Below are 72,089 nucleotides of genomic sequence, written 5' to 3' on the forward strand. Positions count from 1 at the left end.
GTGGAAGGAGGCCCCAACTGTTCCCAACATGTGTGCCAACACTAGTGTACGCTGCTGCCCCCCAATCTGCAGTGCAAATTGGAACCTCTGGTAATACTTCACTCATGGAGAGGTCTTGCTGATCCTGGGAGCAAAGGGTTTTCCAGGAGTATTGGGGGTAGCCCCTCGCCTTGGTCTGGAAGCCTCTGCTTATGTTGGACTTCTGTACTGACATTACTTGGTCTCTGCCCTTCAAGACCGAATAACTCTGCTCAAACTGTGTGTAGCCCCAAGTGTGCCTGATCCCACCACCCACCCTGAAACCCCAACCTGAGGATGTTTAAAGAAGAAATCCCATGTAGCCGAGGACTTCATGTGAAGGGTTACTGCATGTGAAAGTGGCTTCAACATGGACACAGTTATGTCTAAACGGCAGAGATATTTGCATTCTCCCCATAAACTCTTTTTTCAAATGCTGTGTCATTCTTACCTACGTCAATAGGCTATGTTAGCCCAAAGTAAAATGTGGTTGTTTGGTTAGCAGGGTATGCTTGAGATGGCAAACAAGAATAATTGCCTTTTATCCACTGGCAAAAAAAGAGGGTGAAAAACAGATTAAAGCTGAGGTTTTAAGGAAACAAAGGATTATGCAACTGAGCAAACAAGGAAGAAGAATTCTGCACATTACTTGTTATATATATATATATATTATGGCAGAATTAATTTGGCAAAACTCACAGTTTACAGAAGCACAATCATGGAACATATCTAACCTGTCCCCATATGCAAATACAGCAAATCTCTAGTTCTTAGATGTTTTAAGCCATGTGGAAAAAAATGACCTGGCGAGATGCCCTAACGGCTTTTCCATATAAACTCCCCAAAGTGCAGCACTTACAGGATTAATGGATTCCTATCAAATATTTATCTGTCATGATTGTTGATTGTACCTTATTATCTCTGACTTTGGTGTCAGGCACACAAACTAGGGGTTAGTGTAGGGTTTCGTTCGCCCAGGTATATATATTCAATATTTGATAGATCTCCACAGAATAATATGCTGAAAAAACAACCACATAAAATAGCCAAAAGAGAATAAAATTAGAACAGCTGTAAAATGCCCCCATGTCCACCCTGTTACATGCAGAAAACTGGGGGTGGGGATTTGCCATCGAGGGATTCTCAAATAGTTCTTTTACCATATTCAATATGGGATGATGGAATTGGGGACACAATGCCGGAGAAGGGATTAAGTATTTGTAATGCACACATCACTTTTGATGTATAAATTAGGGCTGTGTAATGACCACAGTATTCACCTTGTTGCTGTTGTGTTGGAAAGTAGCAGGTTCTGTTTCAGATTTGTTCTGTGCCTTTCTTTTTTCAAATAATTTGGGTTCATATCTTTGTATCTGAAGCTCTTTCTCCCCTATTGACTATAATGGGAAATCTAAGATTGGCTTTGAAATTTGCTTTTACAGAAGTGGGTGATCTTTGCAGGGAATCTTTAAAGGGTTTTTTTGTTTTGATGGTGTTTTTTTTAAAGAGAGCAAAAAAAAAAATCTTTAACTTTTTATTTTCAGCCATAGTTAGATGTAGTTTACAAGCATGGTTGCTGTCTCTGAGGGAATGAAGGCAGCAGCAGGCAGTGGGGTGGTTGTGCCACTCCTGCTTAGCAGAAGGAAGAAGGAGAGGAAAAAAAGAGGCATTGAAGTTGGCAAATGCAAGATGCAGCATTTTAGACAGGAGGGACTGAGTCTATAGAGCCACGCAGGACTTCATGGACTCCCTGATTTAACTTGGTGTGTATAATTAATTGCACGATCTGACTGGCATGTGAAAAATTCCTATTCACCACCCAATTTTTGCCTCTGTTAGACTCCTACATCTCCTTTATACATGGCTGTTGCCACCATTACATCTATTTTCAACCTTAATCCACCTGAAAGCTAGCTGTTTGTGTCCAGTCTTTTCTATCACACTGTTTATCCTTTTAGGTTTCTTTCTATCTTAATGCCTCAAATAGCAGTAATAGGAATCACCAGCTGCTTATATTTTACTTTGCTTAATCTAAAGTCTTCTTGCCTGGCCTTTCAGGCAATCGAATTGCTCACAAGAGGAAACTTCTTTCCGATATGTTTTTTTTCTTTTTGTTAATGGATCCTCTAGTAGGCGCTAGGTTTCACTGGGAGGCACAAGCTGAAAATTCCGCAATTACTGCTGCTAATGCCTTCACCATTACTTTAATGTACTGAACCCCTGGTGAATGGTACATGTTTTAGTTCTACTTTGGAGAAATGTATATATTTGTTTTAGCATCTCGGCTATTCATTGTGCAGAGATCCTGGAAGAAAGAAATAATAATAATAATAATAATAATAATAATAATAATAATAATAATGCACCAGACAGTTTCTAATCATTGTTGGTGCTGTTGTGCACCCCACCGGGAAGCTTTCTGTTAAGGTATTGTACAACTTCAAGTTGATTCATAACTTCGGAAACAAAATAAGCAAAATGATTACTGCAGGAGGTCGCCAGCCTTTTGGGGACTGTGGGCATATCTGAAACTTTGTGGAAATCATGAGGGCACCATTACAAAAATAAATTTAGTACAAGACAGAGATGGGGTCTGAGCCCCAAAACACAAACCCACAGAATATATTTTTTTCACAGAAGACAAGCCTCAGAACGATTAACCATGCAAGATGCTACAGAAAGCAGGAGGTAAGAGGGATGAGGGGGAAAGAAAAATAAAAAGTTCCAAAATGAGGTGGTGAAACTAAGGCGGTCATTTTGCCAAAGATTATCTATGTGAGAACTGAAATTCTCCAACAGTTCAGGAGCAGCTGGGGAGAAAGGAACAAAAAATAATAAATTTTTTTTGGTATTTAAAAAACCACTTTTTAAAAAGCAATTTCAGTCCTACTCTAGATGAGAAAATGCCCGAGCTGCTAATTGTGCTATATTAAACAGATCAATAGTATAAATCATCATAAGGTAGCTTCATGTGTCCATTTGAAAATGGAGAACTTCATGCAAATGCTGAAGATGAAACTGAGACAATTCATAGGAAGATCTCTGTTCTTGTACACCTGTTTTGCTTTTTGGCTGTTTGTTCTCTTGGCTCTCTTTCCTTGTAGTTGTGCAAACTTTTTGATGGTAAACACCACAAAAGGCTGATAGAAAACAAGTTCAAGTGCTTGGACAAGAAGATTGATTTTCAATATAACACTAGGGGCCTCTTGTTTACTGGATAAAAATGGGGTCAGCTTCTTTATTTAAGGCAGATCAAAAGTATGTACCTTGGTTGAAATGTCAGTGCAACACTAATTCCCTGCTGTTCCTCATCCCTCCAGCTAGCTGCGTTTGAGGAGTGCGCTGAGGCAATCTGCTGCTGATGCTGCAGGGAGAATGTGGTCTGCAGGAGGAAGTGTTGGATTTGCACCTCAGAAAGTGCGGTTCAAATTCTTCCTCAGAGAGGAACCCACTGCATGGCCTCAGGCAAGGCACCGTTGTTCAGTTTCAAGGGCTGCATCCGAAACAGGAGGGGGGGGGGAATGTTGCAAGGTTTAAGAGGAGACAGTTCTATGGATGAATTGCATTCTAGAGACATTTACTTATAATGTTTGTACACCGAAGAAGCAATTTATGTGAAGTTTCCTCCCCAAGTAGTTTCTATCCCATCGATATAATTCAAGGTTTTGTAACTCCAAATTACAGTGGTGCCTCGCAAGACGAAAATAATTCGTTCCGCAAGTCGCTTCGTCTTGCGATTTTTTCGTCTTGCGGAGTGCGGATTCCCCGGGTATTAACGGTTTTACGAAAAAGGAAGCAAACTCGCAAGACGTTTTTGTCTTGCGAAGCAAGCCCATAGGGAAATTTGTCTTGTGAAGCACCTCGAAAAACGGAAAACCCTTTCGTCTAGCGAGTTTTTCGTCTTGCGAGGCATTCGTCTTGCGGGGCACCACTGTATTTGTTCTTGTGGAATCAGTAAAGGTAAAGGGACCCCTGACCATTAGGTCCAGTCGTGACCAACTCTGGGGTTGCGGCACTCATCTCGCTTTATTGGCTTAGGGAGCCGGCGTACAGCTTCCGGGTCATGTGGTCAGCATGATTAAGCTGCTTCTGGCAAACCAAAGCATCACACAGAAACGCCGTTTACTTTCCCGCCGGAGCGGTACCTATTTATCTACGTACACTTTGATGTGCTTTCAAACTGCTAGGTTGTCAGGAGCAGGGACCGAGCAATGGGAGCTCACCCAGTCGCGGGGATTCGAACCGCCAACCTTCTGATCGGCAAGTTCTAGGCTCTGTGATTTAACCCACAGCGCCACCCGCGTCCTGTAGAATCAGCATGGCATAGTGATTAGAGTGTCAGACGGTTCAAATCCCCACTCAACCACAAAGCTCACTGGGTGACATTGGGCCATTCATCACCTCTCAGCCTAACTTACCTCCCAGGGTTGTGGTGGAGGTTAAATGAGGAGGTGGAGAACCATGTGCAACAGCTTGCACTACTTGGAGAAAAAGGTGGGATATAGACGCAGTAAATAAATCATAGTGAAACCCATATATTAACAACTTTCCATGGGTTCATTTTTTACTTCTGAATTTGTATAGAGCTCGGTGTGTGAACAGCTTGCCACAGCTTTTAATTATTTTAGTTCATTTGCTTCTCCCCACACTCAGATTATTATCAAACTTCATGTGTGCCATGATAATAAACACTGCAACCACCATCCAAATATTTCAGTGGCATAGTGGACTAGGCCTGGAAAGACCCAGGTCCTCACCATCGACAACAAATGAAAAGGTGTTCAATTACAACTCAGTAATTTTGGGGATATAGTATGTGCATTAACAATCAGGGCCATCTTTAGCATATGTGCCGCCGGGGTGCAAAGATCTGCCCAGCACCCCCTAATTTTTTTTTGGGGGGGTGTCAGGTCAAAGTTGTTCAGCTTTTAAGGAGGGGAACAGCAAAAACTGTGATGCCCCACAGAATTTGGTGTCTGGGTAGTCCACACCCTTTGCATCCCTGGGAAAAGACAGCCCTGTTAACAATATTGCTATTTTTCAAAGCCATATTTCAAATGTGCTCTGTTTTTTGTCACCAGAAGCAGAGCGAGAAATACTCATTCTTCTCCTGTAATTACTGGTGTGTGGTGACCAATGGAGGTCTAAATTAAACAAATGTTTTGTTTTGTTTTCAGCCATGGGTTTTGGGCTATTAAAGGAATTTATCATGGGTAGCACTAACCTGGAAAATGATTTAGGGATCAGTGACAACTGATAATACAGTGCAAATATAGCAGAGGGCGATTCAGTTAAGCCTTCAAATAAAATAGATAATTAAAACAGAGTGTAATCATTAGGAACTCTGCTGCCAGCCTGCTTTCATTTGGCATAATTAAACGAAGGCTATATATTAGCTTTGGATTTGTTGCTGGCAGTACCTTTCATTCTCTCGCATGCTGCTTCCTAGCAGTGGCAAAATAAAACTGAAATAGTATAATTAAATGCATCCCAGGAAGCTTAGCAATTAGGCAGCTTTAAATTTTCAGGTTACACATGGATTACATTTATGCATGACACTGAAACGTCAATATTATGAGAAAAAAAGAAGTAGGTGAACAGTCACATCACAGTTTTGTAATTATCAAGTTCTGCCACTAGGGGCAGCCAAAGACATTTTGTGTCATATGATGCTGGGTGATTCAAATTCAAAGGAAGAATGCACAAAAAGTACCCCTTTCCAGATGTTTTGAATAGGGGACAGTAAAGTTGCAAAGTCACAGCAGGCAGAGAAGTGTGCTAGCATTGTCCCCCTCACTGTCTCCCAACTCTTTCTCTGTATACTGACCTTCCTTTCCACCTTCCTGCAAAGAGGGAGATTTACAAGATTCAATACCCCCTCAACTGCTCTTCCCAGGAGTATGGATGGAAGCCAGCTATATTCATCTTAGTGCTCCTGAATATATTTATATTGCAAAAAAGAGAGGAAGACATTTCAAAGAATTCAACCACCCTTATGTGAGAGGAGTACATGTGGCTGTCAATTTGATGCAGCCGTTTTTCCTGAAATAAACCTTAAATCATAGCCTTTCAAACTTCCCTTGTTTGGAAAAGACCAGGGTGTTGCTTATTTCATTCTCCTGCCCACACATTGCAAAGGAACTCTCAATTCGGGTGGTAATTCGACTGATTTTACCTCTGGAGGAAAAACTATTATTGAAGCCCACTTTTCAAGGAGTCACTTCTGCTGACTTTGTTTATGTATAAATATGTTAGCGAGAAATTAAAGTACAATTCTGTCGAATAACAAAATTGTTCCATCTACAGATCTGCTACACATCAGATATGTATTTTTTTAAAAAACAATCAAACAAACAAAAACCCACATGGTTTTATTCCACTTCTCTAGTCCACATAGACCTTGGCTAGGAAGATATATCTACAACAGTGATAAATGACCAAGAAGCAAATTGGCTTTTAGTTTTCCACTATTCTGTTGCTGTGATCGGTAATTTTTAACACTGAGGTTTATTGCATTTGTGATTGTTCTGTTGTTTTATGATTGTGTAAACAGCTCTTCATTTTTTTTCTTTTTTAAGTGAAGGATGAGGTGTAAGTATTTCAACTAGTAAATATATGAATAACTATCCCCTTATGATACTAAAATGGATGTGAAAATTGTCCTTGGTCCCAACTCTGTATGAATTTATTTTTTGCATTTATACATGGTGATTCCCACCAGTGCAGAAACTGAACATGTGATGCACATGCAATTGCAGCCATTTTCAGTGTGGCATAGAGCCGTTTTGCAAGGTGGAAATGGAAGCAGTGTTGCAGCATGAATTAGTATTAGCCCCTTGTGCACAACAAACAAACAAAAAAAGTGTGGGGGAGGACTTAATCACCTAAATCACACAGATGCTTCTCATTTTAAAACTCATTAAAAACCTCTTAAGGGAGTGAGAAGCGGGAAGAAAGTGGAAGTATTGCCTCAGTTAATAATTCTGATAAAAATGAATATTTTCTCTGTGAAAGGGAAATGGGTGAAAATATTCTGTTGGTGATGAGATTAATTGCAGAGCCATTGAAGCAGCTTTGTAGCTGAGGTATATTGCAGTTTCTATTCAAACCACAAAATTTATGTTTCTTATAACATTGCTATGATCTATTCACTATCATATTTGATGCAGAGAACCTCCATTGGCAAGGAATAAAAAGCTGCTTAAATTTCCAAGAATTTCAATGAAAGTGGGATGAATAACATCAGTTTGAAAATTATTAGCAACAAAATTCTCCCTCTGGATGTTGGCCACTGCTTTCAACACAGTAACAATTCTGCTGCGTGAGTTGAATTTTTGTCCAGACCCATAACTAAAGCTGGATTTACCACATATCCCCCTAATTCTGCTTCACTGGGGTCAAAGAGACCTGAGATGGTAGAATAAAGGAATAAAGGTTTGTGTTTTTGAACTGTATTAGAAAAACCAAAATCTCTTGTCAACCCTGACCATGGCCACGCTTCCCAGGGGAAGGTAGAGTTGGGAGTCCAACAACATATGGTGGCTTAGCAATGACTGGGTGACATAGATAGAGCAGAGCTGGGTAAAAGAAGCCTTAGGGAGGCTGAACAGGATGAAAGCCTAGCCTAGGTTGAAGGGAAATGGAATTTTCATAGATGGATGGATGTTCACAGAAGAAAGGCTGGGAAGTGGGTTCTTCTGGGAAGGAGAGATATTAGATTTGCATGTGTTGTCCCTGTCTTGCTCTTTTATTGTTCTGCCATTCCAATGATCTTTGGGTTCCACACCACTTATCTTCTGGCAGGCTGAGAAGAATTATGCTCAAATTGAAAGGAGCTGTTGGCAACTGCGTTCGCCATGACCGAGTTCCATCAGTATGCGCTCAGCATGCCTCTGAAGGTTCAGCCTGACCACAAGCTGCTGGAAACCATCTGCACAAAAGCCTGCAGGCAAAGCCCCAGGGAGGCTACAAAAAATGGCAGCGCAGTGCAGAAAATGTCCACATTTGAGGCAAGGGCATGTTCCAGCACTGAGGTGGCTCACTTTCAGGATCCCACTTTGCCCAAATATAGTGGTGGTGTTTCTGCAGCCTGAGAGGAGCTGAAGGACTGAGAAGAAATAATTCCACTTGTTTCAGGTAGGGGGAGTTTAGGGTTGGTGCTTGTAGCACTACAGCATCTTTTATTTTACTTTAAAATTCATGCTTGTGGTGGCAACGACTTTCTTTTTTTAATTGGAGGAACACCACTTGCATTCAAGGAGGTTCAGGGAGAAGCTGGAGCTCTCTTCCAGATTCTGGTGCTGCCACAACCAGCATTTTTAAATTGGTTGAAAAGAACAACAGCTGTCACCACCGCTGTAAGCATTTTTAAAAGAAAAGAAAGGGCTGCAGCAGCCAGCAGTAGTATTTTAAAAAGAAAAAAGAGAAAAGAGTCACTGTCACCAACACAACTGCCTGCCACAACCACCACAGTAAACCTCCCCCAACGCTTCTTTCTCCCAGCCTTAGCCAGCAAAGGGAAGCCATCTCTCCCGATTCACTAGTGATTAGGAGTAAAGATATTGGGTCCTCCCTTAAAGAGGGCACATGTTGCAGTGAGACCTGGCAACCATACCTTGTGTTGTGGGTGGGTTGATTGATTAGCCACAACACCAAATTGGTAGGTCCCTTGACGCTGGGTTTAATCAGGCCAATGGGACAAAGGCTAAACGGATCAAGGGACCTACAGTGGTGCCCCACAAGACGAAATTAATTCGTTCCGCAATTTTTGTCGTCTAGCGAATTTTTCGTCTTGCGAAGCACGAAATCCCATAGGAATGCATTGAAAATCAATTAATGCGTTCCTATGGTCAAAAAAAGTCCAAACAAAGCCAAATTTGGTACAACAAGAGTTTATTAACTGCTCTTTAAAGTCACACATACTGTAAAGAGCAGTTCAAAAATTGAAGGGAAAATAAATTAACTTTATAAACATGACAGAAAAACATTTAAAAATCAACAAAGTGTACAGTACATTTTCTAAGACTCTGGGGGACCACTCGAAGAAGGCTCCTCTTCCACTCTTTGCTTCTTGGTCAAGAACCTGTCCATAGTCTGCTGCTTTATCCGCCTTTTCAGCAGCTCCCTGAAAGACGACATGACCCTCGTATCATAAAAGTTCCCAGCGTCATGTGCCACGTGCTTCTCATGGTGGTGTAGATCTGCAAAAGTCTGCACCTCCTTCCACTTCTGGCAAATGTCCCTCAGTCTTTCGGAGGACAGCCGTTCCTCAGTTGCTTCCTCCTCTTCCAGTGAGGCCTGCTCCTGCGCAGCCTCTGCCTGCAGAACGTAGCCCTCCGTCGTCACAACCTCCAGGAACTCCGCTGCAAAGTCTTCAGCCGCAGGAACATCAGAACTGGCAGCCTCTCCATGCCTGACCACACTGTGGATGCCAGATCTTGTCTTGAACCGGTCAAACCAACCTCTGCTAGCCTTGAAGACTTCTGGCTCGGCTGAGGTTCCTGGCTGTTCCCGGATGAGGTCAGCGTGCAAGGCCTTGGCCTTCTCACAAATGACGGCCTCAGACACTGTGTCCCCTGCACGCTGCTTCTCTTCTATCCAGATGAGCAGCAACTTCTCGACCTCCTCCAGGACAGCTGGGCGGTTCTTCACGATCCTGGTGACTCCCTTGGCTGCATCAGTCGCCAGGATCTTCTCCCTCATCTTCAGGATGGTCCCGATGGTCGATGGGTTCCTGCCGTACTCCCTGGCGATGTCCGTCACACGCATTCCGCCGTCGTGCTTCCAGATGATCTCCTTCTTCATTTCCAGCGTCACCTTCTCCTTCTTCCTCTCGCCGGCCACCGCAGCAGCAGTCTTCTTGGGTCCCATGGCAGCACAGCTCCTACCTTCGTAAACTCAGAAACAGAAAAAAAAATCAGTGATGTGCTTCAAACCCCAAAAATACAAAAGCAGCCAGCCACCCACCACACAGAAATTAAAACCCAGAACCAAGGCCTTGAATCCCAAGCACCCCAACCCCAAATCCAAAATCCAAAAACCCCCAAAAAAGTTTTAAAAGTTTAGCTTACCAAATGGATGAAAGAGAAGTTCTGGAAAAGCTTCAACAATCAACCACCGACGTCCTCAGAAACCTCAAATGGCTGCAAAATAAGTTTAGGAAAAGCTTCAAAAATCACCAATGTCTTCAAAAACCTCAACTGCTCCCACAGACACGCACCAACCCACCCACAACACAGAAATTGCAAACCCCTCCCCAACTGCTCCCCCAGCCCCTCCCCAACTGCTGCAAACCCCTCCCCAACTGCTTCCCCACCCAGACAAAAAAAAATTTCAAAAAATAACAACATGGCCAGCACTCAGAAATTCAAACTCAGAAAATTTTTCAAAAAAAATCAACCTGGCCCAGTGGTCACAGAAAATCATAAAAATTCCCAAAAAAGGCCCACAAGCCCCCAGATTATCGCAAACCCCTTCCCAACACCAAGTCCTTGAATCCCAAACACCCCAACCCAAAATCCAAAACCCCCCAAAAAAGTTTTAAAAGTTTAACTTACCAAATGGATGAAAGAGAAGTTCTGGAAAAGTTCTGGAAAAGTTTTGGAAAATCTTCAAAAGTGAGCAAAGTCTGAGAAAAGGCTACCAAACCACGTGCTAACAGTTGCTCCTCGAAGTCAAGTCGCAACTGCAGCTGCTCAAGCTAAGCACCCTTGGTTTTAACGGTTTTTACACAAAGGAAACAAAGTCGCGAGACGTTTTCGTTTTGCGAAGCAAGCCCATAGGGGAATTCGTCTTGCGAGGCAAATCGCGGGCGAAAAAACCTTTCGTCTAGCGAGTTTTTTGTCTTGCGAGGCATTCGTCTTGCGGGGCACTACTGTATTTATATCTATGCACATGACCCAAAGCTTCCTCTTTCGGTGTGTGCATCAGAACACCCACCCACCTCTCCCTATATTTAGGGCTTGCACGCTTGACCTTGCTATGCCGTCGTGTGTTGTCTGTCATTGGGACAGGGGCATGGCAGGAATTTTCCCCACTTGGCTGATTGGCTGTTGCCATTTGGGTTTCGCCTGCTGCGTAGCAAATCATCACAACTTGTAAGGTTGCGGATAGGCTCTGGTTCAGGTGATAGGGATGGGGGAACACTCTCGCCATCCCTATGTGAAGAGTATTCCGTTAAAGGAATCCAGGGACTCAATGGTTTGGTCAACCCCTGTGAGGGGGTTGTGCCCGTGCCTGAGTCCAGAGGGGCATTTGGGTGGTGGAGATAGCCTGTTCCCGGCTTTCCGCTTATCCAGGTGTTCACCCTTGGCTGACCTATGCTGATGCCCTGGGTCAGTGCTACCTTCAATGGTGCAGGAAGATAATTGAACCAGAGCCTATGCAACCACTCACTTGCTGTCATCAATAAAGTTGTGGCCTAAGTTCTGCCAAAAACCAAACCAAAATTTGAGTCTGAATTTATTTAAGGGGGAGGTTTAAACACGCAAATGCAGGAACCACTTTCTGTCCCTAGTGAGCACCTGTCCCTTCTAAATCTCTCTGGATGTGCTTCTCTAACACTGTTTCATACCCTCCAACATTTCTCTGATGAAAATAGGGGCATCCATTCTCATGGCTAAATTATCTTAATGTTATTGAGATAGGTTGCATTCAATGTGGTGTTAAGGTCAACCAGCATGCAAGGGTTTCGCCTTCCATAACAGAATGCTCTCTCCCTCACCTCCTAAATCTGTTCTGGGGGTTCCCCCAAATCTCTGAAGCAGGTTTGGGGGTGCCGTGGGGCATGCATGGGCAGAGGACAAATCCCCTTGCAGCACAAAAAAATTGAATGTTACCCATGAAGCACATATTTGAAAAGCATAAAAGAAAGTTCTTAGAACCACCATATCCGACAGGGAAATTAAAATTTCAAGGTTCTTTAAAGGGCATTTAGCTAGATTATACTCCAAATTACACTGGAGAAGTGAGGTTTGTTGAGAGGATCAGTGTCTAAGAGTAGCAATAGGATGTGATGCTTCTCCCAAAAAAAAAAAAATTTAAACCAGAGGCTGGTGCCGAGATATTGCTGTTCCAGTTGCCAAGGGAAGCTTACAACTAAATCGTTTCATACCTTGTGCAGAGCTCTGAGGATCCCGAATGAATCATGTTTATTCTGATGATTCACACAGGCCCTGAAAGAAGGTCTGTCTCTGAATGGAATAGCTCTTCCCTTTGGCTTGTCTGAATAAGGGCTTGGTGTTTCTTTTTCTTTCTTTCTTTCTTTTAATATACGGCTAAGTTTCACTACACATATGCTACTTAGATATCCTCACCCCTCCCCTTTTTGTTTAATTTGACACTGTAAAAATGCAGGCATGAGTACATTTTGTACTGTGCTGCAAAGCGAGGCGTGTGGGATTTATTCCTTTGTGGCTGCTTCCTTATTAGCCTTTTTATCAGCCGTTTCAGAAATGGATGTCATGGTCAAATTTCCCTGGAAGGATTCCATCCTCCATGCAGAGGGCAGCAAGGCTGGGAGACTGAATGAACAGCACATTAGCAGTGGTCAGTCAGAGTAATATATAAAGAGCCTCAGGAAACCTGATTACTGAAGGGCCCAGTGTTTGAAATTCTTTCCCTCTATTTGCACTCTAGACTCAATTCCTGACTCGGTTATTTTTCTGTTTATCTCATGGGTGCCAGACTGTTGCTGGAAACATTGGTAGTCTGCTGTAACCCACGGGGAAAATATTTTGATGAATCTGATATAGTGTGATCTGATAAAATGAATGTTCACTAAAGATAGCTTGTAACAGCGCGCGCGCGCACACACACACACACACACACGAAGAGAGTTTAACAGGGACCAAAAATAGATAAACACATGCCATCATTTCTGAGCAGGTTGTATATTGCATTTATGTACACATTTGTACGCAATGCTGAAACACAGAGCAACATTCACTGGCCAGTTTGCAGTTCTCTGACAGGGCTCAAAACTTGGAACTGGAAACACTCTGGTATTCCAGGGATGTGTCAAAAAAGCTCTGAGGTCGCAGAATCCAGTAAGCTAGGTTTGCTAAATCTGTCAAGTAACCACTTCAGGAAAAGAAAAGGAAATCCACCTCCCTCCACCCACTGCCTAGCTCCATCTTAGCTCTCTAGGAACTATAGAAGAAAAACCCACAGCTAGATTTGCTGGGTATTCAGGCTTCAGTGCCTATGAGATGACTGGCTAAAAAACACATTGCATCCCTTTTGGCACTAACCGACAAATCAGTTGAATCAACAGGTTGCTAGGCAACCACAAAGATCGAAACTTCAGCTTAACCATTTCATATCTGCAGCACAAATGGGAGGGGGCAGATTTGGAAAGAACTGCAGCAGCACATCAGGGAGCGGGAATCTGTTAGGACCACAAAATCTAGGCAAAGCAGGTGCCTTAGGAAGGAGTGTGCAAGAAGCATAGGGCCAAGGATAGACAATCAGGGGTAGGAGGACGAGGCCTAGGAAGGGAGGAGAAAGCAGAGGAGAAGCAGGTAGAAAGACGTGATGGGAATAGAAAGTAGTGAGTGATCAAAGAACCTGCCAGAGGAAAGAGAGGCTGTGTACACACCATACATTTAAAGCATATTCCCCCTCCCCAAAGCACTAGTGCTGGGAATAATAATAATAATAATAATAATAATAATAATAATAATAATAATTTATTATTTGTACCCTGCCCATCTGGCTGGGTTTCCCCAGCCACTCTGGGCGGCTTCCACAAAGACCAAAAATACACTAATATGCCATGCATTATAAACTTCCCTGAACAGGGCTGCCTTAAGATGTCTTCTGAATGTCAGGTAGTTGTTTATCTCTTTGACATCTGATAGGAGGGCGTTGTAGCACTGTGAGGAATAAGCTACAGTTCCCAGGATTCTGATTCTGATTCTTCTTCTTCTTCGGGTGCTTAATGTATGGTATATATGCATCATGAGTCTGTCAAATGTCAGATCCTGTCAAATATCAAACATCAGATTCCAAATATATATGTGAAAAATGCTGCTTGTCAAACACTGCAATTTAAATCCATGCATTTAATATTTGATTATTCTCCTGCCTCAGAGTGTTCAGGAGATGATTCTGAGAATTTTGTGGTAAAGGCAGTTTCCCTCCCCTTAGCTCTAGACTACTTGTATGAGTTCCTCTAGGAATTCCTTGGGGAAATCTGTGAATATAAAGTAGATGCATTCTGAATAAACACATTTATTTCTGTGTGGTGCTCACTAGGGATGAACGCCATACATAAATAAAACTGTGGAGAATTTTAAACTTAGTAAATAACTCTCAGCACCAGAAAACTCAGAAGATATTTGTGGCCAGCAACTGTGTGCAATGTGGCTTCCTTTTTATTATTATTTACCTTTATTTGTAAATGGTATGTCTTGTTAAAATGTTTTTCTTTCTTTCTTTTTTTAAAGGTACATCAGCTTTGTTTTCCTGATTTGTAGGCAGAGGAAAGTTCTTTTCATTTTTTACCAATAAATTTAGGCTTTATTTAGTAGGGGTCACAATTTAGGTTGCAACAGATTGTTTTAATTAAGCTGTTCTTAGTCAGGACACAAGCAGACAGTATAGTTTTAAAAAACAGACAGATTCTACACAGTGGTGGTGAAATAACCAACAATGCTATGCCAGGATTAACCATTTCTGAAGGCAAAAGCCAGGTGGCTTAACACACAATGATGATTTATGTCCAAATTAGAGGGCCATGGAAAACGACACGAGACTTAGAGCTAAACTTACCAAGAGTTTTGGGGCCAGGTCCACCAAATTCAGACCCACCCACCATATTTTTCCATGCATAGCACGCCCCTGTGTATAAGACACCCCTATTTTGGGGGACTCAAAATTAAGAAAATGGGGGGAGATTGCACCCATGTATAAGACTACCCCCCTTTTTAACATTATTTTTTAGTAAAAGAAACCTAGTCTAATACACGGAAAAGTACTGTCTGTCTGTCTGTCTGTCTGTCTGTCTATCTATCATCTATCTATCTATCTATCTATCTATCTATCTATCTATCTATCTATCTATCTATCTAATCTATCTATCTCTATCATCTATCTATCTATCTATCATCTATCTATCTATCTATCTATCTATCTATCTATCTATCTATCTATCTAATCTATCTATCATCTATCTATCTATCATCTATCTATCTATCTATCTTATTAAGTTTTACACTGCACATTTAAATTCAAACATCAAACATCATCATCATCATCATTATCATCATCATTTAGGATTCCCTGAATCCTTACAATCCCCTCCACCCTTCCATGGTTACCATTTTCAATCTTTTTCAACTGCTGAGCATATGTATATTTGATGGATACATGGAGGGAAGCTTGAAAGCTGTGTCACTGATGCTCACTGTAAACAAGGGAGCAAGTAGATATAGTTCTCATTTTAGTGTGAACCTACCTAACTAATTCACACTTCCTGAAACAATGCATGAGCTGAAATGCAACTATCCTTCAAAATTTGCATTTTCTCTGATGAAGCTTTTCAACCAAATGTCAAAATAATCCATACAATTCAAAATGTATATACTCTCTGTTGTTGTTGTTGTTGTTGTTGTTGTTGTTGTTGTTGTTGTTGTTGTTTTAATGCCTTTAGTAGTATGGCATGGGGGCACGTCCTGAAGAGAAATTGATAGGCAACATAGCAATAAAACATGGAAACATGGTTAGCTGGAGGTTTGGCTGTTTAAGAGAGAGTTCACTAAATCATAAAACACTGACATTTTAAGAAAAATACCAACAGCAACATAAACCTTTCACACTAATGAGTTGTGAACAACTGTGTGAATAGACTGTAGGGGCAGAAGTCTCATTCTTGAGCAACATTTCTCTCTCTCTCAATTCTAGAGATTTGCAGATTGCATTTGTTTTTCCATAAAAACCCTTAAACAATGAAAAAAAGAAAAAGAAATACTGAGTGATTTATGGGTGTATAGCTGTGTTTACAAAACGATGTGCTTGAGGTTTCCAAGGAATCCCAGCAGACCAACCCTGGATGTTACACACCCCAAATTAATTAAAGCATTTACAAGATAAGCCTTCTTATCACCAGAAACCATTGCCAAACTTACAGTTTTCACAAAGCCTTGTGTTTAAATTTCCTTTTATATCTCGAATCAAAGCTCAACTCAAGGGCAAACCTTATTGTTTTATCAACAACAGAAAGGGGAAAACTCACATTCTGTTTGCGTGACATATCACTTGGACTAGAGCTGCGTCTGTTCCTTCTTCATTCCCCTTCCCCCCATCAGACAACAGACACACACAAACATTTCCTTCATGTAATTGCTCCTTTTCTGCTCTTGCAGTGTCATTTCTCAGAGCAAGATGTCTTCAGGTGCCAGAAAATGGAAACAAGTGAATGATTCCTTCCCTCGTTCACACACCATGCACCCAAAATATAAAACAAAAACAAATCCCTGGCAAATAAATTTGGCCAAGCTCCCTAATGCTAGCCAGACGTTTATATTTCCATTAGAGAAACAGTACAAAACTCTGAAATCTTCTCAGGATGTTCAATTATGATAGATAAGATTTTCTTTTCTTTTTTAAAAAATAGGAACACAGGAAGCTGCCTTATTACTGAGAAAGACCATTGGCCCATCTAACTTAGTGTTGTCTGCATGGGCAAAAGCTCTCCAATGTTTCAGATGTGGTTTTTCCAGCCCTACTGGGAAATGCTGGAATCACACCTGTCCCCTAGCCACACCAGCCTACATATTCCCTCTTGGAAAGTTCTAGCCTGAAGCTCAAACTCTACCAGTTTTGAATCATTCGTGTTAAGTCTGTGGGAGTTTCTGAGTGGTATTTCTCTATCTCAGACTCATATGGGCGAGATGCGAAAACGGCGTAAGCATAAAAATGTATACCCCACAAGCAACTTGTCAGTACTCTTGGCACATCTTGCGGGGTTGGGAAACTGATAGGAAATTGGATAAACAAAACCCCAGAATATGGAAGTGCTGACCTGGGTCTTCCTTGCCCTTTAACATTTGGAATAAGGTTCTCTGAAGGAGTGCCTTCTCCTCCTGTATTGTGCGTTCTCCTTCTGCTAAGGCCTTCAGTGGAGGCCCTCTCAAGTCTCCTACCCAATCCCAACTGTCAGCTGAGATGAGGGCACAAAGGAGAGAGTCTTTTCAGTTATGGAACTCCAAAGAGCTGTCAGTGGGTGTACAACCCATGGAATATCTATTATTTCACTAGTTCTGTGCTGTTTGGTCGAATGTTACTGTGAACTGAATTTTTATTGCTGTTATTGTTTCCTCTGAAGTTTGTAGAATTACTTTTAGGAAAGGCAGGACACTTCGTTTAAAAAAAGAAAAGAAAGAAAGCTAATAAATGGGAATAATTCTCTTCTCACTTGAAAATACTGGTGCCAAAATCTCATCTCAAATAGCTGTAATTTGCGTACAACGAGTGAGGTCTGTCCTAGAAAATGTGCTCATCAACACATAATATGGTTTTAGGAATTGTTCCCTTGGGGAGCATTTGTCCAGCTGGAGTCATGATGGGGAAAGTTACTGTTCTACTACAAATAGATGTCAGCTCCATTGTCCAAGCAATGACTTGTGCTCTCAGAACTGAAGAGCTGATCTACACTTCACTTGCGATCCATTATAATTTCTTAGGTTGGTGCCCATGTCAAAGTAAAGGTGTCCAAACAAACGTATGGGATTATGTACAACACATCAAATGGGGGCAAGTGTGATGCTCCCCCCTTTTTACAGACCTGGAGAAAGTAGGGTAAATGAGATTATAGTTATGCATGTAAGAAGGTACTGATCTCAGTTCATCCTCATATTCATTGCAAGCAGACCGTTTCCACTCCACTGCAGTTTCACCTATGATAAAAACATTATTTGTCTCCACTATAGCAAAATTTGACCTAATAAACTACATAGTCAGTTATATAATCAATGACATTATCAGTACATTATTCAACACCATTCACTTCTCTGCAAAGGAAACACATATTGGGGGAGGGAAGAATACAGTGGTACCTCGGGTTACATACGCTTCAGGTTACAGACTCCACTAACCCAGAAATATTACCTCAGGTTAAGAACTTTGCTTCAGGATGAGAACAGAAATTGTGCAGTACTGGCGCAGCAGCAGGAGGAGGCCCCATTAGCTAAAGTGGTGCTTCAGGTTAAGAATAGTTTCAGGTTAAGAACAGACCTCCGGAACGAATTATATTAACCCGAGGTACCACTGTAATCAACAAGATATGTATTGTTTGTGAACTGAAAACAACAACAGTGAATACTGATTGTCTTCACTGGATTGATTTCTGTTCTGGGCACTGGATGAAAATGCAGACTCCAGTAATTTCTGCTCCCATTTCAGCAGGATTCATCAACATCCCCACCTGTGGTATATAGCAGGAGTGGAGGACCTCTGGCATCAAGACCAAAGGTGGCCAATCAAGACCCTCCCCAGCATCTACCCCTCCCAGGCACTGTTCCATATTCTTGTCAAGTGTTTTTCCTGGCTGGAATATGTCCTTGAGTTGTTGTGGCATGGCTTTTTGCTTGCTAGGATGAAGAGATGTAGGAGAGAGTTGTAGAAACCTCAGGCTTTTGTGTGGATGGAATGTAGCTTAATGTACAGATGCAATCTTCTCATCCGTTGCTGTGCCCAGTCTTGGCTCTGATCCTGGCTAGCATTGGTGTGCGGCTCCTGGGAGGCTGCCCAGAAGAGAATGTGGTCCTCAGGCTGATACCATCCATGATAGAAAAGAGGATGATTTCAAGCCCCAATGCCTGTTTATTCTACAATCTTGAAAATAAATGTTCTAGTTGTTTATGCAAAGTTTGTCTTAAAATTAAGTCACTAATTAAAACTTTTATTGTTAATCTGCAAGATGTGCTCTAAAATGCACAGACTTGGATATTTCAGGGAGCAGTCAAACATTCTACTGAGAGAGAGAGAGAGAGAGAGAGAGGAAATAAGTTTTCCCCCCATTACAGAGAAAGACAGCTGGTAATCATTTTAAAGATATAACTACTAGAACATGTTGTTGATGCTAGTCAGCACATTCTAACAATCTAACATATACTGGAAATTTGGCCATATAAATGCTAGGCAGTTATTAAAGCGAAAATGACATACAATCCAACCTGCTTCAGAAGTTCAAACCTGCATTTGATAATCATAAATTCGTTAGTTATTTTCTCACTGTTAAGATAACAAGTTTCCTAAAGGGCAATTATTTCAGATTTTCATCTAGCGCCTACTAGTATTTATTTATTTAATAACGAAATGTACGTCCTGCCTTAGAAGATTTTATCATAAACATGCATATAACAATAATGTGTACAATTCCATGATAATGTGCAACTAAACAGCTTGCTGTAAATTATGTAATAGATCCTGAGAAAGCCTCCCCCCTTTTTGTTCTTTTCTCTCATATAAAACATGGAATTTGCTGCATTCCCCCACTACAAAAAATATTAATTTTTCTTACATTATGGATTCAGCCAAATAACTGCAAGCAAATAATTAGGTTATTGTTTTGTTTGTTATAATGTTATGTATTTTTCTGTTTTTGTACTGTAAACAGCCCTGCAAGCCTCAGATGAAAGATGGTACATGAATTTAATAAATAATAAAAACAACCCAATAAATGTCTCCTTGATCACGTAACTGAAATAATTGCACATCATTTTCATACGTGCCCTTGCCTCTACTTACCTCCCCTTCCTCTGTTCTTTCTCCTGTATAATATTTTAGATTGTAAGCTTGTTCTCCATAAAACTCACTGAACACTAATGGTGGCATATAAACCATTGTTATCATCATGTAAATCAGGGATTGGTTGTGCTGGCGAGGGATGATGGAAGTTGGAGCCCAACCTTATATGGGCAGCACTACTTTCGCTGTCCCTAATGTTACAAAAAGTCAAGTATTTTAGAAAATGATTGTCCAGGCCAGTGGTTCTCAAACTTTTTTCTCTGGGCCACATTTTCAGAATAAAAATTTGCTCATTCCACACCATTTAAAATATATATATATATGGCAAGAAGTACATTGGGAAACAAACAAACAAAAAACAACTTCTAGTGGTTCTTGATTTATAAATAGAACAGGCTTCCTCAACCTTGGCCCTCCAGATGCTTTTGGCCTGCAACTCCCATGATCCCTAGCTAGTAGGACCAGTGGTCAGGGATGATGGGAACTGTAGTCTCAAAACATCTGGAGGGTCGAGTTTGAGGAAACCTGACATAGAACACAACTGCTTTATAATATGATCATGGGACAGCCAGAAAGTATAAAACAATGCAGCTACATAATAACATGAATCATTCCCAAAATGACTGAATCTTCCTGCCACACTTGCCATCCTCTCCTGCCACACCCTTTGAGAACCACTGGTCCAGGCTAAGCAGAAACAGACTTTCCTAACATTAGCATACCTACAGATCCACTGGTTTGTTTGCTCAACTTTATGCCAGATTTAATTCCTAGAAAGAAACACAAAGTTGCACTGAATGCACTTATGATTGCTAGAATTGTTTATCTTTGGCAGCATAAGGAGATGCCTTCAAAATGAGAGTGATTGGGGGTGTGGGGGTTATTAGTAAAAACAGCAACATATATCATATCCTGAAATGCATTTGATCATATTGATGAACTACAGAGTTCAGTAGCTGGGCATATAAAGAACTTTTTGTCACTGGGTCATAATCACTTGAATGGTTAACTCCCATATATAGTTTCATATTCTGCTCATTGTAAATGCATTGTATTTAACATAATTCAATTAATGAAAAACCCCTCTTTTGTTAAACATGAAGCTTAAAAATGCCAGGAAATTGCAACTGTTAAGGGCCGCACCCTTAAGAGACCTATTATTTAGGCAATAAAGATATGGTATGTTATCCTTTTTGTGGTTAGTTCCAGCTTCATCACTACTTTGGAGCTGGATGGCTGTCAACAGCAGAGTGTTGGACCCAAGTCCCAGATTTGTCCAGTGACTCAAACCAACTCCTGGAGCCTATGCTTGTAAACACACACAGAAATTACCACGATTCACATGTTCACCTGAGATCAGAAATGGAAATATGCCAGTAAATACAAGTGGTATTCTGTATCATTAGGTTCTTCTTGTTTTTTAGGTTGCGTGTTCAGACCTTTAAACCTCCCCCTTAAATAAATTCAGACAAGACTCAAATTCTGGTTTGTTTTTTCGCAGAATTTAGGCCACAACTTTATTGATTACAGCAAGTGAATGGTTGCATAGGCTCTTGTTCAACTAGCTCCCTGCACCGTTGCAGGTAGCGCTGACCCACGGCACCAGCATAGGTCAGCCTAGGGTGAACACCTGGATAAGTGGAAAGCCGGGAGCATGCTATCTCCGCCACCCAAATGTCCCTCTGGACTCAGGCATGGGCACAACCCCCTCACAGGGGTTGACCAAACCATCAAGTCCCTGGATTCCTTTAACGGAATACCCTTCACATAGGGATGGTGAGAGCATTCTCCCATCCCTATCACCTGAACCAAAGCCTATCCGCAACCTTACAAGTTGTGACGATTTGCTACACAGCTGGCAAAACCCAAATGGCACCAGCCAATCAGCCAAGTGGGGAAAATTCCTGCCGTGCCCCTGTCCCAATGACAGATGACACATGACGGCATAACAAGGTCTAGCGTGCAAGCCCTAAATATAGGGAGAGGTGGGCGGGTGTTACGATGCACTCACCGTAAGAGGAAGCTCTGGGTCACGTGCATAGGTATATATAGGTCCCTTGATCCATTTAGCTTGCGTCCCATTGGCCTGATTAAACCCAGCATCAAGGGACCTACCAATTAGGTGTTGTGGCTAATCAATCAACCCACCCACAACACAAGGTATGGTTGCCAGGTCTCACTGCAACACGTGCCCTCTTTAAGGGAGGACCCGATTTCTCAAATGTTACTTACATAATTGTGTAATTTTCTGTATCTTTTAATATTTACCTTCCACTGAAATTGACTATGTAATTAATTATATTAGTTTCAGCCGCAGTGGATAGTGAGATGAACAACAGCGGTTTTAGTGGAAGTTGAACTGTAGTGGAATCGAAACAGCACTGATTGCAGCAAACATAGCAGGATGCAAATCACTACCTAGTCATTGGTTCCCCACCTATGGTCTAAATGGAAAAATAGGTGCACACCTTACCCTTTTTGGTACTTCTGCTATTAAATTCATAATGCCAGTCTGCTTCCCATAGCTGAAATAGTAGAAATTCCAAAGCACAGCTGACCCTGGGCAAGAATTTTTGAGCTGACTGGAGCTTACACTCACCTAAGAGTGACTCATTAACATTGAGAATAACATTGCAAGCATACCTGAATTTCTATTTAGCCATATGACTAAACATTCTTTAATTTCATTAATGCACATTAGCAGGATAAGGTTGAGTGGATGAACAGAAGGACATTCAAAAGCAGGTATAAAGTTCTCCACACATAGATAAAGTTTATTAAATGACTGCTTTCTACTACAACCTCTTTGGAAAAAAATATAAAAGCTCAGTTTGCTAGTTTCTCTGATATATATATATATATATATATATATATATGCGTGCAACAACACAGAATCGTTTGTAGCAAATCCATTTAAAGGCAGTGAAACTGTAAGCAGCATGCAGTATATTTTTTAAAAAACAGCTCATTCCCATTACCAAGCATTTTGGGGGCACAAATCAGCTATTGGCAGGGCAACCCTAGGTATATTTGATCAGAAACTGAGTGCAACTGACTCCCTAGTAAGTATGTTAAGGACTGCAGCCAAAGAGTGCCTCCAGGCAGGCCACCACTATTTTGCAAGAGGAATTTGAGTGCAAACTGGAAATACATATGTGCAGTTAGAATGGATTAAAGTGCTCTGTTATCCTAGAGCAGGTGTAGGCAAACTCGGCCCTCCAGAAGTTTTGGGACTACAATTCCCATCATCCCTGACCACTGGTCCTGTTAGCTAAGGATGATGGGAGTTGTAGTCCCAAAACATCTGGAGGGCCGAGTTTGCCTATGCCTGTCCTAGAGCAATACATCCAATTTTTGAAAAAGCCTAACAGACCAAAAGGAGGTTCATTTAGAAAGAGGAGGAGCTCCCCTGTTAGACTACTTGCAATGTATCAATCACTCATAAGTTCCTTGAAGTAGCACCCCACACAGCCCATTTCAAGCTTTCTCTCCCACTCCTGCAAATAACCTAGGTCAGGGGAAGGAGAGGCAGAGGTGGCAGGGGTTGCAATGATGAATTCAGCTTCTCAGCTGTTATGTACTAAGCTTGGATCCTAGAACAATAGGCAGGAAGGATCCTAGAATGCAATAGCTGATTGGCTTGCAGGAGAAGACCAATCAGGCTCCAGGAGGAAGTTAATCAGCCTATTAGGCTGGTAGGATCGTAGAATGCAACAACTGATTGGCCTGCAGGAGAAGACCAATCAGCCTCCAGCAGGGAAGCAGAATCAGCCAATCAGACGGGACTCATTGTGTAAATTATGTATATAAAAGCCTGAGGTTTGGGGAAAAATTCAATCACTGTTTCACAAGCTGCAATAAAAAGCATGAAATCACTGCAGAACTCTGAGTATATTTCATCAGCAAAGCTTGCTTTCCCGCTGGTTTCACTGGTTATAATGCTAGTGCTCCTGTCCCAGTTTCTGACATTCCTTCTACACTGCTTTACCTACTGTGTTAGGGAATTGTGTTTTTTTTAAAATCAATATCACATTATATAATGTCAAATTTCATTCACACCAGTGGCCATGGTGTGACACAACAGTAGAGGTCACTGAACATGTATCCACACTTTATGCACATGTGTGCTTCTATTTCCCCATGTTCCCCCATGTTAGAGTTGCCAAGTATCATGTCTTGTCATCTGCACTTTTAAAAATACAGTAATGATCACTGGGTGTTAACTATAAAAGCAAAAGAGGGAAATAATGTATTGATTATAAGATGTGGTTCCTTACTGAACATATTCTACTTCTTTTGCTTGTTTTCTCTTTATCAATATTGTTATTTTGTGAGATAATGGTGGGAAATTGTGTGTGCGCCACCCTTTAAATTAGTGAGTTTATGCTGGTGTTACTCCCAGTTTTATTTATTTTCTGGTATTAGCAAACTTATAAATGTGCATTATTACTACAGTGGTACCTCGGGTTACATACGCTTCAGGTTACAGACACTTCAGGTTACAGACTCCGCTAACCCAGAAATAGTACCTCAGGTTAAGAACTTTGCTTCAGGATGAGAACAGAAATCGTGCTCCAGAGGCACGGCGGCAGAGGGAGGCTCCATTATCTAAGGTGGTGCTTCAGGTTAAGAACAGTTTCAGGTTAAGAACGGCCCTCCGAATGAATTAAGTTCTTAACCTGAGGTACCACTGTACCAATGATCTGTTCTACTAAGATTCTTGCTTAAAGTTACCACAATAAAAAAATGGGAGTGGGTGGGAACTTATATGCAGAAGCGCTAAAATAACTGCCCAGGCCTGTTTCAGTCATCATCACAAAATTTTTAAACAACAAGAACAAAACATGTTTTCTTAATGTGTTGGGGGGGGGGAAGAGATTGAATATTTATTAGAAGAGACACAGAATGAGCCAAAGAAGCAGACCTGCATCAGGCAAGCTAGATTTTTCTCAGGAGCAAGCTGATGTCCCCAACCAAAGAGGTCAGGAAACAGGAGGCTTCTTTGTCTGGGAATTGCTCTGCTAAGCAAGCTTCTGTACTCTGTTAGCACTGCTGGGTGACAACCACAAGTGAATGGCTACTTAGAGAGTTTTGCTTATTGTGCCATGGAAAATGAGGTTCAGCACTTGTCTGTGCTCAGAGTTAAACACAGGTAAATCCTTTGCTGACTGTGTTTGGTTGGTTCCAGAAACAGAACTGTTTGTATTCATTGTAAAATAATTTCAACCCTCAAAAGCCCCCTTACAATGAAACAAAAACAAATAAAATCTAACAAGGCCCCTGAAGTTGAACAGAGTGGGCAAGCAGGATCATATGGAGAGAGGCATTTCTAATCCCAAAACCATTATGGCTTTATCGATAAGAACTAGCACATTTAGTTGTGTCCAGAAATGAACTAGAAGCCTAGGCAGGTGGAGTTAGAACTGCAGTGATCTGTTCGAAAAGGTGGGCTCCATAAAACAGTCCAGCTGCCGCTTTTTTCATGAGCTGAAGCTTCCAAATTCTTTTCAAAGGCAGTTCTACAGTGGTACCTCAGGTTAAGTACTTAATTCGTTTCGGAGGTCCGTACTTAACCTGAAACTGTTCTTAACCTGAATCACCACTTTAGCTAATGAGGCCTCCTGCTGCTGCTGCACGGCTGGAGCACGATTTCTGTTCTCATCCTGAAGCAAAGTTCTTAACCTGAAGCACTATTTCTGGGTTAGCGGAGTCTGTAACCTGAAGCGTATGTAACCTGAAGCGTATATACCCTGAGGTACCACTGTACATATATTGCATGTGGATGTGTAGGAAGGCACCATTTCCCATTCTGCCTTCTATTGTTTCTGTTCCACTGCTGTTCATCTTCTGTCCCAAACTACATTATCCGTTTTGGTGTCCGACATGGCGAAATTAGTATAAAAGTTTTTTCTAAAGCTTGCATTGTTCCAGGTTTTGAAATGAGTGTTCCTTCTAATTCCACACATGCATGGATAAATGAACTTGGAGTGGATTCCATGGTGAATAATGAATACAGCTCTGATTTCCTCCACCTGAAATGCTAAACTGAACTGAAGTCGCAAACTAAGCAACATGGCATAACCGAGTCTTAAAAAAAAAAAAAAAAGGTGCTGCAGACCTATGTAAATAAATATTGCAATCATCTTTACTGCAAGAAGCCTGCTTCGTTAGCAGGTGCAAATGGGGTTGTTTCAAATGGAAACAAAACTCAGTCAAAAGCTGAGCTCTGACCAAACATGTCACTTTCTCCATTGTGAGCTATTGTTAAAAGTTGCTGAACGCTTAGCTGATTTAATCCATTGCTGAGTATATGGCCATACCCTGAGTGAGCAGTATGCTGTGAATACTGAGGGCATGCTCTGTGGAATTTAGTTCTCTCAGCAGGATTAAGCGGCAGGCTAGAGCGCTTGTATTGGGGCAGTTTTCTTCTTACATCACAAGTGTTATAAATGTCCATTCAGACACCATATAAATGCCCCTACAATGTAATAACTAACTAGAATATTACATTCTGACTACTCTGTGTGTGTGTGTGTTGTGTGTATAGGCCTTATTCTTGCTTCATGCTTTTTTACGCCACCATTTAAGAAAATGTAAGCACTGAAAAGGCCAATGACTGACAATCTAGATATGCTGGTTTAAAGTCCCATTTCTGTTTCTTCAGGGATGGGGAAAATCCCATCATCTCTTAAAATGGACCATGGTTGCTGGAACTGATGAGTGTTGGAGTCCACTACCACCTGGAGAGCTACAGGTTCCCCATTTGACAAGTCACTGCTTATAAAATGAAAACAACAGTGACCTAGATTGAAGGTAAAAACATGACTGGGGAATTTCATTTGTGTTGTAAAAACTCTTTTAGGGTGTATGGAGCCTTCCTTAAAAACTTTACTGATCTTATCAAGTCTGTCTTTCGATTTCCCCTGAAAAAATTGTCAACTGTTTCCCAGGCTAGAGCCAACAAATTCGCCTTGGTTTTCACATGAAGCAAATTCTGGCTGTCAGTTCTACTTATGGGGGGGGGGGATGCAATAAATACAGAAAGTCACATCACATTGGGCTGCTGGGCCTGAGATTCTCCACCGCTGAGGTTAATGAAGGCAATGCAGAATTTTGTTGGGTAGGAAGCAGACAGGCTATTGGAGATGATTAGGACTTCAGGGAATGGGTGAAAATTAGCAGGGTGTAAATTATTCTCTGGCTTGGATTTTGAATTTGAATTAGTCAAGCCCCCAGTTCACATAGAACCCTTATTTTGGAAAACTTCTACCATACCATCTCCTACATACATATGGTCATCTACCATAATGAATTCAGTATTGCACGTGGTTGGTAATCCATGACAGGAAGAGTCGCAAACACCAGCATTAAAGTTTATCATCAGAGTGCATTGACTTACTCCTAGTAAGAAAACTAAACTTATTTGTGAGCACTGGGCATCTTGTAACAGATCCATTGGTCTGATAGGTTAACTTTGTATTACTTGAGAATGAAAGGGATAAAAGAGTTAGTGACATTTAAGTCTGTTTTTATGTTATTATTATATTTGGGAGAACATAGCAGGAATGCCTTCAGGCTTTCCAGATCTTGTTATCTTATAGCAGATCTTGCAGGACACAGAAGCAAGTTGTTGATTAAAATCTCCAGCATTCAACTTCTATTATTCTGAACTTATTTCCAAACAGTTTATTGTTTTGAGCCTGACAGATAGCATTTAACCGTGACAACAGATGTTAATGAAAAGTGCTCAAAGGAGTTTTTTATGCTAAAAAAAATATGTATGCCAAACTATACAAAGAGGGGAAAATGCCAAAGTTGGAGTGGAGACGTTGAAAACAAATGAATAGTTTAGAAATGAAACAGCAGTCTTTCTCCAATTATTTTCAGTCAAGCTTTCCTTGGCAATATGCCCTGGGAAATCGACTCTGGAACAAATTCCACTGTGTATTATCTGTTATGGATGTGAAACATAAATATTAAAGTGGTACATTTTATCATCATGTCCTGTACATGAGTAACACAACCACAACATGTTTGTGTGTAAAAATGTCTCCAGTAGTAGGGCAAGGTGATATTCTGCTATTATGGTCAAACAAACAAACAAACAAACAAACAAACAAAGTTGACCATAATACTGAACTTTACACCTAACAGATCTCATCTCCTACATACCCAACTGATCACTAAATTCTTCTATGTAGTGGCACCTGCTCTTTGGAGCTCCCTCCCATTATATATCAAAGAGCCTTCTCTGTCGTCTTTCTGGTATCCGCTAAAGCTGTTCTCTCTAATGGGAGCTCCAGTTATCTCAGTTGGTATCTATATAGGATTTGAATTGATGTTAGGCCTGCACTGTGTTGTTGTTTTTAAACTCTCTCTCTCTAGTTATATGGTTTTATGTATCTTTATTGTAAACCTATTTGATATTGTGAACCACTTTGATATTTTTATGAGATAGCAGTATAAAATATTTTTTTATAAATAAATAAAATATATGTAACTGTTTTATATATTTTAAACCACAATGAAATCTCTTTGGGATTCCTCATAGAAAGCATTTCATGGATGGAATTAATAATGAAATGATAATAATAACTTCAAGCACTTGATGAAGACCTTTCTGTTTCAGAAGTCACTTTAACTTCAGTTGTGCCATGCCTATTTATTGAACCTATGTTTCTCCCTGTGGTTTTGTTTGTTATAAACACTGTATTATTTGTCTGATGGTTGCATAACCCACTTTGAGACCATCTATGGTGAAACACAGTCTATAAATATTGGAAGTAAATAAGAAAATAGATCCATAGTTTTCCTATATCTGGCAGAGTAACTATATACGAATAGCTGTAAGATACCTTTGGCATCTCTTAAATATCAAAAGCACATCCCTGTGTACCATAAAGGCATGTACTAGCATTTGTACCTTTTGAAAGCAGGTATTTAGTAGAGGCATCCATTTGAAAGTCAACCCATCTATAAAGGAATCATTTCCCCAAGGCATATGATAGGAATTTCCTAGCCAAAGAACATTTCTTCTTTCTTTCCCTTTCCCAAGTTCTGCAACAGCACACAAAAGGTCTATAAAGCAAGAGATATCAAAGTCACATTTTTTAGGGTTAACACTTGATTACAAGTCTCATTGAGAAATATAGGCAAACAACCAGAATCCTGCCTTTGAATTATTGTTTCTGAAACTCTCGTCTTTCAAAAATGATTTGCCATGCAGTGCAGGTCAAAAGAAAAGATCAATATCTCTGTTGAACAATCTGTCCATTTCTGTCCAATTACGGAGCCACAATGAAATTATCTTTGATTTAGTATATCTGTTCATACCACTTAGTTCAGCATTCTCTTTACCACAATACACATTTATAATTGGAAATAAGTACACTTGATTTCATTAGATCTTTCTTTCAAGTAAATATTTTGAGAAAGTCTATTTCCCCTTTCTTAAAAGCTGGGTAGATGGATTTGCTTGACTCAGGGCCAAACTAGACAATATATGTGCGCATGTAACATGTCTGATGCTTGTTATAGCAACTGTGATAGGGAAGAATGACAATCTGGACCACCCTACATGGGGAGAGGGAGCTAACTAATTCACCCATGAAATGTTCCTGCTGAAAACTGTTCTGTAACACACTGCTATTAGCCCTGGGATGGAACTTCTCATTAATGCCAATGAAGAAGTAAGTGCAAATTGGGCCTGCAAAACCCAGGATAGAGCTACAATGCCAGCTTGTGTGTCACTACCACTTATGGGCAGTGAGAGCCCCATATTGGCTACCAGGTCACCTGCACAAATACTGATCTTCCTAGCCCTCACCCTTCTCAGTAAACAGCAACTGCACATTTACTGAAAGGCTAGCAATTGCAGGCATAGATGGCTTTCAGATGGACTGTTAGCTACTTCATTAACTTTGAAAGGGAACAATCAGGGAAAGTAATTGATTTGAAAATATCTGTTGATGGCTGAGGTTTGTGTGTCTGCTGTGTGCTATGTTAAAAAAAAAAATACATTTTACAATACGTATATTTCCAAATCAGCACACAACAAAATGGAACACAGACTTGTTCAAAATAAACCAATTGCAGCAGAATGGAAAATAACAGATGAAAGTGCAAATGAATATTGGACTGGATTGAGGTACGTTCATATGTTCCTAATAACAACCATATTTCAGTCTTTCATATATAAATGTTTGTGCTTTTATCAGTGCTCTTTCGTAGAATAAATGAGGTGGTGACACTCATATTATCAAAGTGCTGTTGGTGCCAGCACAAAATGGCTCCCAGGAGCAGCGAAAAAAGAGAGCTGCCTGTGCTCTTTATCAGGGAGTACTGCTACAAAGACAAAAAAAAAATGCTTTGGCTTCTATCACAAATAGCACAAAGCATATTCTTTGTGCACATAATCATTATGGCATAATGAAACACTGACCAGCCTTTCCTATGGTATGTTTACCTGGCTTAAAGAACCCCCCAGTTTCAACCAGTGATGGGAAGTATTCTGTGGCTTCTGAATTTCACAATGGAAACAGTACAATATCACCCCTCCCTGGACTTTCTGCTAATTTTTTACAGCTGCTGATTTATTTCAAACATCTGGCTCCGGACCAGTTCCACAGTTCTCCTTCTAATTTCCATAACATCTCATCATTCCCAAAGATGTCCTCATATAACCTTACCAACATATGCTTTCTGTGCTGGAACTTGACCCCACATAATTGTAGTGGAGGGTAACTGAGTTGTGTCACTTTAGGTAGCCCTTGATCGCTCCGATGTGGCTCATTTTACCAACACATAGAAAGAAGAAGTGTGCTCATTTGACAGATATTTTATGAAAACTGTGACTGCATATCATAAACCTTATAGCCCAAGTAAGCGGGTGGCACTGTGGTCTAAGCCACTGTGATGGTGTGAGCTCCCACGATGAATCCCCGTGATGGGGTGAGCTCCCATTGTTCGGTCCCAGCTCCTGCCAACCTAGCAGTTCCAAAGCACATCAAAGTGCAAGTAGATAAATAGATACCGCTCTGGCGGGAAGGTAAATGGCATTTCCATGCACTGCTCTGGTTTTGCCAGAAGTGGCTTAGTCATGCTGGCCAGATGACCCAGAAAAACTGTCTGCGAACAAACGTTGGCTCCCTTGGCCAATAAAGCGAGATGAGCGCTGCAACCCCAGAATTGTTCGTAACTGGACTTAACTGTCAGGGGTCCTTTACCTTTTTAAAGCAGAACTCATGCAGAGAAACAGGTTTGCACGTGTCAATCCCCTCATGGATTGCGAAAATAAATTAAAAGCAAATTAGAGGAAAACACTGTGAATTCTGTGATCTAAAAAGAAGTGGACTGAGGTGTGTCAGGAAGAACCTCAGATGCATTTTTATATTAGGAACCTTAAGGCAGCTGAAACTGGCAGCTAATTTGGAGGTAATTTTACAGCATTGCTTAACTATGTATTAGGAATAAATTTTATATTTCTGCCACTTTATTAAAGGAAAAATGATTATGAAGGAAAATTGTAGAGGTATTCACAGTGGCTGCGAGATATAATGTTATTGGGGGGTTTTGTATAAAGGAAATCTGACTACAAATCAACAGGTAGATGGTATCTGAGCTACAGGTGAAACTCGGAAAATTAGAATATTGTGGAAAAGTTCATTTATTTCAGTAATTCAACTTAAAAGGTGAAATTAATATATGAGATAGTCTCATGACATGCAAAGCGACATATGTCAAGTCTTTATTTGTTATAATTTTGCTGATTTCATTTAATATTCTAATTTTCTGAGATTGTTAATTTGGGGTTTTCATCAGCTGTATGCCATGATCATCACAATTATAACAAATAAAGGCTTGACATATCTCGCTTTGCATATCATGAGTCTATCTCATATATTAGTTTCACCTTTTGAGTTGAATTACTGAAATAAATGAACTTTTCTACAATATTCTAATTTTCCGAGTTTCACCTGTAGTAGTACGTAGTCAAGTAATGCACAGCATTTTGTAATCTGTGTCCATTCACCCTCTCCTCTGAGAAATCTGTCCTATAGTCTGTGGGAGAGCCATAGAATTTCCAGATCAAGTTTGGAATTTGTTGGGTTCAATCTTGCACCTGAACATTTCTATCAAATCGACATATTCCATTTGTAATGTTCATCTCAAGTTCAAACTCTTAAAGCAGTCTTGGTATCAAAAGTGATATTTCAAGAGTTGATGGAAAAGTTAAATCGCTACTGCAAGAAAACAAGCACTGGAAGAAAATGCGAGGTGTCAAACCAATGAAATATCCCATTTACTTCCATATGAATGTGAAGCAGATTCCATGAAAATATGGTATTCTTTGATATAGCTGCCACAATTTTTAGAACAATATTATGTGTTTTGGAAACTGCAGCATTCCATCCAAACTGTGCTTCTGGCAAATTTCAGCCACAGCTCTAGTAATGACTGGTGGTCTGTTAAGTTGTAATGATCTCTGGTCCTTATTTTAAAATTCAGCAATGTTGGCTAGCAGTAAGAATGAGAAACAAGCTCTTTGAGATGATTGTGTTGGCTTAGGTGCGGGGGCTATGGCAAGTTCACAGGGTTCCTTAAAACCTGCAAAAGATGGTCTCCAGGGAAGCATTACACATGTAAAAATAGGATAAAATAGTAGTCATCCATGTACAAAATCCAAAGGAGATGCGTATAAGCTCAATTCATAACAGAATTCAGAGAAACCAAATTGCCCAAGGAAACATCTTGATTTTCTCTAGCCTATCCAATAGGCCAGTAGATGTGATTGTTTTCTGAACTAAAACTCAGTAGACCTGGTAAGTTAGAACTGTTAGGAAAGCATGTTTGGATTCCCCTACATTGCAAGCAAGAGACTTGTTCACTGGAGTTTAGTGTTATCTTTCCATATAAATCAGGACTGATAGAGCTGATATTTTGCCCTGTCCTATTAGTAATGACAGGTTCTGTTAGCTTTTAAATCATATTAAAGCAGTGGTTCTTTCATAATTATATATACTGTAACTGTGAGCTGAAGGAGTCTACAATTGTTCTTCCTCCTGGCCCAGCTGAATAATTGTGTACAAAGATTCCTGAAGTGTTACATTTTTTTTTGTTCATAGACATAAATTCAGCTTTATGGGGAAAAGAAATGAAATTTTAAGGAACTGAAGTTGGCCTATTTAATATAATTATTGCATCTGTATTATTAGATTCATTTTTTAAAAGGGAATCGTCCAACAGCATTATCTCATTTCCAGTTCATTTGCAAAAATCAAAAATTTAATTTACTTGCTCGTTGAGAGATTTTTCTTTTTTATCCTTTCCTTCAAACACAGTTTTTCCCTAGGGTGGATTTACAAAAGTATAAGACGAAATGCTGGCCATAAGAAGAGATTGGCGATAGCAAATGTTAACTACAGTAACAATAGAAGATGAAAACAAAAATAATCCAAAAAGAGATTGGCAAATATGTCAATTTCAATTTCTCTCAGTTGTCCTTTTTCCAGTCTTAAATTTGCTTTTTCATATTTTCACATTAGCTTGCAATCTCAAAGTTTAAAAAATCCTAATGAAAATTCATCAGTGCAATTTCACCCTGAGTGTACATATTTTAAATGATTCTTTCCTAACATACACATTTTTTGCAAAGCAACTTTCTCTCATAAAAAGATTTTTCGTGTCTTATTTTCATTTATACCATAGTATATGTATTCTTGTACCTATGACTTGGCTGTACAAAATTCAGATAAGTGCAAATTTCAAAGGGTGGCTGTGTTTTGGTCTGCATGGTGTGTGTTTTTAAAGTGCTGATTAGGCAAATTCACCTTTAAATGCAAACTGAACTGAATTTATCCCTCATTCCTAAATCCATAGATACCCTTTTCATATTAAATTTCTACACAGTTCTCTGGAGCAGATCACACAAGGGAAAGAATTATATAAACTCTTTGCTCACCCAGATGCTTCTATGCCTACAATGAACATTTTGGAAGCTAGGACCAGTCCTTAAAAGGTAAAGGGACCCCTGACCATTAGGTGCAGTTGTGACCGACTCTGGGGTTGCGGCACTCATTTTGCTTTATTGGCCGAGGGAGCCGGCGTACAGCTTCCGGGTCATGTGGCCAGCATGACTAAGCCACTTCTGGCGAACCAGAGCAGCACACGGAAACGCTGTTTACCTTCCTGCCAGAGCGGTACCTATTCATCTACTTGCACTTTGACGTGCTTTTGAACTGCTAGGTTGGCAGGAGCAGGGACTGAGCAACGGGAGCTCACCCCATCGCGGGGATTCGAACCGCTGACCTTCTGATCGGCAAGTCCTAGGCTCTGTGGTTTAACCCACAGCGCCACCCGCGTCCTAGGACCAGTCCTTACATTACAGTATATGCCATGTACTCACTTCCATTGCCTCTTGACTACTACTGATCTTGCATTATCATGGGTACCTCTGACAGAAATGGAGTACCAAGTTGTCAGACTGGAGTTATGCCAGCGTCAACACCAACATGGAGAGAAAATGTAGCCGGTGTTCCAAATCGTGTTGGTATTCTTTTAAAACTACACAAATCTCACCCCGTTGATCCCCTAAGTAAATATGAACAAACATCAGCTTTGGTTTGGTAGATTAAGCCTTCATTTGCAATCAATCCTAGTTTCTTTCCAAGTTTCAACAAAACCAAACCCAGTGTGTTGGCATAGTCGAGATGTGCAGGTTAAGTGAACAAGCATGATGTGAGCTATTCCCACTTTTCCCAGCTAAACAGATTGTTGGAGCTCAAAAGCTAGATCTGTTTTGAAAGAAGGCATTGCAGTGGGAGGGAAACAATGGGAAACATTTTAAATATTTGGGGGGAAACAGAGTGAACAAATTCTGCATCAACAGAAGTTGATCAAGCCGCATCAACAGAAGTATAATGTCAAGAGCAAGGGAAATAACAGTACCACTCTATTCTGTCTTGGCCAGACCACACCTGTAATACTGTGTCTAGTTCTGGGTGCCACAATTTAAAAAGGAGATTGACAAGCTGGAACACATGCAGAGGAGGGCAACCAAGATGATAAAGGGTCTGGAAACCAAGTCTTATGGGGAATGGTTGAGGGAGTTGGGTATGTTTTTCCAAAGAGGAGACTGAGGAGGGGGGTCAGGTTTGTAAGCATGGGGGAGGGGGGGGACCAACCTAACTATCAAATAAAAAAGTTTCAGAACCAGGATAGTGAGGCCAACAAAAGTTGGGCTTAATATGTAGATCTCTGGCAAAGTTAATATATGGCTGTCTGCTGGGACAGGCTTGCAGGCAGGGTGCAATCCATGCTCCTATACTCCATATAGGGTCTGTACCAGCCTTATTTTTCTAATGGCATTTTAGGTTTGTCAAAGGGCTGCATCAGGGGAATGAAATGGTAGCGAAGTCCGGGCTACATGAACACACCAATTGGGATGCAAGTCTGGCTCTACTGGGGCCTCCATGCATTCAGACCTCCCAGTTGCCTCACCCCTCCTTCCACTAAGCAGCAGTGACTCTGCTGCTAGAAGGTTATTGCTTCTGAATGAAATAAGCTCAACCCCCCCACCCCCTGAAATTCTAAAGAAAGGACCCTGAGAGATGCAGAAAAATGGAAGCCTCAGCACTCATTTGGCACAGCACTCATCTGAAGGCTTCCTAAATGGGACTGAAAAAAATCAGATATTAGTTGAAATGGAAGTGCTTGTACTGTGCTTCTTTACGTATTTTCCTTCTGCACTCACAAGGCAAATTGGAATAGCTGGGACCGTGGAAAATGGGAGTGATTTCAACAAAAAATATGAGCTGAAGTAATCCTGCTTTTACCAGAAGTTGAAAATACTATTACTATTTGCATTAGGTCGACATTTTATTTTGTCTCTTCTGCTTCTGTTTTTCAAATTTTATTGCTTGTCTCAACCCTCTGACATTTTAAAAGCGTGAAAAATATTTAAAATAGTTTCCTATATCCTTGACCACTCCTAATATCATTTCATGTCTCTGTCAGACACTAATTAAGACCATCTTCTTTTATATTAATTTTAGAAGCATATAAATCCAAATAAATTTCATTCCTTTATTACGGTTTATGTTATTTTGGCAAAGGAACTTTCCGCCCCACCCCCGTCAAGTGGGGATTTTTAGGTTTTACTTAGTAAGGGCTTGAAATAAGACCAGTTTAAATTTAGCCTGAGGTGACAGACATTTATTTTATTTACTTGACCTACAAATGTCCTTTTAAGATTTATTTTAATTATAACTTCTCTTTTCTATTATTTTTGGTAGATACTATCATCAGACCAAACATGAAGATGCCTCTCCCCCCCCCCCCCCTGAAAAGCGGCGCCAGGTACTCTGAACCAAGTCACATTTATTTGAAAGTAAATCCCATTAATTTCATCAACACAATTCAAGACAACTGAATTTTATCAGGTCATATGCTTGGGTTGCTTTAACTGAAAAGATACTGCTGCTGGTTTTAATGGGTCTCTGTGTGGTTAGCTGTTAGGATTACATATGTCCTCAGGTAGATTAGACTACTAATGCCAAGCCTCTTGAGCACTACCATAACCAGCTGTTGGGTTTAGATGCTCTTCTCACCAGCAAGACTTGACCAAACCTGTCCAAATTCTGAGGCTGCGCTTGAGCCTGAGATGAAAATTGCTGCAATCAACTTGCACTGCAGCCACCACCATAGCACACGGTGGATCCCAGCATGATCCAGTAAGGATAATGAAAAGCTGCAGAACTCGAGTGACTTAACTTGCAAGATGTAAGGAGGGTGTTTGTGATGTGGGGATCTCCCATCAGACATCGCTCCTCTATTCAGTGGTGATGCTGCATGCTCCGTTGTTGGGGACGGAGAGCAGGTGGAGCGTGATGCGCATTCCGGGGGTGTGGCACGCCTCCCACGAGAGCATGGAGCGCATCCTGCAGGGACATGGCACGCATTCTGGGGCTTGATGTGCCACCTGTGGGGGCGTGGCACCTGGCGTGTGTGTGTGTGTGTGGCACATGTCTGGGGGGGGGGTCCCAAGATGGCACCTTACCAGAATAGTGGTGCCGGGAGCGGTCCACTCCCTCCGCATCCCTGTGCCTCTACTACTGGAATGCCTCTTTGACATTTAGTGATTTCAAATAATAGACAAAGCAGGAGTCCAGTGATCTACCTCTAGCACAGGTTTCCTCAGCCTCGGCCCTCCAGATGTTTTGAGACTACAAATTCCATTATTCCTGACCACTGGTCCTGCTAGCTAGAGATTATGGGAGTTGTAGGCCAAAAACATCTGGAGGGCCGAGGTTAAGGAAGCCTGCTCTAGCACCATGTTCCTTCTAAGTAGCCTTGTCTTCGTAATATATATGGGCTTTACATTTATTGCATTATACTTTGTGACACTGCCCTGACACCCAAGGAGGTCCGCCATGTAAGTACTGTACTTATCTGATAATCAGTCAGTTTTTAACACAGCCTTAACTAGCATGGCACCCTCCAGACTACAACTGGAACTGATAGGACTCACACTCCAAAATATATGGAAGGCAACAGTTTGGCAAAGGCTGGGGGTGGGGGTGGGGGGTTGGATGCTTGGGCCCAAAGGCCATCTTTATCTGATCCTCAGGGCTCTTGCAAGGCCAGTGCTCTTCAACAGGAGGCATCCATTTTCCCCAGTGCACTCTCTTCCTGCCATTGGTCCATATCTTCTTTAAGTGTTTTTCCCTGGCTGGGATGTGTCTTTGAATAGTGATGATGCTCTTGCTGGATGGAGAGTGAAGGAGAGATGTCTGGGCATATGTAGAAGCGTCTTACTTTTGCAAGACTGGAAGGTAGTCTATGGCTCAAAGGCAAGAATCACATCCCTTGCCCCACCCACATATTTGCCTGTGGCTCCACCCACTACCAGCAGTGCTATTTTTCTAGAAAAAGAGGTGCCAGAACTCACCATGAATGCTTCTTTTGTTCTCAATGGCGACCACCTGAGAGGTGCTGGAACTGAATTCCTGTGAGTTCCAGCTGAAAAAAGCCCTGGCCCTTCGGCTGGACAAGGTTACCCACGCCACCTGGAAGCCTTGTTTGAGAAACACTTTTCACCCTGACCCTAGAGATCTTTAGCTGGAAACAGATTTAACTGAGGAACCCGATGCTATGTAAGCTTCTTTAGGAGTGTACCTTTTGTTCATACCACCTTATCCTTCATCCCAGTAAAATTCTAAGCTGACTCTTTAAATAAATATGTGTAATGAAAGCTTTGGCTCCTGATACAAAAGCAGCCTCACCTTCGAAACTGACACATTTTCACTTAAACTGAATAAGGTATGTGTCAGATGAACATTTAAGAATTATATTTTTAGGTGCTTTTGCCAATGGTAGGTAGGCAGAGACTGTGAGTGGTTAATGCCGTTACATAGTTTAGTTATTAGGTGGCACTGGGTTCACTTGTATATGGAGGGAGTGAAGAGTTTCCTGTCCTCCTCCTGTTCTTCTTGGAGCGAGAGACAATGAAGTTTTTGCCTGGATTCCTGACTGGGGTGTCCTTCTGTGACAGGCTGAAAAAAAAGAAAAGTTTTTAGAAGCTTAAGCACTCTTGAAGTGTTATGCTTCATTCCTAGTTTTCTGAATAGATTTGAATATTTATCTTGGTTCAAAAATGCTTCTTCCTTCTGATATTACTTGCCTCTGGGCATGTTTGCTGTTTTCTCCCATTACAAGAGCTGTACTATTTAGTCGGGGAATAGAAAGATATTGGAGCTAAATGCTCCATTTGCATCTTTCTCCAGTCTTCTTATGTAACCTGAAATATTTTTTAGTGCCCAGGATTTCAAAGCTGTTAAAAGTGTTGTGTTTCTGACTGACAAATAGAACGCTCTAGAAAAGCAATTAAATGTTTTTCTAAGAACTGGAGAAATTCATGCAGCTCTTAAGTGGAACTCTGCATTGCCTCCAGTATTTCCTGACTTGTACGAGGCCTGAATGATTCATTATGCCCCTGTTTTCTGCTCACCAGTAGCTACAAAGTGAGCTGTAATGAGAGAAAGTCGCAGCCAGCAAAACAGAAGCACTTCTTAGTCTGAAACGCACCTACCAGCAAGCCATGGGAAGGATACATACATTCCTTCATCTGATTTATTGGTCACACTAAGTTAAAGGACTGCCAGACACGATGCCCATTTAGCATTCTAATGATTTTTATCTAGATTTGGATCCTCATCATGCAATTTCTGCCTGGAGTTGCACAATGGAAAAAAGAGGTGAAAGGATCCTGGACTGGGAACAATTTTATGAAGCTGAGGCTGATATTAATAGGGGAAATTCTTCTGAAAATTAGAACACAGGATGCAAATGATTCTTTCTTTTTTTCTATTTGCTTCTCCATTTCCTGTGGCCATATCCCAAGTTATTAGAATGTGTGGAGGTCATAATTATTTTCCATGCCATGTGAATCACTTACTGTAGAGGACCAATACTTACATAACGGTGGAAGGCAATGTAAATGTTCCAAACAGTGGAGGCTGCTGCAAATGCTTTTGTGGTGGTGGTGGCACACCACAGAAGAATAGCACAACAATTGGTAATGTGTGTTGAGTCCAAGTTTTGGAGGGCCCACCATCCATGTAACCTCTGACAATGAATTCACCTCCATCCTGCCATTATCACAGCCTTCATTTGTAGCTCTTCCTCTTCCTCATGATTGCTGCCACCTGCTTGCTTGCTGATCAGTCAGGTGGTGGTACATCTGCTGCTCCACCTTCTTCAAGTTAAAGCAGATCCAGCTGGGATGTGGGACCTTGGTAGATGCTCCACCATGTTGATGTTGGGTGCCAGTTCTGTTTACAAATGGAGGAGGAGAAATACTGGGGCTGCTGCCTTCACACCCTGTTTTTAGCCCCTTGTAAGCATTTGGTTGGCCACTGCTGGAAACTGGATTCTGAGCTAGATGGGATCTGGAATGACATAACAGGTCTCTCATTCTTTTATTATTTTCAAATATAATGCTTCCACAAAGCTCATGGTCTGTTTTGTGCGAGAGCTTCCACATGAAAATTGTGACTGAACATAAAAACGTTAAGAAAAGTCTTGATGAATCAGACCATGGGTCTACCTACTTAGCACAACCTCTTATTTTTAAATGTGTCTGGCAGCCCCTGCTCAGAGTATGAAGGCACACTTGAACCTCTTATTAGCTGTGATGTAGGGTGAGTAGCTTTTAATACAGACCTTTTAATCCATGAGACCATTCGCCAGCACCACATCTTGTGTCAGCAAATTCCATAAGTTAATCATGTGTCATTTGAAGAAGTACATTCTCTGCTCTGTCCTGAATACACTGACCATCTTTTACTAATCTCTAATATCATGGGGAAAGAAGAAGACATTATTGACTTTCTTCACTTCGGGCATAAAAGTTTTAAACTGTATTAAATGCCCTCTCACTGCACTTAGCCATTTTCTAGCTTTACAATATTATTTTTGATGGTTGATTCCAGAGTTTGGGAGCTGACGAATCTGTGCTGAGCCAAACCGGGGGGAGGGGGAGGGGGAGGGGAATGTATTCTCCCAATATGCTGCTTTTGTGGCATGCACATAATGGAATGGCATTCTGGTTTCAGCAAAGTGATAGCAAACCACAATGTGAAAAGAGACCTTAACTACCATGTTAACTGTCTTGTGCAATTACATTTATTTCTTCTGTGCTTCCCAACAATTTGTCCAGTAATTTAACATTTTGATAAATGAGGATCACCCAGCGCATCTTCTTCAGTCAGTTTTGCTGGATTGTAAGATTGGGACGCCACTTAGTGAGCACCACCAGGACTGGACACCACTAACTAGACACAACAAAGACTGGAATGTGAGGTTAGGAGAAAAGGAGTCTCGTCTGTGCTTGGCTACCTTAATTTATGGCACCAGTTCTTCGAGTGTATTGTGAGGGCTGCATTCCTGCTTCTTCCTTGACTCAGTATACTAGAGGCCTGTGCGGGAAGTTTAGATCTTGACAACCGTGCACAATTAAGTAGTACTATGGACCTTTGAGGCACACTTAACCCAAAATGTGGCCACTATTGGTCTGTTAGATCATGGGAATACATTCTTCTGGTCACATTTAAAGCTGAAATTCCTTAATTCACACAATCTCTGATTTTTTCCAATGCATTTCTCCAGCCAAGTACTTCGTAGGAAAATGCGCATACTAGGGTAAAATGTACATACAGATGCATATATTACTTTAAATAACTTAAATTGGGTTATATTGGGGAGGGAATGCTTAGTAAAAATATGTATATAGGCAAAATTACATACAAATAGGAGAAAATGCTAATAAATTTCCATGAGAGCTTTTTTAAAAAAAACCTTTAAAAAACTGATGTGCTAATGTGTAGATGTGGAAAAAATGAAATTGACAGATTTGCATATCTCTATATAAGCATTAGCCTATGAACAACTTATGAGTAACGGCATGTGTCTATAAGTTGTTCACTCTTCTATATTTGGTGACTAGGTAAAGTCATTAATTTTGGTGACTAGGTAAAGATCAAACGCATCAAACACATCCATTCTTAAGGAAATCAGCCCTGAGTGCTCACTGGAAAGACAGATCGTGAAGCTGAGGCTCCAATACTTTGGCCACCTCATAAGAAGAGAAGACTCCCTGGAAAAGACCCTGATGCTGGGAAAGATGGAGGGCACAAGGAGAAGGGGACTACAGAGGACAAGATGGTTGGACAGTGTTCTCGAAGCTACCAGCATGAGTTTGACCAAACTGCGGGAGGCAGTGGAGGACAGAAGTGCCTGGCGTGCTCTGGTCCATGGGGTCACGAAGAGTCGGACACGACTAAACAACTGAACAACAACAAAGTCATTAATTTAAGATATTTACAATGTGGATCAAAGCTCATGAATTTCACCCAACACTAATTGAATCCACCTGGTTCACTTCAGTTTGTGGAATGTTCTTCATCTGCAGAGGATTTCTTAAAACTTGACATAGTGGGGCGGATTCTGCAGTCCGGAAATCATGAACATATTTCAATAAAAAATGTAACAGAAAGAAATAAAATGGCATGATATAAATGGGAAGGGAAACTGGAAGAGGACAAAGTCCATCTTCAAAGCTTATCTATCCATTAAAAAACCCGAACCTTTCTACAATTGTTGTATGAAATCTTCTCCATCAACGATACTGTAATATTTTGTCATCTAAGAGTTTTTAAGCCCTGTAATAGCTTAGTGATTTGGTTCTCTGTCCCAAAGCACACACTTCTGTACAACCACTCTGGTGCTTGAGTCTCCATGTCTGTAACCCAGGGAAGTGGAAACCTTTTAAACCGGGGGGGGGGGGGCACATTCCCTTGTGGGCAAACATCCAAAGGCCACATGCCAATGGTGGGGGGAGGGGGGAGGATAAGGCCAGTAGCAAAAGTGAGTGGAGCAATGGGTGACCTTTGGACAATAGGCTTCAGCAATGCAATAGTCACACACATTTTTTACATATACATCCTCCTTCATCCAAGTAAGCAAGAGGCATTATCCCTGTTCAATGATAAATTTCAGGCAGGTCAGAGCACTCAAAGTTGGCAAGAGATGTGGTGAAGGGGCAGAACCCAGGGCAAGTCCCAAGCGGCCTGGAGGGCTGCATTTGAGCCCTGGGCCTGGGGTTCCCCCACATCTGATATGCCCTTTCAATTTTGTCCAAGATTCACAGGAAAGTGTATGTTGCTGTATGAATCACATGTCCCTACAGCTCTAGTAACATTCTACCTTCTCCCCCTTCAACCATTACATACAGAATAAGTGACCCCTAACAGATCTTTGCAAATTATGTATTGGTATAGAGATTAGGCCAGCTACTGTATTCTTGGGGGCTGAATCTGCAGAACATTCTTGGTCTGGAAATGTATTTTGCTGAACAAACTGACTCCCTTCTGGGTAGTAAAGTTCCATAACACAGTTGGAACCATCTAGCAGTCAGGGCTTCCAGTTACGGTGCACATGGGATCCAGAACAGCATTCTCCACAAGGAAGTGCATTCCTGTCTCTTCGTGCATGTTGTATACAAAATCCAAAGGACATATATGACACAGAAGTGTGGAATATATTTCTTAAAGCTTGAGCACATTCTGCCCCCCAGGACCAGAGTTAAAACTGTAGACAAATATGTTATCATCCCATTATTTTGGTGACCCTTCTGGGGGCTACATAGAATTATCTCAGGAGTTGTACGGAGCCTCTGGGCCACCAATTGGCTATCCTCGCATTCAAGGGTTACATAAGTCCACAGTGAGACATCGAAAGCAGGATTCCCATGGAGCAGACACAAATACTGTATTCGCAGCCACACTGTGAATAGTGTTCTATGTTCTCAGCTGTTATTTGACTTACTGAGCAATGGCCAATATGCAAGCTCTTGCTCCAGCAGATGAACTTGGAGCCAGCTATTACTCAGGTTGGGCTGAAGTAAAAAAACTCCCAACCCTCACAGAGCATATGAGAGCCAGAGATCTGGTAGTGTTAACTCTTTGTCCTCTTTTCCATTCCCCAAGCAATTGCCATTAGCTCTTTCTTCTACCTTAAATATTTATGCTACAGATCTGCAGGTGTGTTCCTGTATATGCAGCAGTGGCTCACAAATATTTCAATGGCCACACCCAAACACTGGGAATCTGCAAAAACTACAGAGCACCCTACCTCCCACCCCGATTTACCCAAGTAGCTATTAATGAAGCAATAAGGTTATGTTGCAATAAGCCACTTGCTCTGTAGCAAGAGACGGTTGACAGATCCACACCACACATTTAAAGCACATTCAGCACACAACTTTGTCCAAGGAATCCTGGGGAACTATACTTTCTCCCTCACCAAGCTACAATTCCTAGTTCCCTTGGACCAACGTTCCCAGCATTCTCTGGCAAAGTCATGTGCTTTAAATTATTAGCATTCCAAGTTTCTTTGGGATTAATATGTTCCCAGAAAGGTTCTTGCTTTGGAGTTCTTTGAAGAAAGGATTTTTTTTTCTATGAAAATGAGGAATAGCAAAACGAGGCATACTTGAGATGAGGTGAAAGTGCATTCAAGAAGATAATGTGGCAAATGACCCCCAACTCCTCCTCCACAGTGACAGAATTCTCTGTTCCAAATAACACTGTGAAATCTACCTACTATTACAGTAGAAAAAAAGGTCTTAAACCTCAAGGAAATAAAAGCTTTCTTGAGTCACTGCCAATTTAATAGTTCCAGATACAATCTGAACTGATATGTGAACTTCAAATGGGGGGGGGGGGTCTTTTAGTCCTGATAACTGCAAGACCATGTTTACTGTTACATGTTTACTTCCTACTCTCATTTTAGCTAAGAAGGTGTTCATTCTTGAAATAATACCATATTTCCATACATCCTATCTCTCCTCCCAGGCACAATCTGTTTCAGCGCCACAGAAACAAAACTTTGGAACATAGGAAACGGTTAGCAATGGACCTCTTTTAAAGTTTAGAAGATCGGTTGTTCCTGTCACACAGCGACAGTTTGGTCAGTTAGTCATCATGCTTGTTCAGAATCCTATATTAGCAGACTGCCACAGTATTTTTAATCTTAAAAGCTAGAGATGGGGGGGGGACTGGTGGTTTGAGGGGGAAAGTTTCAAGTGAAGTGTGAAAAGAAAAGGGAAGCAGAAATTACACAAGATTAATCAAGTATACTTTGAGAGGCATACGGAGCAGGAAAATATAAAAGTAGAAAGTCTTCTCCACTAAGGTGTTCTAGATCAGCAAATTCTGATAGGGAGGTTGAGTCATAATTCCAATGTCTGTCCATAGCTCAAGGAAAGCTGAACTGTGGGATTCCTTACCACAAGGAAATTGCTACGGCAAATATTTCACCAGTCTCCCAAAATGGATTATATATCAGCGGAAAATTCGGCTGAAATTGCCAGCTCATTGTGCCAAACTCTGTCTTCTGCCACCATTTTGTGACTGGTGGGCCTCAGTAGTTTTCAGCCCTTGGCCTAATCCCACCTCATCAGTGACCTACCACAGCCAATATATGTGGTGATTTCAGCTCACCTAAAAAAAAAGAAAAGATACAAGGCGTTCTGCATATTTTGGAAATGTGTGCTCTTTAATGCTGTGGCACAGTTTCTCCAAATAAAAATAACTCCAGATGGGAGCCCAGCTATCTGATTTATAACTGGGGGAGTGAAAGGAAATGGAACAAAAAGAAATAAATGTGCTTTGTTTATATGCTTTCCCCTCATAGTCTGCTTTAAAACAATAACAGAAAAAAATTGCTATATTGGCTATACTAGAATAGGCAGTGTGCAAATCAAATCAATGCAAGCTGTGCTCTCTCTGTTTCTTACAGAGCTGTTTCTAAATAGCATTTTTTAAAGATGTAGTTTATTTCACTCAGACACATACTAGAGCTTTCATCCAAACAACTGAGGCTTTTAAAATTTGTGTTGTTGCCTCATGTCAATGTCACTCTGTGTATATAACACTTCCATTTATACATCACTACAAGTACTTTTGTCCCCCCACTATGCAGTAGAATTTTGCAGTAGAATTCTGTGTCCAGGGCAGCTGTTTACCAGCTCCATCTGGTACGTAGGCTGAGACCCTACCTGTCTGTGGACTGTCTCGCCAGAGTGGTGCATACTCTGGTTATCTCCCGCTTGGACTACTGCAATGCGCTCTACATGGGGCTACCTTTGAAGGTGACTTGGAAACTACAACTAATCCAGAATGCGGCAGCTAGACTGGTGACTGGGGGCGGCCGCCGAGACCATATAACACCGGCCTTGAAAGACCTACATTGGCTCCCAGTACGTTTCCGAGCACAATTCAAAGTGTTGGTGCTAACCTTTAAAGCCCTAAACTGCCTTGGTCCTGTATACCTGAAGGAGCGTCTCCACCCCCATCGTTCTGCCCGGACGCTGAGGTCGAGCACCGAGGGCCTTCTGGTGGTTCCCTCATTGCAAGAAGCAAAGCTACAGGGAACCAGGCAGAGGGCCTTCTCGGTAGTGGCGCCCGCCCTGTGGAACGCCCTCCCACGAGATGTCAAAGCGATAAACAACTACCTGACATTCAGAAGACATCTTAAGGCAGCCCTGTTCAGGGAAGTTTTTAACGTGTGATATTTTAGTGTATTTTTGGTTTCTATGGAAGCCGCCCAGAGTGGCTGGGGAGGCCCAGCCAGATGGGCGGGGTATAAATAATAAATTATTATTATTATTATTATTATTATTATTATTATTATTATTAGTGCAAGCTGCAAGTCCCTTTCACATGTTAATTGTCTGAAGGGCAAAAATGTGCAGGAAAAGGTTGTGGGGCTGTGCCTTTGACCCTGCTCTGATTGCAGGCCATTCCTACCGGCCCATGCCATCCACACATTGGCATGAACATGTGACCTCGAGGTGTATAGCTGTGCCCACATCCTAGACCCTTGCAGAACAGTCTCAGTCAAAGCCTAATTCACATTTCCCCAAACCATTTGTGAACTGAAAATGCAGCTCTCCTTCAAAATTCACACTTCTCCAAATTGTTCAATGGAATTTTCCAACAACAGCAAAAAAATGTGTATGACGATGTGTATTAATGAAAAATGAGCATTAAAAAGGCCATATGCTATTTACGCTAGAGTGTAAACATGCATACCTTACTGAAATGCATTATACAAGCATAAGGAGCAACTGCTTGCAAAGATGTGTCTATGTGACAATGACAATAAAGATATCGTATATCGTATATATCGTATATATGAGGTAAAACCATATGCGGAAATTTGTGTGTTATGAGAAATACTGAAATGCTGAAATACTGGAAATATTGAATTTTCATGAGGACTAATAATAATAGTCACAAAATGATACAGAAATTTGGTGAACTGAAGGGTGGAAAAATGAGAAACCGAGAGAAACCAAAATCAACAGATTCCTCCACCCCTACTCCCAGGCCAGTGGGGCAAAGGATATCAGCCTTACTTTCTGAGAGGAGAATAGGAAGCTGCCTTTGGTTTACCTAACTCATAGAGGCTCTTTGGGGCTTCAGGTGGCGTTTTCTCCAGTCTATGTGGGGACAGGATAATTACAGAGATTGAACCTAGGGTCTTCTGAATGCAATGTTTGTGCACCTGCACTGAGCTGTGGCCATTTCCATGGCTTGAGCTTGTCCTAAAGGGCAGCTTTCTGCCATGAAAGTTCTTTCTTCTAATTTCATAAGCACAATTGGTGACTGTGGTTACTCAGAAGTTCTATTTTGCCATTTTAGAGCTTAGCTCCGGTGGTCCCGAATTCACAGCCCATGAGCCATGTATGGAAGGGGTTCAATTCACTTTCTGGTTTTGTTCCTCAGCTTGTACTTCAGCAGCTACAAAAAGCTGGTCGGTTTTCAGCCACCTGGCAGGTCACAGTATGCTTAGCTTAGTAGGTCACAAGTTGTGCAAGGACCATTCTATGTTCCTGTTTATACACTTTTGGAGGTGGGGACTGGGGTAAGAAATCCCCTTTCCGCACAGCATTTTACTTTTCATTTTAAGTACAGAAAATTTGCCATTCAACAGACCACCTAAAGAAGTTGATGTCACTTTTTTCATCTGCCTTTAATATATTCACCAGCTTGTCTAACTCCATTAGGAGCACTATGGACGGATGGCAGGTGGGTCAGAATGACACAAAGAATGCCACTGAAACCAGTTTATCAAATAATGAGCAGTTTATGTGTCATCTTATAGGTTCATCCTTCTCTGGAGAAACTGACAAAAGAACATTTGTCTACCCCTTCATCGGACAAACCAGGTTAGCATGACTCTGGCTTAGCTGCATTGGCGATTCGTTGCTTCCCCATATGTTGAGATTTCCTGATGCAAAGCTTAGTCTGAGTATAATTACACTTCCCCCAGGGCAGAATGCTCTTTCTTCGCTTAGACTGATAACATAATTGCATCAGATTGGCCCCAGGAACAAAGCTGCGTAGGAATGTACACGACTCTGACTTTAGAGCCACTTTACTATCTAAAGCCCTTTAACCAGGGAGCCTGGAGTTTGAGCCTGATGTTTCGACCTGCACTGCTGCTGTGTGGATGGCCCCTGCATAACTACTGATATTTTGTCAAAAAGTCAAAGCAGAAGCAAATCTGGGTATTCCTCCACAGTTGAGACATCTTATTTTTTAATAAAATCAAATCCAAGAATTAGTGCAAGACATACCGTGTCTTTCCCACACATCCCTTAATTCATTGCACAAAATAATATTAGTGTTTTACGTAAAAGGGCAAAGCGGTCTGGTAAAAATAGTGCACAACAGTAGATAGATTAGATAGATGATAGATAGATAGATGATACATAGATGATAGATAGATAGATAGATAGATAGATAGATGATAGATAGATGATACATAGATGATAGATAGATAGATAGATAGATAGATAGATAGATAGATAGATAGATAGATGATAGATAGATAGATGGTAGATATTAATGACCACCAGCAGTTAATATGGTTTCCTTCTTTATTCTCACAGTAACCTTAAGAAGTAGTTTAGACGATGACTTTCCCAAGTTCACACAACCAGGCGCAAGGCTGAGTATGGGTTCATGTTGAAGTTTCCCTAGTCTAAATCAACACTCTGGACATTATGGTTTCTTTTGCACCTAATCAATAGGCATTTATGTAGGTTAGGTGCAGCTAATTGAGCATTTGGCTCATATTCAGCAGAACATAAACAGAGCCAAATGGATTATACATGTATAAGTCGTTTTAAGATCCCACCCTTCAGCTGTTTGGCAAGGAAGGGCAGAAATGTTTGGACCTTGATCTCCTGCTACTCTGGATGCGGCACCATGGCTACAACATTCATTTGTGGTCAGGTGTACCAACTTGAACAAAATATGGGAGCAGGCAGGTAAGCTCCGCCCCACATAATTGATCACAAGACATGACACATGCAGACCGTTTGAATGGCAATGCCCATCAATATTGGAGGGCTCTGGATCCCTCAAATATTTATTGGGGCAAAGGGGCCTCAGCCCCTGGGAGTTGGCTTCGGTGTAATGTAGGTGTGGCTGCCAACCTAGCTAAAAAGTCTGTGGAAGCTGAATAGTGAAAGGAAGGGACATTGCCGCCCAAGACATTTTGCTGGCTCAGGCAAAGGCCAAAATGGTGCCTCCTCCCATTCCATGTACAAAGATTGACCAGAATAGCAATGGAATCTTTCTTTGGCACTGGTTAAGGGAACAGGGCTTCCCAATGCACCTAAGCTTAGGGGGTGCAGGGCAGGCTATATGGCAGCATCTTGCTGTCATCTAATATCTGTTCCCAGCACATGCCTCCAGAGGGGGCTGCCTCACTCCACCTAATGACAGGGCTGGCTCTGGAGAACCTCCCTTATCAGGTTGTCAGCTATTTCAGGCTTGGTCACTTGATGGGAGGGGTGGAAAGGGCCCAGCCACACTTTCCCCCACTTCTGGCCACTTGACAGTACAGATGATTTATTTGCCATTGAGAGAGAAGCTGTTCTGCATACAACAAAAAATACATAGCATGCTGCAGGGCATGACCTAGGCCAAAGGCAGACATCTAGACACGTTACTATAAGCTCAGGAGCCATTTCCCTGGTTCTGGGTGCAGTTTCTGTATCTGGAAGCAAGATACAGAATACAGATTTCCTCCACTCAATAAACTTCTCAGTACAGCAGATCTCCCTTCTGTGAAAATAGTTGCTTGCATACCTGGAACACATGATAGCATTTCTTGCATCTGATGAAGTGGACTGTAATCCACAAAGTTTTATACTACATTAAGTAGGTAGTATGATGCCTTGTAACTCCCTCACCTGGCTGGTAGGGAGTGTTAATATTTCATGCCTCTGATGCTGCAGATGAGATTGGTGTGAATCACATGCCTGTCTGGGAAGAGTGTGGGAACGGAAGACAGTCTTCTCTCTTCTGCTGTATGTACTGTATTTTTGCTTTTACTTGTCTCTGTTCTTCTCTCAGAGCTGGATAGAGAGGACGCCATGACTCCTTTGTCTGTACATAGTGTGTAAATAAATACGTAGATTAGTTCTACGATGTCTTACGCTTCTTGCTGTGTTATGCTAGAAGACTAGTGTGCAAATATCATTTGATATATGTCGCTGAAGCGAACTGGAGAAGAAGGGAAATGCCTTTTCCAGAGCTGCGCATACTGGAGGACGCTCGGAGTTCAGGGGCTGCAGGGACACCCCAGGGTGTTTTCCAACAGTGAGGACAATAGCCTGTGTGCAAGAGCTGGGCTAGAGGCAGGTAGAAGCCAGAGAGACAGAGCCATGCTTGATTTCTGTTTGATTCTAAGGCTGTGATTATGGGAGAAGCAAGACCTTCTGGGGTGTGGATGCTCTGAACCTTTCCATCTTCAGCTCAGGTTGAATATATGTGTAAATAAAGCACATATACTAAAGACACCACAGTCCCTGCTGTCTCTCATTCCAAGGAAACCAAACCCTGGGTAAGCCCTGCTTGCACTGGTAATTGCTCAGAGTTTGGAGTGGTGTGCAACATTGGAAGCCACCCAGAGTGGCTGGAGAAACCCAGCCAGATGGGCGGGGTACAAATAAATTATTATTATTATTATTATTATTATTATTATTATTATTATTATTATCATCACCATCCATGAAAACTGGTTGGTAAAACTATCTGGATAAAGTTTTGATGTATCCTGTGGTTGCTAATACCTGTTAGCACTGGGAGGTCAGAAAGCAGGAAGTAGATGGAGCTAGAGCCATGACAGGCTCTAAGAAAGATGGCAGGCAGGTGGTGAGCAGTTGGCTGGCCAGCTGGCTGGCTGGCTGGCTGGCTGAGGTTGGTGCTTCAGTGCTCCATTTGCCCTAATGGATCAAGCCTCCGCTTGTTGTATCCAACAGAAGGTAGCTTGCCCAAGGAACTACTTGAAACTGGGCATTTGGCACCAGTAGTGGAGCACTGCTTACACAAATTTCCTTCACCTGATTACAGGTGATTCCATTCTCTCACTGCAACCCCATGCAACACAGCCCACACAGCTTAGGAGGGCTCCTCAGCCATCTGGAGAAGGTTTTTAGGAAGTGAAGGGCTGAGTGAGGAGCAGGGGATGGGGAAATAGGCTTTGCTTGCCTCAGGAGGCTCTTGAGCAAGGTGTTTGAAAAGAGAGTAGCTTTTACATTCATGAAAGGTTAGAGTGGAAATCAAAGCCATAAATTGTGTTGACTGGTTTATTCAACAGCTTTACACCAACAATTATGCTTAATTCCTCAGGATAGCAAAAACACATGGAAAATATAAAATACGACCCATTTTTCCATTAGGCTGACCCCAACGTTCATAAAACATGCACTTTGTTAAATGAAAGGCATTTAAAGCTGTAAAATGAGAGGGCTTGTTTTGCTGTGTGTGTGTGCTTTTTATTTTACTTTTTAAAAAAACACACTCTACCTTTTAAAGTGCTCTGAAAAAGATGATAAAAGGTGTCAGATGACAAGTGCTAAGTGTTTATGACTTAGCAAACATCCTGAGCAAATGTCACAAACCTGAAAAAAACAGCAGCAGCACCTACCATTTGTTAGATGAACTGTTCTCAGAAGCCTGAATGCAGAAGACAAATAAAGTCCTGACACTTTAGTGATATCTGTATGGCACAATGGTGTCAAATGGAAGCAGCGTTAAATGGGAGTAAAATTTGCTGTACCGTAACAGTGTGGGCCGTTAGACGTCACCTGGGTTACTACTGGTCTGAGGTTGCAGTGTAAATACATGTCTTTCAATGAAGCTCAGGGACCTGCTGCATCTCTCATAATGGGAAGCAGTGCCTATTTTGTAGCTGTCATTGTGGAAAACATTCCATTTATCTGATTCGCTGACAAAGCCCTATTTGTTTCATTACCCGTGACCCCTCTTGAGCTGCAAATTTCCGTACCTGAGTCGGTTCAAAATAAGAGGAACGCCTGGATAATGGTACCATAGCCAGAAAAAATTTTGCATTTCAACTCAATGCAAAACAGCAACACCCTTCTCACACCTACCTAACTAACAGACAGCAACCAACCACAATGAACTGAGAGTGACTTGAGAGAGTAGGGTGAGGAGCCATGCTTCTGTTGCTTCCTGGCAAAATTTCACATCAAATTTCACATTTTCATCCCCCCTCTCTACAAATGTTCCTGTGAAAGTTGCTCCATATGTTGCAACTGTTCCGAAATTGACATATAATAGATTGTTTTCTTCCTTTCCTGCCATTGCTCCATATCATTCTAAGCATATGTTTGCAGCATTGAGGGCTTCTGGGTCACCAAAGCACTCTGCAGAAGGTTAAAAGGTTAAGCAAAGCAGTGTAGATTTGGCCTCTGGCCAAATGTGGTGTTACAGACACAACATAGCACAAGCTGCCAAGTTTGTTGAAGCTGAAGGCTCTGACATATTGTCCTGGAGAGATGCCAGAATGCCATGTGTTCAAGGGAGAGAGCCTCTCCCTGTGACTTTTAAGAATCTGAAGTATTCTTAGCCTTACTGTGGAAGGATTTCTTTTTTCCTTCTTCTTCCTCATTGGAGTAGAGCATGCTTGCAGCCCTCACCAGGTAGCACTAAGTAAAGGGACTCATGAAAAAAGGTAGACAAAGAGAGGCTGAGTTGAAAACCATGGGTGTGAGCAATCATAGGCAAATGTTCAAGTCCCCAGGCATGTTTGGAAGGATGTATGGCCAGAATCGAAGGAAGCATGAAACTAGTTTCATAAACCATTTTTCTCACACTACAACCCCCTGCACTGAATGGCAAAAATATTCTGGGTGCTTTCACACCTTTCAATGGCTTTGTATTTACAGTGTCCCAGGCAATTTTAGTTTTGTTTGGTTTGGGGGAGTGGAGCACCCACATGTTGGGGAGGGGGAAATCTGTCATTTCCATTTCTCTCCGTTTCTACTTTTTCCAACCTTAAATTCAATTCTTCGCATTTTGATATTGGTTTGCATTTATTTATTTTTAGTATGAACTTATTCTGATATACATATTTTGCATGCAAAGTTGCCTAATACAGACATTTTGTGAGTAATATAATTCATTTTTGTATGCTGTTTTTGTTGGCGTGCAAGGCCCAGGGCTGTTCAGAAGAAGAAATAAACCTCTGCCAATTTCAAACACCTACTGGGTCATTTGACAAGCTTGCATTGAAGCAGACAAAGCAATTAAAGTCCTTGGAGTAAAATGGGATGCCCCTACAACTTCCTCTCTTCTCATGAACCTTGTGGAAACAAAGGCTAGCTACCTGTTCTTCTCCCATGCAACTGGAGGAATGACAGTGCCACCAGGAAGACGCTGGTGGGAGGATTGTGTATTAAATCTTCAGTTTATTGTTGCCCAGGAGAAGAATCCTCACCGCCCAGTTGGGCTTCCATGTGAGTAGACTTAGTAGGATATAGGCTTGTGCTCTTAAACACTTATCCCTCTTGGTCAGAATTGGGTAGAGTGGACATATGGATCCATTTGACAGTTAGGGATGTCAATGCATTTATTCAATGCAACCTGATTCCTATTCTCTCTCTTCCTGTATTTGCTTAACACACAAGTGCTTAATGCTGGCTGTATTGTGTTCATTCTTTGAAGTCTGCCCAGCATCAGAATAACAAAAAGATGTTTCAAAAACCTTACTCGGAACATTAACTGTTGACAAATAAAAATCATTTGAAGGCAGGCACATTTGCAGAAATTAAAATAAACCTTCTATTTTAACAAATGTACATAAGGTCATAAGGACATGTGAAGAATATGTCTTCTCTCCAGTGCATTCAGATTGGACACAATCGAGCTCACCTCTGCCTCTTCTCCTCCTCTCAGCATTATGATAAAGCGTAGTCAATGAACTGTGAACCTCAGTTTAGAAATCCAGTGCTACCAAATGTGTACAAAACACTCTAGAGTGCTTTATTTTTATCTTGCAGAATAATCCACTGCATTATGTATCCCCCCTGCTGCTTATATAAGACAAGAACATTTCCATTACAAGCACTGGATTGTGCAGTTACCAATAGCATTTTACAGTAATCGCCTGGTGAAGAAGGCATTTAGCCATGAGTAACACCTTAATGTTTCACTAAAATTATGTCAGGGAAAATATCACCCATATGGCAGCTTACATCTGTAGCCTTGAACAAATAGCAGGCTTAAAAACATTTATAACAGCCTTCTGTGTTACTCAGGACAGCTCTGAAAAAGCAGAGAGATAATAAATAGCTGGGTGTAATAGGTGTAAAATGCCTGTGGCAACCAGCAGGTAACTCAACACTTTTGGCTCATTTTCTCTCATCCTTCTTCTCCCATTTTGTGTAAATGACAAAGTGTTCTCTTCTAAGGATCAATGCCTATATTATTTTATATCCCCTCTTCTGCTTCTTTTCTTTAAAAGCATGCCACAAAATGGCTGTATATATTTACATCTATTGCATTGTATCAAGCACCCCATAAGCAGAACTCTGCTTGGGCAACAGGACTTCCTCTTCCGCTCCTCTCCCCATTGCACACCCCTGAAATCTGCTCCCCCAAACCTTTGGAGCTGATTTTGAGAGTGTGAAGAAGGCTACAAGGAAGAGGAAGGGAAAGTTCCAGTCTGCAAGTAAAAACTTTTTATGCTAGTGGAAGATGAGCATTGGATACCACCCATAATGTCTGAATGTTTGGGCAGGTACACCTATCTGCTAGTGGGTGACTTTGGGGAGCTTTGCTGGAAGTAGGTTTGTAGCCTGATCATATAAACATTCAGTCACGAGTATGTCTAATTCAACACAATGGGACTTACTCCCTGTCAAGCATGCACAGGATTTAGGAATAGGGTATAAATTATATTCAGTTCACATTTAAAAGCAAACCTACCTAATATGCAATTTCCAAAACAATATGCAGTTCATCAGTCAAATAAGCCAGGTTATCTGTACAAAATGCATATACTGGGGCTAAGAAAGTGTAAGATAGCTAATATTAGTGAAAATAATGTTCAAAAATTAATTATATTGGCTAAAATTGCATTAAAATGGGTACATTAGGAGAATCCTTTTAATTCATTGTGTGAATGTAGCCTGAAACATGATGTAGCATTTTTCTGGGGTGGTAGTAGGGTATGGCTGTGCCCTGAAGGCCTCTCTGTCCCCTGAGGCACTGTGCAGAGGAAAATTCTGAAGGGCACTAGGAAATTGGTTTCTTATATTTTTATCCATCTTGACAACAACAACTTTATCATCAACATAATGTTAACTTGATGTATTAGTCATCCAATGCAAAAAAAGTGGTCTCTAGGCAACTTGCAAACTAAATAAAAAATACATTTTTTAATTAAAAGAAAAGCAGTACAACAACCTTGAGCATATTATATCAGCTACAGCAACAGTAAAAGCATCTGCAATATATGGGCTATCCGAACCTTCCAGAACTGATCAAGTACCTGGGAAAAGGTCAACCTTTTAGTGCAATGGTGAGGTAAAACATTTTTTAAATAAAGCTTGCAATCATTATATGCTAAAGTGGGATTAAGTGTTATGGAACTTGATGGAATTGTCTTCTGAGTGGACTTGTATAAGATTTCACTACAAAATAAATGAACATGTTTATGTCTGTTGCTCCATTTACTACAACGAATAGGGGAACCCCGTGCCCATTCTGAATGTATCACAGCACATCAGGAGATCTTCATAAAATCATAGAATTGTAGAACTTGAAGGGACCCTGGGGGTCATCTAGTCCAAGCTTCTGCAATGCAGGAATCCCAACTAAAGCATCCATGACAGATGGTGGTCATCCAACCTCTGCTTAGACACGTCCAATGAAGAAGAGTCTACCACCTCCCAAGGGATTCTTTTCCACTGTCAAACAGCTCTTACTGTCAGAAAGTTCTTCCTGATGTTTAGTCAGAATCTCATTTCTTGTAAATTTAATCCATTGCTATGGGTCCCACCCTCAAGAGCAGAAGAAAACAAGCTAGCTCCATCTTCCAAGTGACAGCCTTTTAAATATTTGAAGCTGGCCTCTCAATCTCCTCTTTTCCAGGCTAAACATGCCCAGCTGCTTCAAGCGCTCCTCATGAGGCTTAGTTTCCAGAGCCTTGATCATCTTGGTTGCCCTCCTCTGTGCACATTTCAGCTTGTCAATATCCTTCTTAAATTGTGGTGCTGTAAGTCCTGGAAAACCTGCTCCCTGATTTGCAGCCCCCCCACCCCCCACCCCCGCCGCCATCCTGGGAAGACAGGGCCCTTACTGACTCCAGCTACAAAAGCCGAGCTTGCTGAACAGACTCTGTGGCTCGGGTGTTGTTTGGGGAGTTTTTTTTTTGCAGTGTGTGTGTGTGTGTGTGTGTGTGTGTGTAATTTTTTGTATCTTTATTTTACATTATGATTTATGTGGAAATTGTTGAATTTGGTTGCATATTTTTTGATGTTTTAATTATTGTTTATGACTACTGTTGTTACATTGTAATTATGTATTTTTTCATGCTGTAACTTGCCTTGAGCATGAACTATGGAAAGGCGACATACAAATAAAATTATGTATAAGAAGATGAGCCTGTATATTCTGTCATTCCCTTGTCCTGACACTGCAAAGGGAAATCACTGCAACACGAAATCAAGGGGAAATTATGTAGAAGAAGATGAGCCTGTATATTCTATCATTCCCTTGTCCTGACACTGCAAAGGGAAATCAACAGCGCATGTAAAGGAAAGAATTTAGCACCTGAATTTGTGCTAAAGCCCATATTATCTGGTCTCCTGAATATTCATGTAAAATTGGTGTAAGGCTTTACGTGGGTCATGTAAAATGGGTCTACACTTAAATAACATTCCCCACTGCAATAATCCTGGGAAGTATAGCTTACCCTCACAGAACTGCACTTCACAGTACACTTTACAAACTACAGTTCCAAGGTTCTTTGGGGGAAGTCATGTGCTTTATGTATGCCTTAAATTTATGGGGTGTACACAGTCTTCATCCTTCTTTTGTCCTGCCAGATATTGATTTCATGATAAGCTTTATTAGAATTGAAACATTATGTACTGGAGAAAAGGGCTGTATTGTGATGCTTGCTTTCCTGAATTTTCTCCAGAAGCAGGCTTCTACATTGAGAGATAAAAAAATACACCACCCACTTTATACTCATTTTACTAGATGCTTAGGGTTCTCCCCACCTTGAGCTAATGAAGTGTTATGAGACAGCTTCACAGTCTCACATTCTGAGCGAGATGGAACTGTGCCCGCATTCTCAGGGGAAAAAATCCCTTTAAACACCTAAACTTGTTTAAAGAAAGTCTGAGGCTTCAGGCAACACGGTTGATAACTGATAATTCATTAAAATATCAAGCAGTCAACCTGCAAGAGGGTGGGGGAAGAAAAAACTCATAGGCCACCTGGGATTGCTTGCACAATAAAACCACCGAGTTTTTCAGAAGCTACCAAACGTTTACAGTAAGCTACAGATAGATTTTTCTAAAGCTCGTCTTCTTCTGTTTCTTTTGTGAGTACTTTTAAACTGTGATTCTGAGTTAGTGATTCAGTGATAAAATGGGGAATGTTGTAAGATGCAACCATTTTGCTGCAAGGATGAAGGCCAGAAAAATTGCAAAATAAAATGGATGGTTCCTGAGTTGTATTGGAAATGTGTTGCTCTCTTTTTATCAGTGTGTGTGTGTGTGTGTGTGTGTGTATAAACACATGAAAAATAATACAGTGGTACCTCTGGTTATGTACTTAATTCGTTCCAGAGGTCCGCCCTTAACCTGAAACTATTCTTAACCTGAAGCACCACTTTAGCTAATGGGGCCTCCCACTGCTGCCGCACCGCCGGAGCACAATTTCTGTTCTCATCCTGAAGCAAAGTTCTTAACCCGAGGTACTTTTTCTGGGTTAGCGGAGTCTGTAACCTGAAATGTATGTAACCTGAAGCATATGTAACCCGAGGCACCACTGTACTGTGAAATCTCCTCAGAAAATTTGGATAAGGCCTGCACAACTTGTAACTCACAAAGCTTAGTGGGTCATAACATGCATATGGTGAAACCTCGGGTTGCGGACGTAATCTGTGACGGAGGCATGTCCACAACCCGCAGCGTTCGTAATCTGCAGCACTGTATCTGTGCATGCGCATGATGCAATTTGGCACTTCTGCGCATGCACGGGCGGTGAAACCCAGAAGTAACCCTTTCTGGTACTTCCAGGTTTCCCACGGTCCGCAACCTGAAAACACGTACTGTAACCCGAAGCATTTGTAACCCGAGGTACCACTGTACTGTAGGATACATCTATTTGCCGGTTCCTCTGCTATTATTTTTCCTGTCAAGAGAAGGCACTTCAACATATACCCCAGAGCATGTTTCATGACAAGAGTTCCTTTGTGTATGTGCAGAATTACTTTCTTTCACCACTCAGGGGATAATGGAGAAGGGCTTCCCAGAAAGAAGGTGTCAGAAAAAGCAGTTTTATCCTTGGCACCTCTTAATTAAGAAATTAAGCACTAACCACATCCATGATAGTAACCACCTGCACCCACCATACAACGGGAAGATACAACCATAAAACCAGAAGCCCCACAGGAATAGGCCTGGCCACTAACACTCAACATTTGCCCATTGGGCCTACAATAACATTTCATTCTTAAGCTTGAGATCATAAGAAGAGCTATACTGGATCAGACCAAAGGTCTATCTGTCCAGCATTTTCTTTGCAACAGTCAGCAGTAATATGCGCCAGAGAAATCCAGAAGGAGGACATGAAGGCAAATACTATTCTGATGCATGCTGTCTCCCAAGCTGGAGGCAAAATATACCCATTGTAGCTAGTTGCCAGTGATGGTTCCATAATATAACACTAAGTATAGAGAGAACTATCATTGACTCAGTGGTTTGTTTTAGTGTGGCAAATGTGCCTTTTCTATTCTTCATAATGGGCTCCTTTTAATACTCCCTGTCACTCAGAAAGTGTGATTCAGGAACTCTGTTGGCTTCAAATATATATAACAAGGCATCATGTACACGATTTTGGCTGCTGGAGATGACTGGTATGGCATATAGGGCAGTACCTAGGTACTTTAAAAGACTTTTAAAATGTAAGAAAAATCAAATATAATGGAGTAAATAATCTTACTATTCAGCTAGTTCCATATTACTTTTATAACTACTGTTTCCAGTAAAGCTTTCATCACTAGTAGGAACCATACATATATAAAATATTAGTTGTTGGTGTTTTTTTAAAAAAATTGTAATGCCATCATGCAGGCATCAAATATGAAGTAATGTAAGTCAAATGTCAAAACATTAAAAGCTATTGCATATTATTTTCCCAACACCGAGAGATGCTAAACAGTATTTCACATCTCCTGTCAAATATGCTCAAACACTAGACATTGCTCCATTTCTTCTGTCACGCACAATACAAATTTTAAGAGACAAATATCATTAGATGCTACATAGACATTCAATATTTGGCAAACATTTGGTGAATACTTAGAGAATACCCAACACTGCAAAATTTCAGAGAACAATTCAGATGGAAATTTTGGGGAGCAAATTCACTGCTGCTGTCATTTTGTTGATTAAAGTCAGGCCTGTTCTTGGTAGCCCTTTTTTTTCCCAAGGAGAAAAATCCATGTTTAATGGCTAAACCTTATGGGAAAAATTGTGTTTGTGATTGAACCATATTGACTTTATCAGCATGATTTTTTTTTTTAAAAAAAAACCCCACTAAAATGCCTATCTCAACAGTTGTTTCTTACATGTGAAAAGAGCATTATGCAATTACGTGGGTGTAGAGTCGGACTCCACTCCTGGCCTTACCTATGTTGTCAACCATGTTGTCTGACCCCACCTCCAAATGGCCACACACATTAGCATGGCTGTCTGCAGTGAAGAAGTGTATGTGTGAGAATGTGCTGGCACGTATGTTTCATGTGATCTTGACACACATGGAATTCTAGCCTTCCGATGGTGCAAAACCCTACTTGTGAGCAGTTGCTTGTGTATTGAGTTATACATTGCAGAAAACCAGGCTAACAAGTGGATCTCTGGAGGCAGGGACAGGCAAAATACCTTGTTATTCAGGAATCACATGGTGCACCCTTTGATGCAAGTAACATATGAGTGGCGCTCTTTGAATACTTTTGACATTGCACACCATAACAAAACAGATTATTTTTTTGTGAGAAGTTCATTAAAAGAAACTGTTCTAAAGTTTAGTTTACATCAATTAAAGCTTTGGTGCAAATTCTTACAGCTAAGTTCAAACCCATGAAGAATGGCTTTTATAATGGAAAAACTGATGCTGCCTTAACTATAGTATAGCCAGCAGGCCCGTTTCATAACGAATAGGCAGATGCATTTCAATTTACAAAAGATTAAAACACACACAAAGCAATATTTAAATAGCTGTTCAGACAACAACATGGCAGGCTAAACCAGATTGCGCCATAAATTTCTATGGGGTGGGGAAAGAGAATTAAACACATTCATCTGGATGACTTTCTATACTAATACTTTGGCAACATGAGTCATCATTCAAATCCCTGATTTATGCAGTGAATTGTGTCGTTCATGATGTAGTCCCCATGTGTGAATAGCATTTCATATAACACATAGACTGGCTCATGAGACATAGAAGACGGTAAATCAGCAACACTGTTCAAAACTGTGTTATTCATGTCTGGTACTTAACAGACCACATGTAAGAACACAAGATGCAAGCTTAATTTATTTGAAAGTTCAGTTTGCTTCCTTCAAGTGTACCCAGCTTTTTCTATGATTCCTCACCAACTTCACTGAAAACCATCAATGGGATAACCTTTTAATATTTGTGTCCTTAAAATAGTATAAGCAATCAACACCATTATATAAACAGAAGACTAATTTTCCCTATGTTATACCACAACCTGTTAATTTCAGTGGGTGAAATCCAATGCTGCCATATTGTTTGCAAAATGGCCCGAGATACAGCAGAGATGTAAGAGAAGGGGTAATTTTACTTTAGTTTATTTGCTGGATTTTGCCTTCCCACTTCAGTCTCCTCACTCCCATGCCACCTAAAACCTGTTCTAGAAGGTTGAGAGACCCTCAAGGAAAGCATGGAAGGTGGTGTAGGGGCTGTAGGAGGAAGTGGAGGAAATCACCCACCTTTCCCTCCTTAGCAGATGCCACCACTGGATTAAAAGCCATTCTGCAAGCAGAACGACATCACTGAATTTCAGCCACTACAAAAACATTAAAATAGGTCAAATTTGTTGAGATAAGGTGCCTCTTAATTCTAAAAGTACATATACTCTATGAATAAAAGTGAGATATGCCAATGGAAAGTGTCTCTATTGTGCAAGTATGGGTATGACCTCAGCCCATGACCTTTATCTTATTGTTGGTTAAGAAATGGAAAGTTAAACAGCTGTGCCTTGAAAATTTAAGTCAACGGCCTTGCAAATATTTACATACGTAATTAACCTTCACTCCCAAGCAGCCCTGGGGCAATCCCATAGACTTGGGTCATAGAAGGATATTGTTAGCCTAAGATGATCTGAGTGAAAGATCCAGTCAGCCAAATGTAATTTATGCATCTCCCCACCACCACCAGAAAAAAATATCAAGTTCATAACTCAAAAACAATCAAAGACTTAAGATCTTTATAACTTCAATAGAGCTATTGGGATCATTAGGATTTTTCTCCATCTGGATTTAGAACCTTCTAATGTTTGCCACAGTTTTACAACTGTGTAAACAAAGACTCCTTTGCCAATGATACCCTGGACAGCTCTATGTAGGCTGGAGACTCATAAGAGCAGAACTCAAATATTGCTTCAGTAGCAGTCCTCTTCTGACTCAGTCTTAAATAGGAGCTGCAGCTTGAAATAGGAGCTGTCAACTTTTGTAACAATATAATAAGACAGCTAGAGGTGTTAGTATAATGTTTGTCACATCAGCCTGTGATTCAAGACAACTCTTCCCCCTTTCAATAATTTGAGATTAAAAATAATACTGAGCATCAGTAGTACCATACCTCTAGAGCAAGGTTAATCAACATGGTGTCCTACAGAAGTTGTTGGACTGCAACTCCAATTTGCCATGCTGGCTGGGGCTGATGGGAGCTGAGATTCAACAACATCTGGGAGGCCACAGGTTCTCCACCCTGGCTGTAAAGCAAATACTTTATAGTATGAGCTGGCTTCTCCTTTAAAACATAATGAGTTTCTGCCTAAAGTAGTCTGTTTATCATCACTACATACAATGCATACAATACATTTCCAGTGATCTATTTGCTAGTTCATTTCCTTTGTAGTCATTGGGTGCAAAAACTGTCCATGGGCTTGAAGAAGAAGAGTTTGGAATTGATATCCCACCTTTCACTCCCCTTCAGGAGTCTCAAAGCGGCTAACATTCTCCTTTCCCTTCCTCCCCCACAACAAACACTCTGTGAGGTGAGTGGGGCTGAGAGACTTCAAAGAAGTGTGACTGACCCAAGGTCACCCAGCAGCTGCATGTGGAGGAGCGGAGTCACGAACCCAGTTTACCAGATTACGAGACTTCCGCTCTTAACCACTACACCACACTGGCTCTATTGAGTCTATAGTACTACATTCTTGTTTCAGCATGCATTCTGTCAGGGATGGGGAACCTGTGTCTCCCCAGATGTTCCTGAACTACCACTCTCATCAGCCACAGGTAGCGTTGCCTTATTTCAAAAAGTGAAAATCCAGACACAAAAGCTGTTGAGCTTTTTGCTTTTCTTTTTTTGTGTGGCCAAAGTTGTTCAAATTTATTTGTTTTGCTTTGTTTTGGCTAAAGTTCTTGAGCTTTTCTTCTTCGCTTTTTAGCTGTTTTTTTTTTATTATTAAGGAAATTGGTCAAAAAATCAACACTTCCAATATGGACTGCCATACCCCAGGATTTTCCTGGACATTTTAACCGAATTCTGAAAATTCTGCCCTGATGCTATTTTTGGCAGATGCATCTTGGTAATGTCTGGATGTATGGCAGCCCTAACCACAAGCCAACATAATCAATGGTCAGGAAGATGTGAGTTACAGTTTACATGCTACCTGGACAGCCACCAGTTCCCCATCCATGGTCTAAGTAGTGTGGAATAGTGTATGCTCTGCTTTGTTCTAAAGACTTGGGGGACTTGGAGCTGGGCTATGATGAGGTCAAAAGCCTTCTTCAGGTCTGTGAGTGTGATGTACAGGGGCCATCTCTGCTCTCTGCATTTCTCCTGCACCTGATACAGTGAGCAAATGATGTCAGTTGTTGACCTCTGAGTTCTAAAGCCCCATTGTGACTTGGGATAGACCCTGTCAAAGAGTGGCTGTAAAGTAACATGCAAAGGTATTTCCTAGGCTGCAATCCTTGCTACCTTTCCCTTTATCACTTTACTTGAGGAAGGAAACAATATTAATGAACTTGATTTAACGCAAGATAACCTAGCAAAGGCCACAGCAACAAACAGAAACCAAGAAACTAGAACAAATTTGCATTGCATCATATAACCTTCTAGATGCTGGTCTTGAATGTATTCAAGGCTGTTTGACATTTAGTTTGGTGGGGGTCATCCACCTGATGTTTCCCTCATGCAGCACCTCACATTTTTTAAATTGTCCGCCTGGATTTTTCTTGTCCTGGAAAAGTCTGAAAAGAAGAGGAAAATCAAATCCCAGTTTGCAGTTATCTTCTTACTGGATGTGCTCCTATGGTTTTCTTTCCTTTTCAGATTTACACATTCCCCCAACGTACCCTGCACCAACCCCTTGCTTCTCACTTCTTTTAATTTCTGCTCCACGCACTGTTGCATCGACTTCTGGTAGTGGTCTACTCATTATGTGCAGGGATTGCACAACCCCATTCCTACTTACTGCCCTTAGGCCCACAAAGTTTTAAAAGAAACAAAGATTCCTAGAGAGGAGGGAAATTGGAGGTGGGAAAAGGGTGTTCTCCAGAGCCAAGTCCCCTCTCCATACAGCTTTGGTGAGATGCTTGCTGTGTGATGGGAGCAAAGATCTTAGAACAAGGCTAGTTTCCCCACCTCTTGATCAGCCCCACCTTCTCTTTGTGTCAGGAAACTAAGATTTGTGTTTCCTTGGTGGTGGTAAAGCACACAAAACGGTGGCTGTGCCTGGGAAAGCATTCCCACACAATTCGGGTGTGTGGGTGTGTATGGCAGTTCTTTCCTTTGCACAGGTGTGAAGAAGGAGGCAGAGGGACATGAGTAAAGGTAAAAATTACTCCTCAGAATGAGGTCAGCATGGAGGCAATCAAGAAAAGGCAGCGGCTTGGGATCAAAAGCACCCTCTTGCAATTCATGCAAGTCAGAAATGTGGTTTTAAGGCTGCTTAACTTGGGATCCTGCCCACTTGTGGACCTGCACATGGTAGCGCCCCAGCTACCCAGCCACATTGTATAGCCTGCCTATGGAAACCTACCGGTTATATAAAAAGAACTTCTCTGGGAGAGTAATTAAAGAAAAAACTACTTCAATATCTCCTGAGAGCAGAAGCAAAGCAGAACTAACATATTAGAAATATTTCTCCAGCTTCTACAACCAGGGAATAATGACTGCCATCCTTTATATAACATCTCTGATGTATTTGACACAAGAAACGGCAAATTAAATTAAAATGGTACAAGGCTTCTGAAATGTCTCCCGTTATGCTATGGTAAATTTGTTAAGATAAACTGCATCTTATTAAAATACTTAATTCCAGGATACATTAAAGAAAGAGATATCATTTTCAAATATTTGTAAATAAATATTTATTTGCATTGTTTGTTTTTCCCTCTGTGAAAATGCAATGGGGTTCCCAAGGGTAATTTTAAACCCCATAAACACACCAAAGGTTTTAGGATGTTAATTAAAACTCAACCCAAAGAAGATGAAGCTGGTGATAGCAGCCTGGAGATATACCTGTTATAAACAATATCAGACACTTGCAGGCCCAGGCTCCCCTCCCACCTCACTTTCTGGGATAAAATAAAGGACACCACACAATCAGAATGGGGTCAAATCAGGCCACAACTTTATTGGCTACAGATGCAGAGGTTTTGGCACAGGCAGGCAGCAGATAGGATTCCTTCTGACAGTGCAAGGGGCTCCACCACAATGAAAGTCCCTTCTGCACCCACCTAAAGCACGGGCAGTGGGCTGAGGTGGTGGAGAGCTCAGTGTAGGGCGGGCATGACAGTGGGAGATTTGTATGTGTTTCACCATAGCACCCAAACACCGCTGTGCTCCTTCCTGTCTCAGAACTCTTCCTCACCCTCTCAGGAACTGGCAGCAATGTCTGGCATTGGGAAGCTAGGTGAGCAACACAACCCTGCCTGCCTCACCCTGCCAACGACCAATGCTTTATTGATGCCTACATCAATATCTGTGCATCCATTGCTGTTACCATAGTGCAAACCTGTGCTGCTTGGCAATCTCTTAAAACGAATGCTACTTACCATGCGTACATTAAAGCCAGCCAGAGGTTTGGAAAAGGTCCTGTTTTGCTGTTGGCTTGTATTCTGGTTGAAGGGGTTAAAGTTATCTACAGTTGCTAAGGTACAATATGCCATCTAGGTGCTTTTATTAATTAATTGATGCAAAATCGATTTAACCTAGAACAGCTGTGCAAACGCCAGAGCACACAACTTTGCGTCAGAAGGACGCTGTTGTTTGTGATGGTATCATGGCCACACATGCCCCCATGGAAATAGGGCTGGAGTGCCAGATGCTTGTTTGTTTTTCATAGTGACCAGTGCAAATCAGCATTTCCTAAGCGAATCCTTTTCCTTTGCTTGTTTGGAAGATGTTTCTATGCTTTCTCATGGGAAAAATAATGGGGTATAATTTTATTAATAAAATTAACTTGCTTCACAAAAGATGCCATGATTTTAGATCCCAGTCAGATAATTTTATAAAGAGATGGTCATGGTTAAGGGACTATTGGAACAATAGGTTTCAGGACACGATGCAACCTTATATATACATTTTCTCCATGTTCATAGAATCAAAGAATTTCTGGGTTTGGAAGGGGTCCCAAACATCATCTAGTCCAACCCCCTGCAATGCAGGAATCACAGCGAAAGAATCCCAGACAGATGGCCAGCCAACCTCTGTTTGGAAACCTCCAATGAAGGAGAATCCACCACTTTCCAAGATAGCCCTTCCACTGTCAAACAGCTCTTACTGTCAGAATGATCATGTCTTATATCATTTGTGTATGTATCAAAGGTAAAGGGACCCCTGACTGTTAGGTCCAGTCACGGACAACTTGGGTTGGGGTGCTCATCTCGCTTTATTGGCCGAGGGAGCCGGCATACAGCTTCCAGGTCATGTGGCCAACATGACTAAGCCACTTCTGGTGAACCAGAGCAGCACACGGAAATGCCGTTCACCTTCCCGCCAGATTCCTGTGCATCTACTTGCACTTTGATGTGCTTTCGAACAGCTAGATTGGGAGGAGCAGGGACCAAGCAACGGGAGCTCACCCCGTTGCAGGGATTCGAACTGCTGACCTTCTGATCGGCAAGCCCAAGAGGCTCAGTGGTTTAGACCACAGCGCCACACGTGTCCCTTTGTGTATGTATAAGTGCATCTAATTCTTTCTTTTCATTTTACATACTTTCATCTATACATTATTATTTTTAATTTATAAAATTAGATATATATGCAGCGGTACATCAGGTTAAGAATTTAATTCGTTATACAGGTCTGTTCTTAACCTGAGGTACCACTTTAGCTAATGGGGCCTCCCGCTGCTGCTGCGCTGCCACCGCGCAATTTCTGTTCTCATCCTAAAGCAGAGTTCTTAAACTAAGGTACTACTTCCGGGTTAGCGGAATCTGTAACCTGAAGTGTCTGTAACCTGAAGCGTCTGTAACCCAAGGTGCCACTGTATGTGGGTCAAGTCTTGTTGTGCAGGCTATGCATCCTAAAAACAAAAACAAAAAATGAATCTTTCCCTTTTCAGTTAATTTCTTTTCCATTTCATACCAGTGTACTTTTGTGCAGCCATGAAGCAAGATAATGGCTCAGTGATGGAGACCATGATTTGCATTCAAAGTATTTAGGTTTAGTCCTTGGCATCTCCAGCTGAAAGGATTAGGGGAAACAGATGGTATGAAAGGCCTCTGCCAGAGAACACGGGAAGGATGGGAAATAATGCCATTTTGGGTTCCTCAACTTTCCACTCTCCAGTTCAGATATCTACATTTCCACATCAGTTTGCGATGATTTCTTTTTTAAAAGTCCTCATGAAAATTCACCAGCATTTTGCTGTAAATTCCAAAATTAGTTTTGTGTAGTTTTGCCAAATATATGCACATCTGCAACCAATATGCATGTTTGTGTTGTTGTCACTAATATATGTGATGTAATATACACACTTCAGCATAAAATGTGCATTTCTGCAAACATCATTTAGCTAGACAACTGCACTGCAAAATTCATGGAAGTGTGAATTTCAAAGGATGGTTGTGTTTCTGTTTGCATCTTCTTTTGCAAAGGGTGAATTAGGTAAGTTCACATTTAATTGTGAAGTGAAATGTGTGTATCCCCCACCCCTAGTCTCTGGTGAGTCACTGTCAGTCAGAGCAGATAAAACTGTGCTAGGTGGACAATTACTCTGATTTGGAATAAAGTAGCTTACTGTGTTCAAGCTTCCATGACATTGTAATCTCCAGCCAATGAATATAGAGCAATAGAACTGGAGAAGAACTATCCTGGGATTCTGGAGAACTGCTGGCAGAAAGGTTCTCACTGTATAGACCTAGATGTACATGCCTGACTTGACTCAGACCAATGCAGAATTGCATTGTGAAATGGCTTCAGGGTGCTTCATAGGAAGCAGTTCATAAATGAATTTAACAAGAAGAATATAGTGCTTTGGTTTTTGCCAAACTTCTGAACTTCTAAATCTAAATGTATGAAGGGAAACTGGTTCAAATACAAGTAAACTACGAAAGCAGCAGGCGGAAGCTAGCAATAAAAAGGGGTTTTCCCAGTTACAGACGCATTCCAATAAATGGCTTTCAAGAAGGAAGTAACCTTTAAAATCAAACTTTTAAAACAATGAATACCCTGTCAACTTAAGGACACAAGAAAAGCCTGCTGGATCAGGCCAAGGCTTATCTGCTCCAGCATCCTGTTATCACAGTGACCAACCAGATGTCTGTGAGTTGGCCACAAGGAGGACATGAGTGCATTAGCACTCTGCCCAGCTGCAATTTTCAGCAACTGGCATTCAAAGGCATAATACCTCTGGCAGTGGAGGTAGAATGTAGCCATGGTGGCTGGTAGCAATTGATAGCCCTCTTCTCCATGAACTTGTCTCTTTTAAAGCCATTCAAGTTGGTGACTATCACTGTGTCCCGTGGGAGCAACTACCACAGGTTAACGATCCAGTTAGGAATGGGGAGAGGGTACATAAATGTTGCACCCCAGTGCATGTAGTGCCCATTACCTCTGATAGTATTTATTACTCCCAGCCCTGAAAACTATCTTCCAAACCAGCAGTGCCTACAGTAGTGACAGCAAGAAGCCAGGTGAACTGAGAATAAGACTCTGAAAAATGTTCACCCCCAGTTTCCCTTTGCTACCACCTTTTAGTCACATGAAATCATTCTTTGATACCACAGACAGTGCTGGGTCTTCCAATTTGGCTATTGTGATAGCAGTGTCATCATCTGGTTGAACCATATTGAGAACTATCATGGTTGACCATGGTATACAGATCATCATCATAATCATCATCTAGTAAGAAAAAGTAATTATTTGAGGGGAAAGGAGAACATGCCCGTAATTCAAGTATGGGAAAACTTTGGCTCCTCAGATATTGCTGATCTACAACTCCCATCAAGCCCAGCACATATAACTGACAGCCAGGGTGGTGGTTCACAACCTCTAGAGGGCCACAGGCTCCCATACCTTCCTTAATTTTTTAAATCTTGTTGATGAGTGTTAAGGCATCAGTTAAGTATCAGCTTACCAAATCAAATATTTTCATACATTTTATTAACTCCTTCTCCAAATTCAAAAGTATATATAAACCTTTGTTAGAACTGATGCATTCCTTTGTGTTGAACATGACTGAAAATAAAATAAGAAAAATATGTTTTTTAAAAAACAGCAAAGATGGCTAATAAAAGCATAATACATACAACAAAGCTCAGATGATGATGATGATTTTGCCGACCACATATGTTCCAAGGCAATTCACAAAATAGATAATGTTAACACACTGAGCTAAGACCAATCAAGTCATGGTTATTGTGAAAGAAAATGAAACTTTAAAGGAGGCAGACAGAAGAACAAAATTAAAAGCACAGCAGTAATAAAATGGTGGAATGGGGAATTAAGGGAGTACCTGCTCTTCTGTTCAAAAAAGAAAACGAAAAAGTAGAAGAGTAAAAAAATAATGGTCACACATATTTAAAAGAATTGGAAGCATGTGTGTGCTTCATATTATGATATTCCATTGAACCAGAAAGGTATCGTATGGAATCTTTTTTTATTAAATGTATGAGACATGCCACCTAATCCTGTACAGTGGTACCTCGGGTTACAGACGCTTCAGGTTACAGACACTTTAGGTTACAGACTCTGCTAACCCAGAAATAGTACCTCGGGTTAAGAACTTTGCTTCAGGATGAGAACAGAAATCGTGCTCCGGCGGCGTGGCGGCAGCGGGAGACCCCATTAGCTAAAGTGGCACTTCAGGTTAAGAACAGTTTCAGGTTAAGAACAGATCTCCGGAATGAATTAAGTACTTAACCCGAGGTACCACTGTACATGCTTACTAAGAAGTTACCCTACTGAGTTCAGTAGGATTTCCTCCCAAGTAAGTCTGTGATCCTAAAAACACTTATAAGAAAGGAGGCCCCAGTGAATTCAACGGAAGTAAACAGGCATGAGATTGTATTATTAGTTGAATGTAGAATGGCAGCCGTGAGTCATGGCCACAGCTGATGGTGAAGTTGAAGTGATGCTAAACCCTGCAGAGAATTAAGCATGATCTTCAGGAGAACAGCCTATCTATATGAGCAAGAATTCAGATGGGAGAATTTGCACAGAAATTGTGTAATAGGCTATGTGGTAAGTTGAGTCATCTGTAATGACTTGTTCCACACAAATATTTTGCAGTCATGTTAGAAAAAATGTCACTCATGCTGCATTGATGTCTATACCACTCTGAAGACAAGGTTCTGTCATTCCTTATTTCCTCCTTATTTTTGATTATGCCAAAATAATATTGTCTGGGTTAATAGTGTCCTGAATTTTTCTTCTGGTTTCTTCCCTCACTCTCAATCATGTCAATGAATGAGAAAGAAATTGACTTTGAAAAAGGTCCAACACTGGGGGGAAATAAGTGAAATTGGAGATGGGGGACAAATTTCAGTTCAATTCAAATTTTAATGTGAATCTGCCTTGTTCAGTGCATTCAGGAAAAGAATGCACTAAAATGCTGACAAGTTCCAATGAGAATTCTTAAAAAACAAAAAAACAAAACACAAACTGATGCAAAAAAAATATGGAAAAATGAGAAACTGAGAGAATCTGCAATTTCTGCCAATGTACAAATTTTTGTTTGCAATTTTGCCTAATATAAAGATTTTTGGGAAACAATTTCCCCATATGTATTAATTTTTGTACATATTACTTGGGTATAGAACTGTGTTGCAAAAGTCAGAGAAGTGAGAATTTTTAAGAATGGTTTGTTTCAGTTCACAAGTTGTTTTGGAAAGTGTGGCAGTCGGTGGGTTTGTCTTGAAATGCAAACAAATCAAAATTCTCCTCTGTCCATAGTTCAAACTGAACTTCTATAACAGTTCTAAAGAAATTATATAACTCTTGGTGAAGACAGGTGACTCTTTCATGAGAGGGGAAAATAAAACATTTGAGAAATTAGAGGGCATATTTTAGCAACTAGTCCAGGCTATATGTGTTGTCATTATTATATGGTATATGGTTATCTTCTGGCCTTATGCCTTATTTTTAGGCTATTCAGTGGATGGAAAAGCTAAGCCAACATTGTGGAAAGCCTAGACATAAATCTGTTATGTTATTGTAAGAAGCCACCAGTGATTTCTTTTTGCTGACATAATAGTGATTAAGATTGGGATCTAATGAATATTGTATATCATTTCCATTCTACTTTTTTATTATAGAATCACACCCCTATGCTGAAGATGCTGACTAGGTTTCCTGTTTGCCACACTGTTTATTTCCCATGTCTTAACTAATTCTTTTTGTGCCTGCTTTTTGCAATCAACTGTTCAATGACCTCGATACAAATATTTGTGCTGGGGCAGCAATCTCACAAATCAACACACCATTAATAGCCAAGTCTACTCCTTTTACTGAAAATTCTCTGGTGAGTTAATGCCTTTATGGTACATCCAAAAAATAGACGTTTTGGGAATTGCATGGGTCCCTGATTTCCATCAGCCCAGGGCCCCAAATGGGCTGATCCTGTGCCATTCACACCGGACTGGGCTGATTCTCACATGCACATTCAACACTTAAGCAGTTAAAACTTGGATCTCAGCCAAATGGTTTTACCCAATATCTTGAAAAATATTGTGTTTTGAATTTATATCATGAAAGCCAAGATGTAGAACTTGGTTGCTGGATAAAGCCTCTCCTCCTACCAGAGGGGAGGAGTTGTGAGCGGGAGGCAGTTCCCATGTCTGCAGGGGGGCGTATTCGACTCCCTACGTCAGTTCCCAGCTGCTGCACCATGCCCATTAGCCAGACAATAGGGCTGGCTTGGGGGCTGCGTTTTTCCGCACTCAAGCAGTTGTGGCAGCACCGTGCCCTTATTCTGCTGCATGATGACTGAGACACCAGAGAGCTGCTACTCATCTGAGGAAAATGAGCAAGTAGTCTTAACACTGAACATTATCCTGCAGCTGGTATAAAACAACTTCCTATGATTTCAGATGTTTTGTAGGGTGAGGTTTCAAAATAGCATACAGAATGGTTGAATCCACTAGTCAGCCAAGTGTATAAACTGGAATTGTTCAGTTACCATCAATGACAAATTATATCATTTTCAAGATTCGAAGAGATCCCCACATTTATTTATTCATTTATTTGCATTGGTTAATTGCTTCCCATTAAATATCTCAAAGCAATTTCACAACAGCAACATCAGCAATAATACAAAAACTATGATAAATAAAAGGTTTTAGAGGTAAAAACAGTTAAAATAGCTTCATATGTAAAAATGATTTGAATGTTTTGTAGATAGAATGGCAGTATCTTCACCTCAGGGATTTCAAACATTTGTTTGTAACTGTGGAATGTCTTGGTGTATCCTGTTTTAGTTAGGATCTAGAT

General features: G+C 41.1%; 1 protein-coding gene and 2 long non-coding RNA genes across 3 annotated transcripts; 2 read left to right on the forward strand and 1 right to left on the reverse strand.

The window, feature by feature from the left end:
- Positions 1 to 8,893: 8,893 nt before the first annotated feature.
- LOC309337542 (putative CENPB DNA-binding domain-containing protein 1) lies at positions 8,894 to 10,131 on the reverse strand. Its single transcript, XM_081854114.1, has 2 exons — positions 9,406 to 10,131; positions 8,894 to 9,330 (listed from the first exon to the last, which is right to left on the reverse strand). The coding sequence occupies exons 1-2, from the start codon at positions 9,886 to 9,888 to the stop codon at positions 9,037 to 9,039; spliced, it is 777 nt and encodes a 258-aa protein (XP_081710240.1). The 5' UTR covers positions 9,889 to 10,131; the 3' UTR covers positions 8,894 to 9,036.
- A 16,311-nt stretch (positions 10,132 to 26,442) lies between these two features.
- Positions 26,443 to 41,357, forward strand: LOC309339460. The gene is made up of 3 exons (XR_014155375.1): positions 26,443 to 26,580; positions 36,060 to 36,123; positions 41,296 to 41,357. It is a non-coding gene; the product is annotated as an uncharacterized lncRNA (long non-coding RNA).
- An 8,126-nt stretch (positions 41,358 to 49,483) lies between these two features.
- On the forward strand, positions 49,484 to 55,434 carry LOC309338694. The gene is made up of 3 exons (XR_014155026.1): positions 49,484 to 49,566; positions 52,865 to 53,167; positions 55,401 to 55,434. It is a non-coding gene; the product is annotated as an uncharacterized lncRNA (long non-coding RNA).
- Positions 55,435 to 72,089: the final 16,655 nt, after the last annotated feature.

The sequence above is a fragment of the Podarcis erhardii genome (genome assembly GCF_964252035.2).
Source record: "Podarcis erhardii genome assembly, chromosome: 3".
NCBI lineage: Eukaryota > Metazoa > Chordata > Lepidosauria > Squamata > Lacertidae > Podarcis > Podarcis erhardii.

Coding starts and splice junctions, on each gene's coding strand:
- LOC309337542 (XM_081854114.1), bottom strand. CDS start 9,888: ATGGGACCCAAGAAGACTGCTGCTGCGGTGGCCGGCGAGAGGAAGAAG. Junction 9,331..9,405: donor GAGAGGCTGCCAGTTCTGAT/GTTCCTGCGGCT, acceptor CTGCAGGCAGAG/GCTGCGCAGGAGCAGGCCTC.